The sequence below is a fragment of the Rhinopithecus roxellana genome, chromosome 6 (genome assembly GCF_007565055.1).
Source record: "Rhinopithecus roxellana isolate Shanxi Qingling chromosome 6, ASM756505v1, whole genome shotgun sequence".
In the NCBI taxonomy this organism is placed as follows: Eukaryota; Metazoa; Chordata; class Mammalia; order Primates; family Cercopithecidae; genus Rhinopithecus; species Rhinopithecus roxellana.
Genome location: NC_044554.1, coordinates 113943988 through 114016076, shown reverse-complemented (window position 1 = coordinate 114016076; position 72089 = coordinate 113943988).

Below are 72089 nucleotides of genomic sequence, written 5' to 3'. Positions count from 1 at the left end.
CTTCCCTTGGAAGCAGCCTTCTCCCAATGGCTTGTTCTTCCTCCACCGTGTAGGGCTCAGTCAGGGACATATTTCACAGACATAAATATCGTCCATTAGGGCCTTTAAAAGTGAAGATAATATCATTTTTAATGTAGATTCCATTATGGAGAAAGCTGCCCAGGATGGGGGTTCTGTCTCAGCGCCATCTGCTCGCCTCGGCTGGATTCTCACTGCCGCTCCTAATGTGGATGCCCCACCCCTTGGAGCCCTAACCTTCAGGTCCCTCACTGTGGGAGCTGGGGTAGGAGTTTGGGCAATTGCACAAAGGAAGTGATTTAGGACATTACAGGCCAAGAAGAGGAGAAAAAAATCAATATCCATCACCATCAGATGGAAGCTTGTCACCACGGCTGTGAAACAGGCCATTTTTCCTTGGCCCCCACTTCTCCATGGTGAATGCTGCAAGAAATAAACTCCCTTCCTGAGCCCCGTGGACGCCCCCAAACATCACAGACCCACCAGGTCTACACGAACCTCCCCCATCATCTTTTCTGCCTGTGTCTGAGGTTTTTTTTCACTTGTAAATACGATGAATGTTTACCAAGCACGTACTCTCTCTCCGGCGTTGTTCTCCAACTCTCACTCTATCGTTAACTAAAGCAAAACCTTTATTTGAGAAATTGTATTTTTTTCAGTTATCTCATACTGCATGTGTAGTCTGACACGTGAGAGGGATGAATTTTTAAAATATTAAAATAAGAAAACACGAATTTTTAATGTATCCATTAAACGTGGTCTACAATTCATTCATTCAATCTTTCATTTATTCCACAATATTTATAGTGTCTCAACTCTCTAAAAGCTTTTCTGCAGGAAAAAGTCTCCTGCAGATACTGATGTCAAGTCTGGGGTGGATCCGGGACCCTGGGAACCGTAGGACCATTTAGACCAGAGCACTCAATACGGTAGGAAGGGTCTAGGTAAGAAGTGGCCATGGTCAAGAATTTAGTTCCTGGAAGCACAAATAGGGAGAGCATAAAAGGAATCTGAAAAGAGCTGATGGGTGTCAGAGTCCCAGACAGGTTGGATCTAAGACGCTCATCCCCTGCATAGCCCGTGGTTGGGGAAGAGCTGAGGCGGAAGAGAGAGGCGCAAGGATTGGGACTTCCGATCTGGGATCCTGGGTGATGCCAAACCAGACCTGGAGTCTGGCTAAAAGATTAGAAAATTTCCCCAAAACGTGGGCAAGAGGATCAGAAACCCACTAGCACTAGCAGAGTCCTGTGATACTCCAGGAACTCGGCACAGCCAGGCTGGTGAGGGGGCTGAGCCCCACTTCTCTTCTGTCTCTTTCCTCCAGCGATGTTCTCTTCCTCTTTTCCAGCCTTGGAAAACAAGAAGATTGGTTCCAAGAAAATGGAGATAGCAATCTGCATCAGACTTTCGCCCCCAACCTTGGCCTTTCTCCAAAGACAAGGAAGAGAAGTTTCCCAAGAGCAATTCTCACTGAACAACTGGCCAAGCTGGAGACAATCCTGTCTGGTAACTTCCAGTTCTGGGCTCATTCCCTTAGCCACCGAAACGGAGACATGAAAACACCCATGTCTGAAAGGGTGAATTTGAAGGCTGGGAGTCCCCTGTTTATATTTTTGGGACCTGGGAAGATGTTGATCCCACCAAAAAGAACCAAAAAGAAAAGCTTCACTGACATCAGATAAAGAGCCTCGGCGTGTGACTGGATTAAAATGCTTCTCCACCGGAACCAGTCAGGTCTTCGTGAGTGACATACCTTACTGGTGCTTCCTGCCACAATCAAGAATTAAGGTCACCATGAGCAGTCCATATTCGCCAACCTAGATCAGGGGTTAAAGATCCATTCCTCAGGAACTCTCTCTCTTTCTGAAGAATCTTAGGGCCATTGCTTCTCTTCCAGAGGGTGGTACTCAGTGTTAGTTTAGGTTCTGTTCTGCAAGCCACAGGAATGAATTCTAACTTATTAAAAAATTGAGAAAATCAGAAAAATCAATGCTCAGGAAAGGGAGGGATTAGGGTAGCTCCAGGAATCTCTGCAGGGGGATCCTGTGGACTTCCCACTAAGTGCCACCATCAGATGCATTGGCACTCACTGTCTTCTGTTTATTTGCACTCAACGTATAAGTCCCATGGCAGAATTCCATTGCTTCATTTCCTCTGGGGCTCACCCAGTGGGTCTGCCACCTGACTGGGGAGGTAAGATGCTATGATCAACCCAGGGTGTTTCACATGCATTCCCTGTGGCCAAGAGATAGGACTTGCTACCTGAACAGGGTCAGGAGGGGTTCCTAGGAAGACTAAAGACACAGCCACGGTATGGTCCACAGCTTGGCCACCTAGTGCATATCACACTCTCTTCTTTGTGCTGATGTCCACGTCACCCCCACCTCTGCCCTCAACATAATGGAGTCCTGCTGCTCCAACTGCAAATGTGCTCACTTTCTCACCCGTGGGAGGAAAACCCAAGGTTATATACGACCCTCTCACCCACAGTTGGTGCTGTGGAGTCACGGCTCTCCAGGTGGACGATCTCGGCTGATGCCCATCCCATGGCAATCCTAGCAGGATCTTGCCTGTGGAATACATGGCACATTTTGCCAACATCAATGCATTTTATATATATACACACACACGTGCACACACACACGATGTATAGAAATTATGTATCTACACACGATGTATATAAATTATATATACACATGATGTATATAAATTATATATACACACACGATGTATATAAATTATATATATATGTATGTGTGTGTGTGTGTGTGTGTGTATATATATATATATATATAGAAAGAGAGAGAGAGAGAGACAGAGTCTTGCTCTGTTGCCCAAGCTAGAATGCAGTGGCACCATCTCAGTTTGCTGCAGCCTTCGTCTCCCAGGTTCAAGCAATTCTCTTGCCTCAGCCTCCCGAGTAGCTGGGATTACAGGTGTGCACCACCACACCCAGCTAATTTTTATATTTTTGGTAGAGATAGGGTTTCACCATATTGGCCAGGCTTGTCTCCAACTCCTGACCTCAAATGATCTGCCTGCCTTGGCCTCCCAAAGTGCTGGGATTACAGGTGTGAGCTACTGCTCCCAGCCCAATACATATATATTTTTAGATGGTAAAGAGAAGGAAGAAAAGGAGTACTTTTTAAATTACATGAAACAGCAAGGAAGGTAAAGCAAAATCAGGAAGCCTAGCGATGACAGCTGGCTTAGGCTACAGCCAGTATCAAGTGCATCCGTCCTTCTCCTCGGCTCTGTCTCTTTCCTTCTTCTGTGGACTGGGCCACTGTGCTTGGCAGGGGGAGGCAGCATTTATTCCTACAGGGGCTGGCTCTTGGCTGTTCTTCCTCGAGAGGGCTGTGGTGTTTTTCCACTGCTGTGATCACTGAACGAGATACTCTAAGGGGAGACCTGCAAGGGTCGCCATATTTCACCATATGCTTCCCATCAATTTTGATTCAGAAATTGTATGTCGCTTTGTTTGGTCAGGAATGAAATCACCCTGGCTAACCTTGCCCACGTGCATCGTCTAGTGGCAGACTGAGCTCCCAATTCAGTGTGGAGAAAGAATCGCGTACCCTGGAAGATAATCTCTCTGTTGAACACCAAGCCGTCTGGAAACGAGCGCTCATAATTCCAGGGCCGGGGGCACAACCCTGAGGGTTTTTTGAGGACTTAGCCATGAGACAACCATCGCCTCTTCCGCCAGCGCAACTTGTGACCAAAACGAGGCTAGAGGGGAGTAACACCAGAACACTGGGAAGTCTTTCACTGGGGTGGCAGCCCCTCTGTTTAGTGACCTTCTCTTTCCTTTAACGGTAACCTTCAGGAAAGGAGGAATTTGATGCCAACTTCTCACCACTTGGAGGAGAAAATGGTTACCAATATGTTCCGTCTCACTCAGAGTGTTTCTTCTTTAAAGCCTTCTTTCAATTATGGAAGAAACAAAACAAAACAAAAGCACCTGTTTCTAGCTAAAGAAATTTCAAATACCATTGACCTGGCAGGAAGAGAATTTAGAATTTAGAGGTGGGGGTGAAGCTGGATTACGCAGGCAGCCACTGTTTTGCTTCTGTCCGACTCTGGCTGGGCCTTCTCAGCTGCATCTGTGTTGCTGTTTTTGCTGTGGTTATGATGCTAACCCGAGATCCACGCTGCATTGCGATTAGACGGTGTAGGGGCAGGGAGTGAGGTGTACGTCTGAAGAGGTGAGTGGGGAGAGTACGTTTCATCCTTCCTCAACGGTGCAGGGCACTCCTCTCAAAACAGCCTCGCTCCTGAGTGTTGTCTTGCCGGTCATCGCAGAAATCACAGATGTCTATGGCCACATGACGGTGACCATCTTTTACACTCACAGCACACGCCTGCATTCAAACCATTGCCTTGCACTTAGGAAATAAATGCAGGCTGGGCGCAGTGACTCACACCTGTAATCTTAGCACTTTGGGAGGCTGAGTTGGGCAGATCACTTGAGATCAAGAGTTCAAATCCAGCCTGGCCACAGAGACGAAACCCCGTCTCTACTAAAAACGCAAACAAATCAGCTGACCGTGGTGGCAGGAGCCTGTAATACCAATTACTCGGGAGGCTGAGGCAGGAGAATTGCTTGAACCCAGGAGGCGGAAGTTAAAGTGAGCTGAGATCACACCACTGTACTCCAGTCTGGGCCACAGAGCCAGCCTCTGTCTCAAAATAAATAAATAAATAAATAAGATGCAGAGTTAAAAAAAAAAAAATCAATACTCTATATAAGGTACATTAAAATGGAACCACTGGAGCAATGAGGACTCTTTCGTTAAGGAAAAAAAGTAAATTTGGGACTGAATTATTGGGACTGAACAGCTGGAATGGTCTGAGCTGCCAGACAATGTCCTCCCAGATAACCCTTCTCTCTGCTCGTCCAGAACTGAGTGGGTCCAGTACCACAGAGGACCAGATCGGAAGGCACTTGCTGTTTCAGGTTCCGCGTGGTAGAAAGAAGCTGCCATTAACGGCCTTTGGAAATCTGTTTAAGTGGAACTTCATTATCCTCTGAGCTAGAACCCGAACCAAACTGGTTCCCTACTTACTTTGATTCCCATAAATAATTTGAGCCCTTTCTCAGAGCCCAGGAGACCACTTTTCTACTGCCTCCTTATTCCTTCTAGGATTTCTGGGGCTTTTTATTAGTTTTAATTTGTGCAGTATTCTGAAACTTTGAAGCAATTTGAAATACGTTCTAGGTCTGCTGGAATTGACAGAGTAGGAAAATATGAAATCAGGGATCCCTGGGAGAAAGGGCTGAGAAAGCTGGGTGCGGTGGCTCACACCTGTAATTCCAGCATTTTGGGAGGCTGAGGGGGGTGGATCACCTGAGGTCAGGAGTTTGAGACCAGCCTGACCAACATGGGAAAACACTGTCTCTACTAAAAATACAAAATTAGCCGGGCGTAGTGGCACATGCCTGTAATTCCAGATACTTGGGAAACTGAGGCAGGAGAATCACTTGAACCTGCGAGGTGGAGGGAGCGGTGAGCCGAGATTGCGCCATTGCACTCCAGCCTGGGCAATAAGAGCGAAACTCCGTCAAAAAAAAAAAAGAAGAAAAGAAAAGAAAGGGCTTGGGAACCAAGGCAGAGGCCATTAGGGGATCTTCCTGACAATACGACAGACTGCTTAGAAATGCAGGGAGAGATGCATGGCCAGCGAGAGGGTAATGAGAACTGACAGGCTAGGCAGTGAACATACATGACACATTCTAACAGGAGAACCACTCAGGGTTGAATTCCACACGGACTGGGAACTATTTACAAAAAAATTAAGCTGCATTGGTGAAAAGGACTTCTGAGGTCAAGTTGCATCAGGGAAATAAGAGCTTATTCAGCACTGACTCAGGGGCCTTACCTTTCAGGTGTGCATGTGCCAGGGTGGATGTGTGTGGTTGGCCATTGGGAAAAGATGTAGTGCTCTTTGTTTAATGCCAGGTTGAAGGCAGACTGGGGTCTGGGGGTGCAATAATGGTTAGAAGCACGGTGCTCAGGTGATGGAGGACTCAGGGACTGAGATGGAGGGGTGATGGTGAAGGGCCCTGTGCTCAGACGCACAAGGTCATCATATACATGTTGGGCGTGGTCAGTCTGTCTTGGGCTGACTTAATCTTTGGCAGCCCTGATTTCACTCTTAACTAACTTTGGAGTTATCTTGCCCTATCAAATTCCCTGTGGTTCTACTGCTTCTTCAGGTACACAGATCTCTATAGATGGAGTGTTTGAAAAAATTACCGTGGGTTCCATTCACAAAATCCCATTGTTTTGGGATGGATAGGGGATGAATGTGGGTTTGAGTTAGGAAAGCTTATAGGATGCAGTAAGGGCTGAAATGAATTTGACTATGTGACCGCAGGTCAGCAGTGAATCCAAGAGCCTTTCACTCAATAGGATCTTTACATAAGGTGTAAGGATTTCCACAGAAAAGACCTGGGTCTGCTCCCGAAGCCCCTCCCTCCTTGGGGGACAGGCCTCCCCTGAGCAGCCCAGGCTTCCCAGCCTCCCCCTTCCTAGGAGTGAGAGCAATGGGCTCCGCAGGCCTCTGGAAATTGCCTTGTGTGTCCATGGGCAAGATGGCTCGATGGGCCTGGGCCATGACTAAGGCAGGGAGGATTTCTCACCAGTCTCCAGCTGTCATCCACCCCAAGCAGACATACTGTGAGCAAACCCAGATCCGCAACGGGGCGGGCATCCTACCGGGGTGAGAGATGCTGCTACTTGCCTATGTGTTGCTTCTCGCTTTGGGAGCTTGGCCTCTTCGGTTTTGCAGCAAAGAGGCTCCCGTTTTGCTTTCTTCTCCATGGAGCAAAGACATGATGGTGCCACAGCGAGGACACTGATGCCTCCCGGGGTCCTGCTTCTCTCTCCAAATGCTCCCTTCAGGGGCATCTTCCTGCCTGTGATTCCAGACCCACGAAGGTCAAGAACTCAGAGAGATGTCTCTATGTGCCTGGCCTCCAAGCACCAGACGGCGGAAGGGAAGCTTCCCACAGCCAATCTCACTGTCCTAGACGCCAAGTAGAGCTTTACATCCTGGGGATCAATGGAGGGCGAGTTAGGCGACGCTTTACCGAGTGGCCTGGAGACCTGCATCGGAATCTCCCTTTGATCTCTCGGGGAGAACTGGTGTCATGCTCTTCCCTTCCTGAGAATTGAACAAAGGCATTTGAGCATGGTATGTTTCACAGGGGAAAACAAAGACACGATTACAGACTGAAATAATCCCGGTAAACAATTATTTCATAGAATTATGAATATACAAAGATTTCCAACTCACCTCTCCTAAGACTATTAAAGTGCTGGAATTTTGAATAGTAAAACAGACAATGGGAGATATTCAGAAGTTCAAATAAATAAAAACAATCATTTTCCTTTGCAGCGGCAAATAGTTCAGTAAATATATGGGAATGGTGAGACACTCCCATGAAAAACATTAATTAAGTAAATTCTGTGGGGCTGGGGGTGGGGAAAGCAGACTCTGAGAAGCAAACCTGGGCCTTGGGGGCACCTGACTCTTCTTTAAAGGTAACACACCCAGCAGGCGGGACCAACAGGACCAAGCTAGCCACAGCACCACTTTCATCTTAGAAGGTCCTCGGTTCCGCAGACCTCAGAGATCTGATGACACTGAAACTCAGAAGATGGTAGAACATTCTAGAAAGGAGGGGTCTGTCAAGGGGGATAGTCTTGTGTCATGAGCACCCAACTGTGGTCGGGGTTGGTCAGGGCTGTGCCGGGTGCACTAGAGCCTATGGGGGCTGGGGGACTGCCTCGGATTTCTGTAGAACATGATCAGAATACATCCCCTCACCTTTTCTTATGGACAAAGCACTGTGCCCATGGAGGACACGCAAGAATTCCTTTCTTTTCGATTTCAGATGACGTCTGCCTCTTCTTTCTTCTCATTTTTGATGTTTGTCTTTTCTTTTTTTGTTAGCCCTGCCGAAGTGACCCTTCCAATCAAAAGCCAGATCCTGGGTTTCTGTCCTCTGGAGACCCCCTCCTCAGGCTGGAACCTGACTTGCTGTTTGGAGCTAAGTTGCTGATGGCTAACTAACGGCCAGACATTTTTCCCTTGCACTTAGCACCATCTCATTCGCGGGAGTGTGCTGAGGGTCAGTGAGGAGAGGATTGGGCTGCAGCCTGCAGCCCCTGCAGGTGTGGGAGCTCTCCCAGTCACCTCCTCACAGATGTGGGCCTGGCAGATATGGCTCAGACACCTAACAGTAGCCGCATATGCTGTTTTACTTGTTCGTGCTTTGACTCTTTTAAGCGACATTTCAGACAATTGGAAGCCACTTGTAACAAAATGCTCGTTGCAGTAACCTGCCAGCCAGTGGATCTTGTTTTGGGGTCATTGAGATGATGGAGAACCTTATGGCGTGTCTCTCCTGGAGCGGAGCTGACATTTCATAAATTCATCAGCATTTTGACCCAGTGAGTTTTTATTCCCATGATGGTAATGCTTCCCTCTTACTCCTTCCACTTTCTGGTTGATAAGGCCCTAAAAGTTCTTATTGAAATCTGCAGCTAAAGATTCCAACAAGATTTAAGTCTTGCCAGATCTGAGCTTTCGAAAAGCAGGCATCCCTGTCGTTTGGGACATGCTGGGAGCCTGGAATCTGGCATCTCATGTGTGCTCAGTGGGTCTGCACTATCCGGAGCCCAAAGTACAGTCAGAAACCAGGTGCAGCTCCTTGGGGGGTTCCAGAGACTCCCTTTGGTCTCGCCAGAGGTGAGGCTGGGTCTGCTGAGTAGAGGTATGGGACGAATTATTAACAAATGTTTGTGGATGACCTGAGTGACAAGCTCTCTTCACCATCCTGCAGCAGGCAGTGGTGTGCGGAGCCACCTTGCACTGGCTCCTGACACCCCGTGGGGAAATACACTCAGGAATGTTTACACCACAGGAATCAGCGTGTGCTACAAACCAGGGGGCTTTCTCCCGTCGAGAGGCCTCTCACCAGCACAGCACTGCGACTCTCAGTGATAGAGTCAGGGTGGAGTTCAGAGCTCAGGTCAAACAAAGCCTGCCCCTCCGGACTCTAACAGGGGGTCGTTGGGATGCTCGGAAGGGCGTGGTCTGATCTATGCAACCTCCGTGTAAAAACAAGTTGTGTAATAACAGGCCTCCAGTTTATTTCTTAAATCTCAGCACCTCTTTAAGCCAGCTTCCTGAAGGTGTTAACTTCAGGATAAAAGGTGAGGAAAAAAGTGCAGCCTTTCATCTTTTGCCTGTCAGAAGTCCTACATTCCCTCTGTGAATTAATGTGTCCATGTTTGTTTTTGCTCTTTGGCCTTAAATGCATAACAAATATTTTCTAGAGACAAACCAATAGGAAAGGATTTAGAATACTGTTTGTTTTAGAATCAGGTGGCACTCAAGGACGAATAGATGTAGTTTTCCCATATATTCTTGGGAAATTCTTAGGGTTACTTAACATCCTCTAGTTAGATCCAGTTAATTAAAGCCAAATAATTCTGAACCTTCTCCCTAAATTATCTGGATATTCCAAATAGACACAGTATTTGGATCTAAGCTCTATGGTGCAATTCACTGGCCCACATTATTTTTCTTCTGAAGAATTAGTAAAGGAGCCACACATGGATCTTTTGTGCTTTACTGCTCCTTCTGTGTAATACTCTGGACTAACTTCCCACCAGACAAAGCTTTCTGAGTCGGTCTTGGTCCCCAGAGACTTGCTGTCTTGTTTTCTATGTAATACTCTGGACTAACTTCCCACCGGACAAAGCTTTCTGAGTCGGTCTTGGTCCCCAGAGACTTGCTGTCTTGTTTTCTATGTAATACTCTGGACTAACTTCCCACCGGACAAAGCTTTCTGAGTCGGTCTTGGTCCTCAGAGACTTGCTGTCTTGTTTTTGATTCTCCTTGTAACAATTTGGGGTTGGCTAAGGGAAAACCCACTATTCTGATTTCTAACTCCCCAGCTCACCAGCATATCAAAATAGGCCTGAACAGATACATGTCACCATGGGGCCAGTTGCTGGCACCAGAACAGAGCCACTCAGCCATCAAGACTCAAACCTGAGTCCCCACTCCCCTTGCTCAGCTAGCCGGGAAGCTGCAGGACACCAACCTCGTGCTGCTCCCTGACCCGACTGGCCACGCTCCCCACTGCCCTGCTCTTCTCCAACAAGCGGCGTGGAGAGGGGTGGCTGCACTCTACCTTGTCTTTAAGGAAACCTTTTGATGCATTCTCCGTAGGAAGATTAATACATGAGGCCATGGAACAAGTGAGGTCACTCAGCACAAGTCCTGAAGTGGGATCAAAACGCGGTGTTTGTGGGCTGCAGTGATCTGAGGCAGAGCAGGGGGTTTCCCCCCAGGCCAGAGAGATGGTCCTCAGGGCGGGTGCTGCTCCTTTGACACTGCAATGACCTGAAGAGTGGCACTCCTGGGCAAGGCGATGGAACCTGCTGTCAACACTGAGGTACAAAGGACAAGAGTCATCAAATTGAGGGCGACTCACTCACCTACAAGCAAGCTCTAATACGCGGCTTCAGAGAATAAGAAATCCAAGGACGCACCTGCAGTTCTCTGTGATCCTCTTTCCCCAACAAAGGAGGGTAAAGTACAGGAACAGCAGCCAGAAGAGCCTAGGGCAGCAACTACGGATTCAAGCGGATTAGCTGCAGAAAAGGAAAGGGTTGGGGACATGTCTCCCACAGCCAGGAGTCACCTGAACTACAGCTCGGATGTGGAGACCTGAGTGGAATCATATTGCTGTGGCCCGGGACAATTTATTGGCCATACGACATCACTCAGTTTGATAAGTCACTTGGCATTCTTTATAGGATTCAGTATGCCATCCTCATGCTGCCAAAATAGATTAAGACAGACTCTGAAATGACATCAATTCCCTGCCATCCCCCAAGAGGTAGCAGGAAGGACGAGGAGAGTGACAGCTGCCTGATAGTTCACTGCGGCGAAGTGGGAGCGAGACACAGATGCTCCTTGAGAATGAAATGTGTTGAATTTGTCCATAACAAATGAGGGCGTCAAGGTGAAGATTTAGAGACCTCCTTCATGAAATGGGAGGAGCACTCACCTGATGTTATTAGGAGCCAACATTTTATAAAGGACCTAGTATCTTTTATAGGTGCCGTAGATAGAAATTAAAGTCCTGTAACATTCCTTCAAATGGTCTTTTTGGCCCTGCACTTTTTGAAACAGTGTGTCTTGAATTTAGTTTGCAACAAATTACCTGAGGAGCTTGTTAAAAGTGTAGATACTCAGGACACATCATCAAAGAAGCTGACTCCAAAGTTCTGGGTGGCGCAGAACTCTTCACCGTGGGGCTCTCGGTGAGTTTGGAGACCACCCTTTGAGAAACCCAGCTCAAACACAGGGACCTGAACGGGATGCTGCAGGGAGATGCCGCAGGGAGATGCCACAGGCCAGGCTCCCCAGGAATCAGCTCTGGAAGGGAGCCTGGTGGCTGGGAGAGGGTCCACACCTGCAGGCGAGGCAGAGGGAGAAGGTGAGCGGCCTCATGGGCCCCTAGGGAAACTAAAGCTGGGGGCCCCTTCCTGGGTGTCCAGAGCCATGGAGCAAGGGCTGGGTGGTACGAACACCCCACATGGACTGATCTAGGATGTGGGTAGCTCCTGGAGCTGTGGTCCTGAGTGAGGCAGTTCTGTTCTTCACCTAAGACAATTCCCAGAGTTGACCGTGAGGACTCAGGGAGCAGGGACTCCAATGGCTGGGGACACAGCCTTTCACCCCGGGGCAGGGACTCCCATGGCTGGGGACATAGCCCTTCACCCTGGGGCAGGGGTATTGGGGCAGTACTGTCAGTGGGCCTGCATATGGAGGCCCTGCCTCTGCCGGGTGTTCTCCCCACTGGGCCTGTCTGCCTTCCTCTGTGTCTCACTCTCCCTCCTCTTCCCTTCCTTCCTTCTCTTCAGCTTTTTTCTCTCTTTTCTCCCTAGTTTTCTAGACTCACATTTTCTTAATTTAAAATTAACCCCTTACCTTTTGTTCACAGTTCTTATTTGTACCATCTTCTTCTCTTGATGACTGCAAATAAACATCCTTATCTCTCCTATGGTTTCTTCGAGCTGTGAGTGATGTGTAAATTCCTTATCACTGATCATACAATGCCACAGTGTAATGATTTATTTGTTTGTCTCCAGTAGGGTCCTGTTTTCTCGAGTAAAGGGCGTATGCTCATTAAAATCCAGACTTAAATTCTATATTAGGAAATCTAAAGCCTGCTCCATTTAAGAATAAGCCAGGAATACCTGCTCCCCTGAACTGGCACAGGACTTGGGGTAACCCGGGCAAGGCCCACCTGTGTGGAGCAGGTGAACTGAGGACACCTGGGGGCAGCTCCCCTTTGACTCCTTGTGGTCTCAGGCAATCGCATTGGCACCTGTGTTTAGTGAGTCACCTCATGGTAAGTCCAGCTTGAGTCATTGACAGAAATAATCAAACAAAGCATATGTGTATCTCATGAAGCAGAGGGGAGCCCTGATGGGCACTTTCGGGGAGGCTGAGAACGTGTTAGTCACAGACATACCGAGAAAGAAAATGCAGACTCAAAGCAGATTACAGGGCAGTGACTTGTGCTGGGAAAGAATCCCTCTCGTTCTGACTTTTCTCAGGGGGTACGCCTGAGGCACCCCCCTAGTGTCCTCCACCGGCACTTTATTCTGTTCCAGCGTTCGGTCAACACGGCACTGGAGCCCTTACCATGATGTAGGCACTGTTCCAGGGGCTGGAAATCCAGAGGCTTTGGCACAGAGAGATTGCACCTGGGCCCAGGGATGGAGGTGGAGACGGCCCCACATGTGACCCAGTGGCCTGTACGGAGCTCCCATGGCAGGACTGCTGGAGGAACACCTGGAGAGGGGTCTCAGGGCCCAAGCCATCACAGCTGCTTCTACTTTTTATAGTTTTCCCCAAACTGAGAGCATCCTAGGGATGAAGATAGAGTGGTTCTCACTGATACGTTTATTCTACGGATGGGGAAACGCAGGCACTGGAGCTTAAGGGACTTCCTTATCACACAATTCTTTCCCACTAGGGCCGAGACAGATGCCATCATGCGTGGCACGGTGTCCCCCACAACTCTCTGCTACCTTCCTACTTAGAGATCGGAAATTCAACCTCCAGGAGTTGTTGGTAAGACAGGTTATTCCTGGGACCACAGTAGGTTTGGGTCAAAGTCAAGTTCCTGCAGGAGACAGCTTGTCAGTAACTTAACTCACAACCCTGACGGCACTTGGCATTTGCAAACTTGTATTATTATTATTATTATTATTATTACTATTACTATTTCTTCTTTACAAAGGTGTCCTGTATCCTAAGCTATGTCCTGAGGCCGAGGGGGGAGACGCTTCACGTTTCAACTCCTATCAAGGTTAGCACCTTCTAAGGAGTGGGTATGCAGTGCCAATGCCCAGGCGTAACTACTGAGAGCTGAGTTACCTTGTTTCAAATCCACTTGCACAGGACATCCCCACTGTTGTTAATGATTGTAGCACAGGGAGCACTGGTCAGAGATCACCAGCTCACAGCTAGAAGCAGAGCTCAGTGATGCCAGGAGGAGGCCGCAAGCCAGAGAAGGCAGGTGGCCTCGAGAAGCTGGGAGGGGCAAGGAGACTTCTGCCCTGGAACTCCCAGGACCAATCCTGTAGCCCATACTGGACCTCCAGCCTCCGGAACTGTAGGATAAGAGGCTTGTGTGGTCCTAAGCCACGAAATGTAATTCGTTACAGCAGCCACGGGAAGGGAATATGCCATCCATTTTAAAAGAGTGAAACATATGAAGATGTTTTATTTTACAATGCAGGGACCCCAGTGTTTCTGTGGTTTCTTGTAAATCACACCGCCTTCCCTGGCTGGGAAAATGGGTAGATGCTTAGATTTGCGGCCATCATTGGAAAGCATAGGTGGATTTAATTTCAGCTCAGGGTAGTCATGCTGCCTTCAGAACCATTTAGAAGAGAAAGAAAGAGAAGCTAAGAAAAAATTGAAAACAAGAAGAAAGGAGCAGGAGAAAGAAAGAGGAAATGAAGAGAGATGGGAGAGAACCTGAAAATGAAGGGCCTTGGTGTGAAACAAGTGGGAGGAAAGCTTCCTTGTCCTCTGAGCATTTGCTGATGGCAGGCCATGGTTCCCCGCACTGGCCGAGGCCACACCGTGTCGTGACGGTGAGTGTGGCCTTTGGAGCATGACCAAAACCTCAGACCAACACTGGACTCCGTTTCCTCCTCTATGAAATGGATCTAGTGACAGTGTACTTCTCGTAGTCTCGCTCTGAGGACAAACAGCACTTAGTGGTGTGACTGGCACATGGTAAGTCAGTGGAAAATGTTGGCTGTTACTTAAAAATAAACAAACAAACAAACAAACAAACAAACAAACAAAAAACCCATGAGCTGTGATGACATTTGACCGTGCTGGGAGATTCTTGCAAAGAAGATCCTTGTAGAAGGTGGACTCACTCTAGGCACCAAGGAGTATAGACCATCAGACATAAGGAGACACGGTGCACATTCCGGCCTGGAAAGGGGATATTCTCTTGTCACACACTTTGAATAGGTTTCAGATGGAAAAAACAAAAAGCAAAGAAGCAGTGGAATGGGCATGCACTTGTGTGCGTGAGTGTGTGAGGGTGCGTGCTTGACTTACTGTGGTTTCCAAAATGCCTTGAAGTAGAAACTGTACCCGTCCAATAGACAGTTTCGGCTTTGGTTTTGGTCAAACTCACCACGCTGCAAACGTCTACTCCTGGTGTATTTACTCTTTCACTCTTTCCAATCCTCTGTTCGTGTTGGCTGCAAGATAACACAAAAGGTTAACTTTACCGTGATCCACAGTTGTAAAGTACCATGCCAAAGTAACAAGATTAATACCTTTTTGACAGAGTTTAATAATATGGTTTTATAATATTTAATTTTGTTCAGCAAATATCTCCCAGTAGGAAGCCTTTTTTCCTTTACTTACCTAACATTATTGCTTTAAAACAATTTAATTCCTATTTCCTGGCACAAAGAACTTATTATGTAGACATGTTGTGATCTGATTCTTATAGGCCTTTGAGGGGTGGATTAACTTCAAGTTAATTTGGACATCCAACCAATTTTGACAGGCGGAGCTGTCAGCCTACTGCAAATGAGGGTTGTTAGATCTGGGTGTATGTTACTTTAAGGATAACTGACAGAGAGAAATGTTGTGTTTTGCTTCAAACAACAGGGGCTCTCTTTCCAGTTGGGTTTCCCTGGCGTTGGAGGTGGGCATCGTTAGCCATGCTTCCTTGTCTTCCCTGTCGGTTTCTGAATACGGCTCACACGTAACTGACCCAATTACCTCTCTAATCCCCCAAACAGCGATTTACCATCCATTAGGAAATTCCTAGTGGCGTCTTCTTGCTAATATCCTCGTGATAAGACCAATAAAAATAAATTGGTTCTGTGGAATATACTCTGATGAGGCTACAGTTCTCTTCATACAGTGAGAAGGGGAAGGACTTCAACTTGCCCCAAAGGGCAGTGTCAGCAGTTGCAAACAGCCTCCTAAGTGTGCAAAATGACTTTTTTGAATGATCTACATGGTGTCCTCAGAACCATTATACTTAAGGGAAAAAACAGACTCTGGACCCGTGGCTGCCTGGCATCCTCACTTCCTCCCGCCCTGGCTCTCACCCCTGTAGTGGCACCCTGGGGCATGGCAGGAAACAGAACCATTATACTTAAGGGAAAACACAGACTCTGGACCTGTGGCTGCCCGGCGTCCTCACCCCCGCCCTGGCTCTGACCCCCGCAGTGGCACTCTGTGGCTCCCTGGAGCATGGCAGGAAATAGATGCCTCATGCAGCTGGCAGGAGGGGCAGCCCTGAAGATCAACAGGGAGGTGCCTGAGGCCCGGCCACGGCTCTGCACTAGTAACGCTGAACCTGGTAATCAAATGGGACCTGGCTCTGCCTGTCTCTCCCTGCCCGTCTTTGCTCCCCAGTTCATTTTCAACATGTAACCCCATTGCAGAGGCCCAGCTGTGCTCATTTCAGAGGAAAACTCCAGTGAAGATATCAGGGTTAGGGAAAAAACATCAGAAAGAGGCCAACAGGATTTCTGAGTGACAAGACTCTAAGGTACAAATGCACTTCTAAAAAGGGTGTAGGAGGGCACAGTGACCATACATCACTTTTAAATGCGCAAAATAGCAGCTTATGTTGAACTCTTCCTCCAAGGTACTGGTACTGTGCAGAAGGCCTCATACACATCCTCTCTGGCTCCCTCAAAAAACACTATGGTTTCCATTCTATTATTATCCACATTTAATTGAAGGGGCAATTTGAAAAGATCGCATGAGTTGTCAGTGAGAGGACTAGTTTTTACGTAAGATACATTTATTCCAAGAAGAATAAGTATGGAGAAGAAATGAAGAAACACATCTAGCAGTCTCTGCATGTGAGCTCCAGCCTTTGGAGAAGATCGCTGGGTCACTGTGGAAGGGATGCTGCCTGTCCCACCCAGACCCTCCAAGAAAGACCCTCATCTCCAGCCTGCGGGGTCCTAGGGCTCCCCTTCTCCAGGAATTGTCCCCCAAGGAAGGAGCTGCCTTTCCAGCGTTAGGGCCTCTCCCCGGGGGCACCCACATTCACTGACCTACTGCTACAGGGATCAAGGCCCCGTCCCACCTGGATTTGGGATAACTCCGAAGCAGGTCAACTTCTCTCTCAGCCCAGTTCTGCTTCTCTTACCTTCTTAAAGGCACTATTCCCAAGAGTACCCCACAAGCCCCTGCACACTCATCTCCATCTCAGAGTCTGTTCCCTGGGGAACCTGACTGAACAATTCATGGGCAGGGCAGTCGTGGGTCACAGACTCTAAACTGGGATTTTGGAATTGGATCTCCTGCTGGCCAGCTGGAAGCGAGAATGTACCATTGGTGGTGGATGAGGTGCTGATGGCCCTGACATGCAGTGGGGCGTGGCTAAAACTGCACCAGGGTGAACCGGGGCAATGCACCGTGGAAGGGAACCGTAAGTGCCACATCTCAGGTGTGTGAGAGGTGCTAGGGCAGGAGTAACGGTAAGGGGCATGGAATTGGACGGCTTCTGCTGGGAGTCACAGAGGTATCGGAGGCAGCCAACGAAAGCCTGGAGGTGCATTGTGAGTGCTGCAAGGCCTCCTGGGAAGCACACAGAGTGATATGGTTTGGCTGTGTCCCCACAGAAATCTCATCTTGAATTGTAGCTCCCATAATTCCCACGTGTCACAGGTGGGACCTGGTGGGAGGTCATTTAATCATGGGGCGGGTCTTTCTCGTGCCGTTCTTGTGATAGTGAATAAGTCTCACGAGATCTGATGGTTTTATAAAGGGCAGTTCCCCTACACACACCCCCTTGCCTGCCTCCACGTAAGATGTGCCTTTGCTCCGCCTTAGCCTTCTGCTGTGATTGTGAGGCCTCCCTAGTCATGTGGAACTGTGAGTCCATTAAACCTCTTTCCTTTATAAATTACCCAATCTTTATCAGCAGTGTGAGAACAGACTAATATATAGAGAGAATCTCATCTCCCTCCAGTTGCACAGCATCCCCTAGGAACTCTCTCTCCTTTTGCCCCTAGGCCCTGGACCAGTAGCTAGGATCCAGGCTGAGCATATCCCAGCCATGAAGGTGCTGGGCCTGGGAAGGGAGGAAGCACATGACTCAGCAGCACAGCCAAGAGCTGAGTCAGCAGGGCCACAGAGGCTGGAAGAGGAGACGTGGACATGGATCCCTGGGAGCTGGATCGAAGGGAAATTCAGGACCTGAAGTTGGGCAAGGAAGAGTCTGGCAAAGATAAACCATGTCGATAAACCCCTCCCTGCACTGATCAAAAAATAAATTCCCAGGATCAGGAATAAAAGAAGGATTATCACTACAGATCCTAGGGAATTAAGGGGATAAAGAGGGAATATTATGAAAAGGTTTATGCCAACAAACTTAACAACACTTAGATGATAGGAGCAAGTTCCCTGAAAAAACAGAAATGCCCATAAAGAATGTATTGGGGAGTGGACGTAGGAATCTCCGAGAGGCTCCTTGGTGGCTGTTCTCCGTGGGTCTGCACTGGCAGAAAGAAGCCCATCACGGAGCTTGACATGCCGATAGCAACAATGGAACCAGAAGCGACAGAGGCCAAGTGGCAGCACTCAGGCATTTTTGTTACTAGCGGCCCATTTGGAGGGGTAGCTCAGGACCTGAACTACAGAGAGTGGTTTAGAAAAACGTGTACATTTTCAGAGAAATGTAGTATTTAAGGCAGGTGTGGTGGCTCACGACTGAAATCCCAGCACTTTGGGAGGTGGAGACAGGAGGATCACCTGATGTCAGGAGTCCGAGACCAGCCTGGCCAACATGGTAAAACCCTGTTTCTACTAAAAATGCAAAAATTAGCTGGGCATGGTGGCAGGCACCTGTAATTCCAGCTACTCAGGAGGCTGAGGCAGGAGAATCGCTTGAACTTGGGAGGTAGAGGTTGCAGTGAGCTGAGATTGCCCCACTACACTCCAGCCTGGGCAACAAGAAATGGGGAGCCAAGGAGGTGTCACACAGTTTGTGCTATCAGAAGAAATCTGGGGTGGCTGGGCACAGGTCCTCCAAGCAAGCATCACAGCTTCTCTCCCTGTTTCTGGGCCTGAGCCCATGGACAGAAGAAGAGGGTGGGTCCCTGAAAGAGACCTCCTGTAACCCAGCAGATGCTCCTGACGATGATTCCAACACATCCCACTGCAGCCGTTGGCCCAGGCGGTCACACCCCGAGGAAAGAGGAATAGCATGGATGTGACGGCTTCCAGCGGGCACAGCCAGGGGACGTGTTTTGCGCCCAGGTGCTCTGTTTCCACGGGAACCCAGTAGAACACCCGGGACTGAAGTGTCGTCTGTGCTAGCATAGGGGTGGAGATCAGGCAACATGTGGCGTCCTGGCCGAGGACTGGCTCACCTGGACCCCCAGGTCCACAGGCCTGCCTCAAAGCGTATTCCAGGCCCTAATGTACAAGGGGACCAGGCACACATGGCCATTTTGCTTCCCCTCTGAGGAACTTCAAGTGGAAGATTCAAAAATGTCCAGTGACTGCCTGACCCCTGCCATGCAGTAAATAAAAACAATATTGTTTCCCAGTGGAGATGGTGAAAATCAGTGCCACTCGTAAAGATGGAAAGGAAGCGAGCATGGTGGCCCCATCCGACCTCCATTTAATTTCCCAGTCCCTTCCCTGCAAAACCAGACAGATGCTGGAAGCTGACAGTAGATGACTCAGCCAGGACCACAGGCGTAGCTGAGTAGTGGCCCTATTGCAGTTCCTGGGCTGGAGGCAGTATCACGACAAGATAAAGTGTGAAAAAATTTCCATACCTGCTGCAGCGTAAAATGTTAGGCGGTTCGATAGCCAACAACATGCTTAGTGTCCCATTTAAAGTACAGAAAAAACACTCCATCCTTCCACAAGGAAGCAGGTGCAGCGCGTAGTAGGCCTCCTTGGGTTCCACAGGCAGCATAGACTGTACTTGTGAACTGTGCTCCCACTACAGTTTTCTGTGGAGCCCGGAGCAGGAAATAGCTATTTTGCATGTCCACGCTGTGGTACAAGGAACCCTGCCGCTTGGCAGATCCCATGGCAATAGAGATGTCATTGCTGGGAGAAGATGCAACGGGAGAATCTCAGGCAATCCCCTAGGATTCCCAGAAGGCCATGCCCTCTGCAGCAGAGAATTACATGCCTGTTGACAAATAGCTCCTGGTGTTCTACTGGGTTCCAGTGGAAACACAGCACCTGGCCATTAGACACAGAGTGACCACACAGAGACAACTACCTGTCACAGACCCACCACATCAAAGATTCGCATGAGCCCAGTAATTCATCATGTGGATCGTGCATGTGAAGAACCACAGGGCACAAGCAGACTGCACAGGCAGGAAACCTGGGTCCCCGGACTCTCACAACTGTTTCAACACCACCACCCCTCATCCCATGCTTAGCGCCACGTGGAGGGGCACGTACAACCAGCTGGTGGGGAGGAAAGGCCTGAGCACTCGCTTTATGAATGAGTTGCTTTGATCCTGATATGTAGGTGCCACCTAAAACTATCCGAGCACTGCACTTGGGTCTTCTGCCTGAGTGATGTTGCATGACCTGGCCAGGAATGTCCTCCCAGTGGGCGAGGCTGTGGGGAGTCCATGGCCATCCACTTGATGTGGAACAAGAAGTGGCTTAAGGTGAGAAGAAATTTTGAGAAAATGAAAAGACACTTGGGCAATGGAAAACAGTCTGGCTGGCTAGTCAGGGGCTTAGAAGGGGAGAAGCTGGAATACTGGGGACAAGGAAATCTTGGCTTGTGACTGGACATATGGAGTGGGCACGAAGTGCAACTATCTTTGTGTGGAACATTAGTATTCAACAATTAACACCCATCAGGAAGAGGCACTGAAACCTAAAGAAGACACAAAACCACAATGCTGGCCCAATGACACCTGAAAAGGGTAACGCTGTTGGCGAGGGTGGGAGTCATGCATGGGTCCCAGGCTTCTAGTATGGCCAATACGCCACGTCAGCAACAGAAATGCATGCTTCACCCTCAGAAAGGCTCCATATCTTGAGGACACTTACCAGCCACTCAGTGGCAAGTTGACTGCACTGGATTCCTTCTGGAGGAGAGGGGCAGTGATTTACCTGGACTGGGATAGACACACATTGCAGGGATAGGATAAGACTGTCTTCCCTACCTGCAGGCTAACATAAGGCTGGATCCGCTAACACCAAACATGCCATCATATCTCCTTGGATAAAAACCACATCTCACCAAAGAAAGTCGGCGGGAGGCACAAGATCATGGCAGCCACTGGTCCATCCCAGTGCCATCAACCTGATGGAGAACTCGTTGGCTTGAAGATGAATCCCTGGGGCATCTGTTGGAACTCTGCCCAGCTTTGATGGTAAATGGGCAAGCACAGAGGCTACATCCTAAGAAAAGCATAATTATCACAGGTGGGAATATGGTTTTCTCCACATCAATAAGCCACCCAGGGCAGCAGGGGTGCTAGCCAGGGCTGAGGGTTGCCATGCATGTGTGGAGTAGCCTCAAGGCCACTGCAGTAGCAAAGGTCAGAACTTTTGGGGGCTGATTCTTAGTGAACCTGTCTTATGATACATGATTGGAACTGCTTTTGAAAAATTAGAAATACCATTTCTGGGATTGTTAATTAATTAATTAATTAATTTGAGATGCAGTCTCTCTCTGTCACACAGAGCTGGAGTGCAGTGGCATGATCTTGGCTCACTGCAACCTCCGCCTCCCAGATTCAAGTGATTCTCTTGCCTTAGCCTCTGGAGAAGCTGGGACTGTAGGCACCCGCCACCATGCCCAGTCAATTCTTGTATTTTTAATAGAGACAGAGTTTCACCATGTTGGTCAGGCTGGTCTCGAACTCCTGACCTCAAGTGATCCACCCGCCTCGGCCTCCCAAAGCGCTGGGATTACAGGGTGATTTTATTTTTGGTTTATTTAGGCAAACCTCAAAATTCCTGACCGTGTCTCTACCCAGATACTTCATCTGTAAATCTGAGTAGAGAAGTTCCTGGTACTAAGGCTTTTTCCTGGGAAACTCTCAACTTCCCTAAAATATCCACTGGACCGACTCTTGTCTCAATTCCTGTGTTGTTCATCCCAGACACACTAATATTCACACAACTTGGATTCATTCACTCACCAACTTAAAGCAGCAAAGGTGCTAACTGCAGCTGAGTGATGAAGGAGACGACTGGCACCAGAGGCATAAGCCAAGCAATTCTCTCTTCCCTTGGGGCTCAAAAAGTAAGTTGCGACTTCCAATGGCCATCCATTTGATAATTAACATAGTCAGAACTATGCCGTTTAAAAATATGGCTATGCCACTAATTGTGTCACATTAGGTAACACCACTGGTAATGCACCTGCGATGATTTATAACACAGAAGACCTTGTGTGGAGTCGCATTTTATGGTTGATGGAAGGCTTTTAAATACTTATCTCCACAGTTTTCAAAATGTACTCCTGAATATCCAAGGGGTGCGGCAGGAGAGTCTTGGAGTTTGGAAGTGTGGGTGGACTACAGGGACAGGTTCTGAGGATTCTACCTTAAATCTACCTGAGTGTCTCTGCTGTTACCTGCTTCCTATGTGGGGATTCCTTACAAGATTTCCTCTAAAGAGAGTCGGTTTCCTGATGACTCCAACATTCAAGATTTTGGGTGTGGGCTGAGCATGAAACTTCTACCATCTCCAGGGCTCAGGGTGGGATAAGAGCCCCTTTCATCTAAAGATTCTCTTGAGTGTTCTGTCCCCCAAGTGACTTCTGAAAGTTCTAGTGCTTTTCAGTAAATGTGAACAACGACTTTGCCAAAATTCTTTCACGATATCCTCGTACAGCTAGGTTTTATTCGGCCATTATCTCTGATATTGTGTTCTGGGCACCTGTGCCCTCGATAGCTGAAGCAGGAGACACAGCCAGTGGGGTGAGTGAAGGAGGATGTGGTTCAGCAAAGTGACATTTAGAGGGATCTTACATGGAGTTTTTGGAATTGTATAATGTCCTATTGCTTAAATCAAACTCCCTTATTTTTCATAGAAAATGCCACATGCATTTAAGAAAATTCCATCACTGGATAGTTTTTAGCAGTGAATATTAATTAGAATTGCTTATTATTGCATTAATGCCTCTAAGCACATAGATGCTCTTTGTTAGTGATATTAATAATAGTCCTAATAGTATCAATCATCCGTTCAGTGCTCAGATGTGCCAGGCACTGTTCTAACTGCCACTTTATAATAATTTAATCTTCATGGCAGCTCTCTGAGGTGAGTGCTATTAAAAGTGCTATGTTGTAGGTAAGAAAACTGAGGTACGGGAGTAATTGCCTGAAGACACAGGGCTAGGAAGTGGTAGAGTCTGGAACCCACTCCAGGCAGTCTGACTAGACTCCGCTCACAATCGTACTATGGCAAGCAATTCTGCTCATATTCAGCAGCCCATTTCTTTTTATCTGAAGAACAATGAATTCCAGGATAAAAGAAGAGAATGCTGATCTCCCTGGTTTAACTATCGGTGCATCTCCTTTAAAGGGGAATTATGAGCGAAAGAGTCTGTTTTATAAAGATCAAGTTTCAGATGTTGCTGATGTTGCCTTGTCAAAGCCCAGCATCCCCTGAGGACTGCAGCGTTGCTGGAGGGCATCCCAGGGCTCAGTGCCCACCGATGGGCAGCCTGCTGCCCGGAGTCACACGTGTAGAGTGACATGGAGGACTTCAGGCTCAGACACACACATGACACTGGTGTGTTGAGTGGAGCTGTGCTATGCTGATTGGCTTACTGTAGATAGTGTAGGACGCTCCCACTTCTTGTGTGATCTCCAACTTATATTTGGAATATTCGTGGTAAACAGTACCAAGCCACGTTGTTGGTACTGCAGTTAAGTAGTCCAAAGTTTCCTCAAATCCCTGTACTCCATTCCACTGCACCAGTAGCCAATGCATTGGTGATCCCAACTCTGTTCCAGGACTTTGTGTGTTATGATGTCAATCTTTATGTTTTCTTCACTAGACTGTGAGCTACTCAAGGCAGGGACTCACTCATGAGGTTTATGTCTTTCCCAGTGGAGAGTCTAAGTCAGTGTAGATACTCAGTAAATATTTCCAGAGTGTCTTAGTCTATTGGGGCAGCTATAACAAAATACTGTTAGTTGTGTAGCTTATAAGCAACAGAAATTTATTTTTCACAGTTCTGGAGGCTTGGATGTCCAAGGTCAGGGCAGATGTGGTGTCTGGTGAGGGCCTGCTTTCTGGCTCATAGACAGCACCTTCTCCCTGCCTCCTTACATGACAGCAGGGGTGAGGAATCTCCATGGAGTCTTTATAAAGGCACTAATCACATTCACGAGGGCCCCACCCTCATGACCTAATCTTCTCTTGAAGGCTCCATCTCCTAACACCATCACATTGGTGATTAGGTGTCAACTTAGGAATTTTGGGGAGACAAAATTATTCAGACCATAAAATGAATTAATGAGTGAAAGTTCAGTAGAGAAAGAGATCCTTGGAATTTAGGGAAAAGAACTTTATGGATGAGTAATATGAGTTCTAAAATAAATTAATATAATGGTATTTGATCCAAGGCTTCCCTTTGGGAAGGAAGTTCCACCTTCTACTTAAAGATTTCTTCAACTCTCATAGGCTACAAGGACATCCCTTTTTAAATTTCCTACATCAATTTAAGAGGGAGCTCCTAAGACGGGCTGCTGAATACCAACTCAGAGTTAACAAGAAGAGGTCTCAAGCCTTGGTGGGAAGGATTTTCACTTCTAGCTATGGTGGAATAGCTGGTTTTAGGCTATCCTCCCACTAAGGACAACTATACAATATGCACACACAAAACATCTGTGTGCAGGCATCAGGAAATAGTTAAGATAGGCAAGGCTAAAGAGCCAACATCCTTAAAGAATCCACATAAAATCGAGGTGAACACTTAGCTGGTCTGAGTACAGTGGTGTTTACACCTAATTGGTCACAATCAGCTTCACTCGACTAGCCTTAAGGAGGTAAACTAAAATTGAGGTGAGCCCACCATTTCCCACCACTATTTCTCCTCAGAAAACTTGACAATTATTAATACAAAGCATTGTATCCTTAGGTTTAGGGTTAGGCTTAGGGCTAAGCAGACACTGAAACACAATTGGGAGTGCACACAGTTGTTTTGAGGATGATTCCCATGAAACGCAAAAGATAGAGGAAGCAGAATAGGGCCAGGATGCATATACGAATCCCATAAAATTAAGTGGGGTGGGAATAAGAAGGCTTTGAACAGGGAGAGCTGCAAGCCTGACGAAATCTTGGCCAACCCTAAAGGGAGCACAAGAGCAAAGATTTCCCTGTAGAGGAATCCTGCATTAGGTGGAAATGGCCAGTCATTTGCAGAGGACTGGGAAGGAAGAGTGTGATGGTGGACTGAAAGCTGAAGTGGATCCTGGAGACATTGAACTAGGGCCTGTCAACTAAATGCATTCATTTTGGATGAATTGCAAGTCCTTCTTTTGAAAGGAGATCCAAAAAGCACACCTCCACGGCTGCCACAGAGGCGACAAAAAAGATCTAATGTGTGATCTTAGACTAGACTCTAAGAAGGATAAAAAAGAGAGATTAGGGGAATAAGCAGTATTTGAAGAGAGATTGGTCAAGAATTTTCTAAAATTGATGGATGGCAACAACTCGCAGATTCATGAAGCCCTATAAAATATTAGCAGGAAAAAAATAAAGACAGTCACATTCTGTACATCAGAGTTAAAGTGCTGAAAAATTGGGACAAAAATAACTCTTAATACAAGGCAGAGAAAATAAGTATTGCTATCAAATAAGCAATAAGATTAGAAATCACTGACGTTTTAATGGAAATGATGGAACCAGGAAGACAGTGGGATTGCATCTCGAAAGAGGGATGTTGTAACAGCCTACATCTAGATCTGGGTTACACAGATGTAATACCTTGGCAAAAAATTGCTGAGTTGTGCAATTGAAATTTGTGCATTTTAGGTATGTATGTGATACTTCAATAAAATTATCTAAAACAAAAAACGAAAAACCTGTATAGTGTGAACGAATCCAATGGTAAAGTAAATGAAAAACACAATCCTATCTACAGTTTTAAAAGGCTATTCTGAATCCTGTGTGGAGAATGGCTTATCACAGGGGATATTTAGAAGCTGAAAACCATTTAGGAAGCTACTGTAACAGCACAGGAAGATCGGGGTGGTTGCAGCAATAAAAAGGGAGAGAAGCGGAAAAATAGGTAAGTCTTGGCAAGATACTTCACAAGGTTGCTGGATGTGGGGTGTGAAGGAAAGAGTGAACGTAAGAACGACTCCTAGAGTTCTGGCTTCAGCCAGTGGATGGAAGGTGTTGCCCATTACTGGGATGATACCAGCTTTGAGAAGAGCATGTTCACATGAAAAATAAAGGATTCCATTTTTGACATGTTTTGTTTCAAACAGATTTGCTATTGGACATCCAAGTGGAGATGGAATATCAATTTGGAGTTGGTCATTGTCAGATATGACTTCATTTCCACTTTTCCCAGTGTCTATACAAGTTAATTCACTTTCTTGTCTTATTGAATTCACTAAAAATCTCTAAGATAATGTTAACTTCTAAATTTAATTTCTATTGACTCACACCCATATGCTCATATGTGCAATAAATAATTTTGTGAATGCAAAAATGTGATTCTCTGGTATGCTCTTTTTCTTTATAGTGGGTTCTTTACCTTTTTCGTTTTAAGCTTGACTCCGCCTCATTTGCCTCTACTCATCATGTTTCACTATCTTTCAGTAACCGTGGTAACAACCAGGTAGGCTCCCTTCCGTCCCTCATGCTGTACTCTGATGACTGCATCTGACAAGCCATCATTGTTGTGCAAAGACTGGATGACGTCAGACACTTTCCTGCTTCACTCAGTGACTCTGTATGGAGATCTCACCAAGTGACTCTGCTTACCTCTGGTTTATTACATTTAATGGTTGCTTTCTATTCCATAGGGTGGGCACCATTAATTTGACAATTCCTTCATTATTCTTGTAGAGACAGGGTCTCACTACATTGCCCAGGCTGGTCTCCAACTCCTGGTTTCAAATGATCTTCCCACCTTGGCCTCACAAAGTGCTGGGATTACAGGTGTGAGCCACTGCAACCAGCCAACAATTCCCTATTGACAGACATTCTCTTTCTTCCTAGATTTTTTTTCTGCTATGAAGAATATTGCAATAAACATTCTAGAATATATGTCCTGACATGACAAAGTCTTTCTTCTGTGAGAGGTTCTCAAGGAAGAATCTCTGGGTCAAAGAGTAAATGTGTTTTTAATTTTAATATATGCTGCCATATCATCCCCACTGCTCCCTCCAAAAAATGACAGAACTTTTCTCTTTGTATGATTAACATATGTATGCCAACTTACCAAGCTTTCAAATTAATTCTAGTAGTTTTTGTTTCAATTCACCTTCCTCGGGATTCCAGTATATAATCAATCTTCAGCAAATTCAGCAACCAGATATGACTTCATTTCTACTTTTCCCAATGTCTATACAAGTTAATTCGCTTTCTTGTCTTAATGAATTCACTAAAAATCTCTAAGATAATGTTAAAGTGTAATGCTATTATACACAAATCTTCTAGCTCTGGATTTCAACTTCAATTATTTCAATATTTTGTTGTTCGACATTTAGTATTGTAACATTTGCTTTTGATTTCTGTTAAATAATTGATATTTATGTTTTTTCCTTTTTTGTATCTTACATAAAGTTTTCATTAGAAATTATGGCTGTATTTTTCAAATACCTTTTAAGTATCTATTGATGTGACTAATTTGTTGAGGTAATGGTATGTTGATTGCCTTTTTTATGTTGACATAGTCTTGCATTCTGCTTGGTCATGGTGTGTTATTTTCTTAATATAGTGCTAATATTATGTTATAATTTTGGCACATATTTTAAAGTGAGATTAGTCTATTTTTATATTGTTTTTATCATTAATAGGTTTTTGTATTAAAAGTCATGCTGTTTTCATAAAATGAGTTTTCTATGTCCTTGAACAGTTTAAATAACATTAATATCACACGTTTGTCAAATCTTGATTCCCCTCCTATATGGTAATTTGCTAGTGCTTCCCAGTTTTGTAATCAAAATGTGACCTGGAGTCAGTTAAGATGAAATTGTAACTACTTGGCACAAAAAAGACAGGGAATTCAATGTCCTCTGTCTCAAAGTAAGCTTAGTTTTTGCAGTGGGAAACTTCTTAGAAGAAAAATGTCATAACCAACTTCCTAAGCCATTTCTTAAACCATGATGCATGTTTATGTGTGGCAGGTTGCGTGGCAGACAAAATGCTCAACCCAAACTGAGAGGGTTTATTTCCAGGACTGACATTATCTGTTCTAACAGTGTGACCTTGGGCCTTAGTTCCCACGGCTGTAAAAGGGAATTGAAAAAGCCACCTCACATACCACCTCACAGGCAAAGAAGTGAAAGCAGGAATGCCCTCATGCCAAAGGCTTCACATGTCTTAAAAACAAGCAGACCTTGGGTCCCCTGAAACTTATTTCTTTGCAAAGCTTCCTGCAACCCCTGCAAAGTTCCATGCAACTGCCATGTGGGCAAATCATTTCTTTATAACCCAGTGACTTCACCTGTCTCTATTGGGAGTTTTAGATATTCAGTAAGCTTTTATTGATGGTGATATGTAGAAAGCAGATAAAAAGGGAGAGAGAGAAAATCACCTTACATTATTCTTCTTTTATAGCCAATACCTGCATTTTTTTAAAGGTGATTTTAAATCCGAAGGTCAGGTCCACTGTGATAGTTCCTTTAAAATGTTTCAGAATCTGTATTTAAATGATGGCTATTTCTATGTTAGCCTTCACTTGTATTTTAACTCCTCTCAATCTCAGCTTGCTACCCAATAGTCTAAAGGCCAAGCATAATGTAGACCTGCAGCAAATGACACGTCTTCAGCTGCACACTGAACGCATCTCCATCACGCCTTCCAGGAGAGCTGTCATTCTCACTAATGACACAGTTCACATTCCACTTGGCCTGCTTCTCACCCAGCCTCTCCAAGGCTAGCATTCAGAAAATGGCTCAATTAGGACTGGCTTTCGGGTGTTTCTGCTGGATATCTGGAGTGGTGAGGGAGTAGGGAGACAGAAGAATGTGCATCGTTTTTCACTTCCAGAAAGTTCACCCATCATCACGATGAGTGATTTTCTCTTAAAGTCAGACACATTTAGGGGGACTGAATGAGCCAGACTTTAGGTCTCACCCTTGCTAAGGCAGAAGAACGTAATGACTCCATCAACAACCAGATGCATAAACACTGGGAAAGGGGAAGAGCACTGGGTGCTCCGGGTGTGGGTCTTCAGGAGGCTGTGCAGGCTTTCCCTCTAAGGGAAACATGGTCAGAAGGGAACAGGGAGTGCTGAGGCTGAGCATATGCACATGAGGTTTGCGTCTGCTTCTAAAGCTGTTTAGGAAAGCAAGTTTCTCTGTAACCACTGTCTTCCCACCTTCTGGCTCTAAAAGCAACATTTGCTCCTGAATCCTGAAGCACGAATGGCAGCTGCTCTGACTCTGTCCTTTTCCTTGACTCTCATCCTCCTGGGTGTTGCTGCTCACACCTGGATAGGAGAAGCCTGGAAATCCAGTAAAGCTTTGGTTCCATGGCACTAATGTCCTGTTGATGCTGACATCACATTAATTGAATGCCTTATGGGATCTAAGCCCCCAAACCAGGTCTTATCTGTGTGATTGAAGGTGGCTGATTGGCATGAAGTGGAGCAGATGAGCTGGAGATTCTTTTGTTTCTGTGTCTTCACGTGCAAACGCCACCAACGGGGACACCGACATTTCAGTCAACTCAGAAAACAAGGTGCTGTGTGGGCATTTGCTCTGAAAGAATCCAAGGATGGTCACATTACTAGATGCTTTGAGTCAATCGTCCAGCCATGGTCAAAGTATTTCATCCTGAGCTCCAACCCTGGCATGTCAGGGCACTCCGGTGGCAGGAGTCAGTCTCATAATGTGGTGCTTTTTTCCAGAGCAAGGAGCCGGCTGTGGGCTGGAGGGTGTCTTGGTGCAGAGCAAGGAGCCGGCCACAGGCTGGAGGGGTCTCAGTAGAGCCTGTGAAGGCAGTGCTGCATGCATTTTGTGCTTTTGTGCTTTCTGTTTCTCCTCATTTCTCCAGACACTGCCTCTTTTCTGCCTGGCAGGGCCTGGGCCAGGTCACCTGGGAAAGAAAGCTGGTTCTCTCCTTGAAGAGCCATGCTGGTGACAGGAAGAGGGGTGAAGTGCCACAGATTCCCAAGTATTGAAAAGTGCCTCTGATACAGGCAAGGGGAGGTGGGCAGGGCAGGTAACAGAAGGTCGAGGAGTTTCCTGAAGAATTTGTCCACCCACCACCCTCCCCTTTGGGGACGGTCAGCCACCGAGTGTTCTCACCTGTGCAGGTGAGCAGGCTCCTCTGCAGGCTGCCTCTGCGGGGCTTCTCTGGCTCCCACCCTCCTCCCTGAGGCTGCTCATTGCAGGGGAAGATCGGTCCCATCACCCCTGCTAACGACCTTCCCATAGCAGCCCACGGTTCTCAGATTTGAGTAACAGTTCATTTTATTTTATTTTACTATTTTTAATTATTTTATTTTATATCTTATTGTCATCAACTTTTATTCTAAGAATGGCCAGGGCAGAGAGGGAATCAGGTTAGAGAAATCAAGAACTGTTATGGCACATGTCACAATTCTTGATTTCTCTCACCCGATTCCCCCTCTACCCTGGGCCTTTCGAATCACCTTGTACTTTCCACCACGGGCCTTTCGCACACATCTGGCCCTTCTATGTGCTTCTCCGTCAGCTTTCTCCTCCCCTTGTCTTCACCCGGCGTGGACATCTTCCAAAACTAAACAGAGTTGTCGCCACCCCAGGAGAGTCTCCTGAGCACACTGGGTTGCCTGCCTGAGCCCTGGCATCTCCCGGTCATTTAGATGAGTCCAGGGGCTCACGGCAACCCCAGGGTGGCCGGTTCCACAGGTCTGCGCAGCGAGGTGAGACTGTGATGACAAGGACGCATGTAGCACATCCCCCGGGAAAGGTCTACTGAGAACCCGCCGTCTGTTTTGAAAGTGGCTGTCTTCACTCACAATAGTTTGGGGAGTCCTTTCACAGCACGGCTTTGGTGTGTACAGCACAGCCTTTGAATATTTCCACAGCAGAAAGTATTGATCTTTTAAGTCTTTTGATTGATCTAAACATTGATCTTTTAATGTTTGGAAATAGTCAAAATCACTGAGGAACATGACTGGGGGATGAGTTGGGTGACTTTATTTGGGATGAACTGTGGCTCATGGCTGTAAACAGTGTCTCTGAGGACAGTCCTGTGAGGGCAATTCTGCGAGACATACTACCCATGAGAACATCACTGAAATTAGTATGCACCATCGTCAGGTGGTCTCCACTTTAAAAAGTCGAAACCTGGGGCCTTAAAGCCATCCTCGCCTGCATGTCACCTCTGGCCAGGTTTCTCCATCACTCGGGGAAAGGTCCTGGCGTCCTAGGGCATTGGAGGTTTCATTTGGGAGTCAGCAAGGCTCAAGACAACAGGAAGGGCAGTTCCCATGCCCACCTCTGGCCTGCCCTCCTCCCCAGCGACCCTGCAGATCCCCAAGAACAGCTCGTGCTGTCTCTGATGTGTCTCCAGAACGTTCTGCTCCTATGGGACTGGAGCTACTCCACCTGCCCAAGCGGGGCTGGGAGGCTTCCCATCTCTTCTGGTACTGACAATGCCAGAGTCCCTCGCCAGGACTAGAAAACACACGGGAGACACATCATGCAGGCTGGAGAGCCTTTGATCTGCCAGCTGGGAGCTCCGGGCAACGTCCACCTCCCCATCTCTGCGCCTCTATGCCCCAAGCAGCTTCCTGTTGCTCTCAGATCCGTGGTCCCCCCTTTCCACTGTGGGCTACACAACAGGGCCCTACTTTTTCCCGGATGCCTTTGACCTCCAGCTTCTCTGTAGCTTTGGCCAACAGGAGGCACAGGTGGAAACCTGCAGGGTGGTGGAGAAAGGAGCCTGTGCCACTTCTCTCCCCACCCTCCCTGCTGCCCTGGCCTCTCTGTGGTTCTTGTTCCTGGCGAGGGCCCTGACTCTGGGCTCCAACGATGCCAAAGGGTGCAGCAGCCCCTCTGTGAGTAACCTCAGGGCCTGCACTGACTTTACGAGAACGATCTGTATCAGTTTTCCTGCTGAAAGGCCTACAGTGCCTCCATGGCCCTGAGGAGGACTGGACCTGGGCCTGGATTCCTCCTGCACTGAGTGGAGGCCAGAGCTGTCTTGCCATGAGGTTTTTATAAAGGTCTGTTAATGAATGCACTGAGCACACCTTTGTGCAAAGGGAGATGCTATGGAAGAAATTATTGCCTTTATCAGGAATCATCAGGAAAGCCTGTGGCTGCCTTGGGTCCATGACATGCTCCTGCCGTCATCAGCAACACCAGGGGCCAGATTTCAACAGACAGCAAGGAAGGAAGGTGCCCCTTTAGTTTTCTTTTTGAGAATTCCAAGTTCAGCTTCTAAGAAGACCCTGCAACCCCAGTTTTCCCTCCCCACCTTCACCTCCTCTCTCCTTCCTCTGCCTTCACTCCCGCACCCTCCCTTCCTCGCCCCCCATCCTGCCTCTCCCTGCTGCACGGACTCCGGCCTGGCTGGTGGGGAGGATATGCGGAAGCGCAGCAGAGCAGCGCTGTCTTCCTCTCTCCCTCTCACCACAGGCTCATACTGAACAGTCACCCTCCGGAGCAGGACGGCCTGCAGAGGCTGCAGAGATGTCCCCAGAGAGGCCTGCTTCTTCCCCGTCTCCACGCAATGTAAGCGTGGATCTTCTCAGCCTCGGTGTGTCTGAGTGTGTAGCGTGTACATTCTCCTGCTTTTCTTCTTCCTCTTCCTCTTTCAGTTTTCTCTTTTCCTTTTTTTATTTTTATTTTAAATTTTAAATTTTTTATTTCAATAGGTTTTTGGGCAATGGGTTGTTTGGCTACATGAATAAGTTTTTAGTGGTGATCTCTGAGACTTTGGTGCACTCATCACCCAACTACTTTTCTCTTTTCTTCTCTTCCCTCTCCTCACGTTCCCCTTCATTCTTTTCTCCTCTTCCCTCCCCACTTCTCCCTCTTCCCCGACTTCAGCATTCAAATCAAAACCAAATGCAATAAAGAATAAAAGTCCTGTGGTTCCCCAGCCCTCTCCCAAAGTGGGGAGAAGGGCACGTCTGAAACTCCCTGTCTGCTGACAAAGGAAAAGGTAGTGAAAAGCTCGCTCTTTCAAGAGACCTGGCCGCCGCCGTCATCCTGCCTTAGAATTAGACATCATAGACATCCAAAACAAAAACAGCAAATCCAACGCCATCCACGAGATACACATTCCCTAATTGCTAATGTTTCCTTTTGATAACTAAAAAGACTGTGCACATTAAATAAAAGGAGATTTAATTTCTAGTTTAAATACAGCTGCTGTGATTCTTATGCACCACACAGCTGTGGGGAGGCTGGCACGAGGCCACGACGCAGAGGCCCCTCGAGCCGGTCCGCATTGTCTCTGACACGCGTACACAGAGCATCCTGGAGTGCTCGGGAAAGATTTTTATTCATTCTCAGGTCTGCACTGCATCACGGGGATGAGCCTCACCAGCCCACACCTCGGGGCTCCTTGCACCTGTCAAATCATTTTATTTTTCTCCCCCTGGCAATGTTTTTTCTGTAGGGGAAAATAATTTGTTTTACCATTTGTCTTCCAATTCTGGGCAGAGACAGACCTAATCGAGTGTAATATTTCTTAGTCTTCCTAAAAAATTTCTTTTCAATAAAAAGGACTGATCACATGTTTTTATTTTGAAAACCACGAGAGCAAAATTTGGGGTTGGAGTCTTAAAGAGACATTGGCAATCTGGGTCTGTGTCTCTCGGGGTGGGGGAAAAGAAATCCCTGCCGACTGGTGTCATTCCCGACTCATTTCTGAATGAAAATAATCTTAGAAGATACAGAAAAAATTGGAAAGATTAAAGTCTTCAAGGACATTCTGGCCACTTATTTTAATTTAGTAGCACTCCTCCAGGAAGCCTGAAGTATTTCCTGCTCTGTTCAATAAATGAGGATTGTTGCCGTTGGACGGCCATGAGGCCAGTGTTTCCTGGAGCCCTCCGCAGTCCTGATGTGGGACCACTCTTGCTTTGAGAGGATTTAACCTCAGGAAGGGCCTTACAGACACCTTCGCCTTTGAGCATTTCTATGGCTCCCAAACTGTGGAGACGACCCACCTCCTTTGAGGCCCCTCCTCCTGACCGCAGCTCTGCAGGCCCCTTAACACTACTCTCAGCCTTCGGTCTCCAGCCTCTGACCCCATGTGGTTGAACACGAAACGGACTTCCCAGTGCAGCTTGCAGAGGCAGGGTGTGAAGACTGAGGCCCGAGGAAGAGCCAAGGTGACGTCCTAGCCAGTGAGGTGGAGACTTGGGTCTCCCTTCCTCTTAGGAATGTCGCCTGTGCAATCCCTTCCCTGCAGACACGCGGTGAGTCCCCCTGAGGCTGCTATAACAAAGTTCACAGGCTGAGACTCGAACAACAGAAATTTATTTCTCACAGTTCTGGAGCCTGAAAGCCCGAGATCAAGATGTTGGCAGGTTTGGTTCCTCTGGGGGCCTCTCTCCTTGGTCGTCTCCTCCCTGCGTCCTCACATGGCCTCTCTGTGTGAGTCTGCATCCTGATATCCTCTCCTCATCAGCCACATTGAACGAGGGCCACCCTAGTGACTTCATTGATTCCCTCTGTCAAGACCCCATTTCCAAACGCAGCCACCTTCTGAGGGACTTGGGGTCTGGACTTGGGGACTTATGACTCTGCGGCCACGGCACACTCTGAGCCTGTAGGGAGGGTGTGCAGTGAGGACCTTCCAGCCAGAATGCAGGCCAGGGCCACTCCAGGGTGACACACATGTGCTTAATCCAGGCCATTGGGACACAGCCACTCTGACAATCCTGGGAGTGAGCTCACCAATGGCAAGAGGAGGAAAGGATAAAGTGACCAAGCAGAGGTGTGGACAGGGACCCCAGACCCAGCTCAGCTATTCACAGACTCATGTGGCATGGGAAGATGACTTCATTTCTCTGTGAAAGGAAGGGGTGGGGTAAGTGACCTTGGAGGTTCTGGACACACCCCATGTTGACCAGATGCAGGAAAGAACATATAGTCAGCAAACTACAGCCTGAAGGCTGCATCCGGCCCCGCATCTATCTTTGTAAATAAAGTTTTATTGGAACACAGCCATACTCATTCACTTACACATTATCTCCATGCCACCATGCAGAGTTGATGGAGACCATATGGCCTCTAATGCCTTAAGCATTTCTATCTGGCCCTTTAGAGAAAACACCATCCAGTCCCTGGACTAGAGCCCTGAAACTGGGCAATGATTGACTTTTGTTGGGAGGGTGGCAGTTTGGCAGAACTGACTTACTAGGCCTCAGTGGGATACCCATTCATTTGCCATGATGTACAATATTTACTTGAGTCTGCGTGAGTGAAAGTTGAAGCTTCGGGGACAGCAGCCCACCCACTGTGGACCCAGAAACTCTCAGCCATGCGGGATTTCTACCACCACTCCCCCTGGGCCCACCAGACGGAGCCAACAAAAGGAATGGGAATGGGGAAACAGGACGAAGGCTGATAGACAGGGGTTGTGGCGGGGGCCCAGCACTGCCTACCTCGGGCAATAGGGTGTGTGTCTGAGATTAGAGGGCAGGGGCTGGGGGGCAGCAGTCATTCAGGGGCTGAGAACCACGCAGGAAGGGAGTTCTGTAGGTGCGGAGGCACAGGAGGGTCACCTGCATCCCCATAGCTACACTCCCTCCGATGCCTCTGCAGTGAGGACATTCAAGACCTCAGCTGGTCCAAAGAGCGGTGCCAAGTGGATTAGGAAAGGCCTGACACAGCTCAGGCTCAGGGCTCGCCAAGTAGCTGTAGCTGGTCTCCAGTTCCTGTCTCTAGGGCTGTGCGGGATGTGGTCCCAAGGGGCAGGGCTGTTGAGAGGAGTGGATGAAAGATCTGCTGCCCAGCACTCAGCTCAGGCCCTTCCATCTGAGCACCCAGGGCTCCTGCACCACTGGAGCCAGAGCTGGGCCCAGCTTCTATGTAGAAGGGATGCCCTAACCCAGCCCTGACTCTCTCCACACCCACCCACCTCAGGGAAATGTGCTTTGGTAGGTAGAGAACTACTGATGGTGTTTCTTGGGTATTCAAGATTTCACTGTGGTTTGAGGGATTATTTCTTCCCTTCAATGCCAAGAAAGGGAATTTAGCCACGTCCATGATGGCCGATATAGCCTGTCTGGTCTGGGCAGCGTCTTGGGGCCCCAGGCCCCACTGCCTCCAGGACAGCGTGGCCAAGGCCCACCTGAGTGGGTTTGCTCATGCCCCCATTATTCTCCGATTTCTGTAAACTCCTGTTCATCATGCCAGAGAGCCTGGGTTCTGCCCCCTGACCTGTGAGCCTGCCATCCAGAGTGGTGTGGGCCACGCCTCAAGTGTTCTGTCCTGTTCTCCCTCTGCTCCCTGTGCTGTGCTGCCCGGCTGGGCTGGCTGGGAACCCTGCCCCCTCCCAGGCGCCCTGGCCTCTGCCCGTTGCTACTCTGTAGCTCCTTTCTCTGCCAGCCCTCTCTGGTTCCACCTCCATGTTCCAACAAACTCAAAGCTGGCCGTGCACTGGGGGTGTTCTGCTGACATCTCAGCCCCTTCCCGGGGCTGGTAGGTGCACGCTGTCAGGATTCTGGCTGGAGCAGAGAATCCCTGGCAGAAGGGCCCTCTGGAAACAGCCCTTGCTGCCGACCATGCAGCTCTGGGGTATTGGGCTCAGCATGGATGGCTGTAGGAAGCCCTGAGCCTGGGGTCCTCTGGAAGCTGAACAGCAGTGCGAGTGTCTTCAGCAGCAGTGCAGGAAAAACGAGCTGAGGCAGGGATACACCTTGGAGTCAACACCTCACAGGCTCGCTGGTCCGTGACGAGGTTTATGGAGTGCCCATCACGCTGAAGGCCCCGGGATCCTGCGTGCCTTGGAGAAGGTGTCAGCCGACTGTGTTATGCAGGAGCCCTGGCCTCACCCTTCACGGTAGAGAACCACCCAGCAGCTGTCACCTGTTCAGCACATGCACCCTGAGCCTTTCACATGAGCCAGGCACTCCTGAGGGCTGAAGACAGAGCCGCCCCCGGCAGAGGTGGGGTTGACCCCTCGGGACTGGACACACACTTGCATGCCCACATGCACGCTCAATACACAGACACACACATAAAAATGAGAGAGAGAGAGAGGAAACTGAAGGTCCAGAGAGAGGGGCTGGTAGCCTCGAGCCATGTGTCCTGTGAAAGGGGCATCAGGACCTGGACAGAGCAAAGCCAGGACTCTGCTGTTTCCTCAAATCCGAAAGCCGGGCTGGCCCTGTCTCTGCAGGGCGCTGGCATTCAGAGCCACCACCGCGCTGGTCAAGGACAACACAAAGTGGACTGGCCTGGCCCGGCCTCAGCTCAGAGGGGTGGAGGGTGTTGGGCTGGCAGCACGGGACAGTCGGGCCTCCCAGAAGAGACATGGCAGCAGCTTCAAGGCTTTTCACTGCTCACTTTCCATCCTCTTCTCCTTTCCCTCTCTCACTTCCTCTCACTTCCTCCAGCCTCAGCCCTGCAGTGCCTGTCTCCTCCAGGTTGCCCTTGTCCTCTTGGAGGCCCGACTGTCCCGTTGATCTTGATGTCTCACCCAGTCTCACACCTATCTTGGAGAACCAAGGAAATTCCAAAGGCTATAGTCTACTTTTGACAGTTCAGGCCAGGACGATCCCTGTGGGGACAGCCTGGCCCTTGGGGAAGAGACAGAGAGACAGGCCTTGTTCTCTCACCTTGGCAAGCTGCAGAACTCTGGGTAACATATTCCAGGTCTAGATGAACTTTAGGGAACGAATGAGCCAAGAACCAGTTCAATATCAATGATGAAAGGGAGTTGAGTCCCTTCCTAGGTGCCCAGGTCACCTCCCTCCTAGAGAGCTATGGGCTCATCAGACATTTGCTCAGCAAGCCTTCACTCAGGGAGCAAGAGGACGGGAGGGATATTCCCAACAGTGTGCTGAGCCTGCAGGATCACTCCTTTGTGACCGAGAGCACCTTTCAGGTGGCTATGTGCCTGGGTCTGCCAGGTACAGGCTTTCTCTTTGCTGGTCAACATGGACCACCTTATTCCATAACTTTCATCCTAAAATATGTCCGTCTTTCTCCACCCTGGCAATGCAGTCCACTAGGCCTGGTTGGGGGCTGCTCTTGGGGCTGTGTTGAGGTGAGGCAGCTGCCTCACCTTCTGGGGCAAAGCAGGAGGTGGGATGCTCTATTTATAATTTGGGGGATTTTTGAAATCATAACTCTTTCATTATAAAAATGCCTTAAGCTTTCAGACAGCAATCAAACACAGCAATATCCGGTGTTGTTAAAGAAGGACCTGTGCGTTTTTGAAAACATTATCAAAGAGCATGAGTCTAAATGGCGTTCACCGAAGGAACATGTTGACAATACTTCTGACTAAGAGGTGCAAATGTACGTACCAACAGGGAAGAACCGAAGCATTCATAGCTGTGAATTAGTTAATGTTCCTAACATCAGAGTCTTCCTTGGTGCGATATTATTTTTTGACATGAGTTTATAGATGTGTTCTAATGCCTCTGGTATAACCAATAATTTACAACTCAACCAGACATCTACTCTGTGGAGCAATTCAGGATTTTTGCCTTTGAAATCCCCTCAGGGGACCTGAAAATCCAGTTTGTTGTGTCTTTCTTTAAGACTTAAAATAAACTAACATGGAAGTGAAAGATGCTGAAGTTCATTTGCACACCAGCCTCTTCTACAAAACGTGTTTGTACATTCCACTGAGAAAAGCCTCTGCTATGCTCCTTGGACTGCTTTAAAATGCTCCAGAGTTTAAAGAAGAGCAGGTAGAACCTTTGTCACTTGGAAATGATACACAGTTTGCTGGAATGAGTGGGCATCCATCTGGCTCAAATAAACTCCTGGGCAGAAGAAGGAATCTCCAGTTTGACATTCCCTGTGGTCTCTTGCACACTTGGATAATATTTGTGGACTGAGTGGCAGCTCCAGTGTTTTAAAAGCTCAGGAAACTATTGCACGTATCGTGGAACAGGCTAATGGTGGAGCAAGTCTTTAAGTTACTGGGAGCCAAGGCAGGACTATCTGAAGCAGACAGGGCAGACACAGGGATTTGATGCATACCTGATTTTTAATGGCATGCCTGAAAAATCACTGCCAGAAATATGATACCTAAAATAGGACAAGGGCAGCCACAAATTGGTATGCATCATGACAAAGTATGACAAAGAACTTACTGAGTACTCTGTCCCATTTTCATAAAAGTGCTTGCAGGTCCTACGTGAGATTGTCCTGTGAAAGTTCATTTTTGTCTTTCCCAAGAACACTCTGGTCTCGAGCTGCACCCAGTGTGGCTGCCACCCGCCTCCGTCATCCCTGAGTCCTGGAAAGGCAGCCAGCCCAAACTGGGATGTGCCGTTCTAGGTTTTGAAGACTTAGTAAAAGGAAAAGAATGTGACCCTACCACGGAGAATTCTTGACGTTGATTCTATACTGAAACCTAATCTTTTGGGTTGTTCAGTTTACAAGGTATAGTATTAAAATGAATTGCACCTTTTTTTTTTTTTTTTTTTTTTACTTTCAACACCTTGGCTATTAGGAAATCTCGATGTCACATGCAGCTTGTGCTGGAAGCTGCCCTTGGTTGTCTGAGAATGGTGTCAGCCTAGAATAGAGAGGAGCACACAGCTCTCACCAGGAGGCTGCATCTGAGGGGCCACACCAAGATCCCAAGCGGTAGGTGATCTAGGAGTTCATAGCAGAGGGAGCATGCTGGGACCCGGGAAGGCAGAGACAGCGTCCTGGGAGGGATGTTTCTTTTCAGCCTCCTGAGTAGCTGGGATTACAGGCATGCTCCACCACCCCTGGCTAATTTTGTATTTTTAGTAGAGACGTGGTTTCTTCATGTTGGTCAGGCTGGTCTCGAACTCTCGGCCTCAGGTGATCCACCCTGCCTTGGCCTCCCAAAGTGCTGGAATTACAAGCGTGAGCCACTGTGCCTGGCCTCTTTTCAGCTTTAAGAAGGATGATGATCTAAGAAAATGGCCTGGAAGTGGTGGAGTAGGCAAGAAGGGCCCTTGCAGGTGAGCCATGGGTGCAGCAATGAACATGTGCACGACTGAGCGTGAAATGTAGGGACTTAGCCTAGGCCTTGCTACGCCCCAGGCACTGCGCACATCTGCTTCTAGGCTGAGTCCTCACAGTGAGCGATGAGCTGCGCACCAGCCATCTCCCATATCACAGATCAGGAGGCCAGGGCTCAGCAAGGTGGATGGACCCGACTGAGGACGCCCTCTGAGAGGAAGGTGGGGTTTACCTCCCGCAGTCTAACTGATTCCAGGGCTCAGACTCTCAGTAGTTAAGCCTTGAAATGGATATTGCTGAGGGTTACATTAGGGCAAGCTGGGGGCTACCTCCCTACCTCTCCCCTAAGGCCCTCAAGGAAGGGCGTTGTTGGATCTGTGTGGCCGTGCAGGCCTTGGCAGGCAGGCATCTCAGAAGGACCTGCCGCGCTGGGATTTGGCCACCATAACGTCCAAGCATCATTTCTGTCCCTGCCTGCTGTCCTCACGCAGGGTGAGAACACAGAGCTGGCCACAAAGTCCTGGAGCAGTGGCTGGTGACCGGTGGAGAGGAGAGCACTCCTGCCTGGCCTGGAAGGGGCCGGGCCTCGGAGGACAGGCAGCGCCGCAGAGCTGGAGGGCCTGTCCCTGTGAAGGGCTCTGGGAGTGGGAATGTGTCCTTCCTTGGGGTGTGTCCACGCGGGGCCGGGCCCAACACTTTCCCAGCCAGGCTGGAACTGCGGAGCCGGGGCTCCTTGCAGACACGTGGCTGGGCTTCCTTAGAAAGTGACCACGTGGGGAGGGGTGGGGCAGGCGTCTGCTCTGTGCCCTTCCAGGCCTGGCGGGTCCCAGGACGGCTCAGGGTCCCCTCCCCACCGACATCCACTCTGGCTCAGGCACAGCTGTCCCAGGCCACCAGGAGCAGGAACCCCCAAGGGGAGCGTCTTCCTGCAGCGTAGCAGGGAGCCCCTACTTCAGAGGAGGGTGTTTGCGAGACTCTAAGGGCGTCAGCTGGCAGCAGCAGAGGGGTCCTGGGCGATCTGCGTGGTGCGGATTCTCTGGCATCGACCCCGGGGTCGATGAGAAGGGGCTGGAGAGGAACGGAAGCTGCTTCCCCCTAAGTGGCAAGGGCGGCCCCCTGCTCGGGGCCAGGGAGGACCAGGCTGCAGGAAGCCTGAGAGGCACAACGGGCTGCAGGAGAGGACCTGGGGTCCCACGTTCCCATCAAGGGTTCCCTCCCCAGGAGACGGGACAGGCTGAGCCCTCCACCTACCCCCGGGACAAGCTGCGGAGGCCTGACCTGTGACCCCGTGAAATAGAGGTGAAAGTACAAAGTCACTTAAACCATCTTAGTTCCTTTTCTTTTCTTTCTGTCAAGAAACACAGATGGAATCCCTGGCAAGACCGCTGGGAGCATCCCACCCCGCCCAGTGCCCTCCCGCCGAGAATGTCCCACCCCACACACTGTGCCCTGCTGGAAATGTCCCACCCCACCCGCCGCCCTCCACTGAGACCACCCTGCACTGAGAACATCCCGCCCCATCCACTACCCCCCCAGGAGCCTCCCACTCCACCCACTACCCCCCCAGGGGCCTCCCACTCCACCCACTACACCCCTCAGTAGTCTCCCACTCCACCCACTACCACCTCCCCAGGAGCCTCCCACTCGGCCCACTACTCTCCCAGGAGCCTCCTGCCCCATCCAGTACCCCCCCAGGAGCTTCCCACCCTGTTCACTGACCCTCCCAAGAATGTCACGCCCCATCCACTGCCCCCCCAGGAGCCTCCCAGCCCACCCACTGCTCCCCCAGGAATGTCCTGCCACATCCACTGCCTCCATCTAGAGACATCCCACCCCACCCACTGCCTCCCCAGGAGGGTCCCACCCAACACATGGCCTCCCCTACCCCGCTACGAATGTCCCACATAAACCCACCAACTGCCCTCCCCAGGAGCGTCCCACCCCACCCACTGGCCCCCCAGGTGCGACCCACCTCACACACTGCCCCCCTCTAGGAACGTGCCACCCCACCCACTGCCACCCCTCTACGAGCGTACCACTGCCCCCACTGGGAGTGTCCCACCCCACCCACTGCCCCCTGCTGGGAGCGTCCCACCTCACCCACTGCCCCACTGCCCCACTCCCTGCCCCTGCCCCCACCGCTGGGAACATCCCACCCCACCCACTGCCCCCTCCTACTGGGAATGTCCTACCCCACCCACTGCTCTGCCCCTCCTACTGGGAATGTTCTACCCTACACACCCCCCCATTCTCCCCACCCCCCGGCTAGGAGTGTGTCACCCCACCCACTGCCCCCGCTGGGAGTGTCCCACCCACTGCCCTCTGCAGACAAGCAGGAAAACGTGTGCTTTGCCCACCAAGGCACCCCAGATTTGGCCTCGTCCACTCCTCTAGCTACTGTAGGAAGGCCTCATGGATGGCAGAGCTCCTGGGCTTTGGGGCCACGTTGCAGCCTGATTACCCATCAGTCCCTCATCTTAGATGAAGTAATGGAGTAAACTGTTCACCCGGCAGCACCCCAGGGAGGTAGCCGGGTGTGTCACTAGCATAAGACTCTTCCAGAAAAGCGTTGGAGTGGAGTGGACGGTGTGATGGGAAGGGGCCGCGGGCTCGCCGGGCTGGAGGAAGGCCATGCATTGCAGGTGGTGGTTTTGTTGTTGTCATTACTAAACAGCAGTTATTGCGTTCATGGCTGAGTTCTTACCAGGTGAGGATACTGTCCCAGCTGAGTTACCTGGCATGACCCTCACAACATTCATTTGAGACACTTACTGTTAGCTCCATTTCACAAGTGCAGCAGGTAAGGCTTAGTGCAGGGCAGAAATGTGTCAGATCCCAGAGCTGGGAAACAGACAGGATTGGCCTGCCCCTACGTCTGGACCACTCTAAAACCTCCACCACTCCAAAGCATGCTGCCGCCCCACTGAGGCTCTGGGCCCAGTTGGAGGAAGCTGGGAGCTGGGCTTGTGGAGGAAGTGGATGGAGCCCTGAGGACAATTTTGTCCAGAAGGAGCTCTTGGCAGAATAACTGAGATCCAGGTATCGGCTCACTCACCTCCATCCCAGCTGCCAAGCCGCTTCCTCTCTGTCTCCAGTTGCCCAGCTGCGGGAGTGGTGATAATATCTACCCCAGAGGATATGCAGCCGTTCACTCTTACTGCACAGAAACTGATGAAAGACCCTGCAGAAGTTCAAAGGCTCTGGAGCTATGTAATTACTGTGAAGCAAAACACCTTTTAGAAGTCCTGAATTAGCTTTCTCTCTGAAATGTCTATTTCTTCTCAGATGTGTGCTTTCTGCATCATAAGAGACTGGAATTTGGCCTTCGTGCCAGCAGCAAATGCCAGCTCTGTAAGGGCTGCTGGATGGTAGCTCACATCCTGTGGCATGTGGCCAGAACGCCTCACCTTGTGTATGCGACACTTTCTGGGTCTAGGGGGCCTGTTACATGTACACTCGCAGAAGCCACCTTCGAAAGCTGGATGCCCAGAGTTTATGCATGAGCTAGAACTCAGCTTCCAGTGTGACCTAGAACAGCTCATTTGGTGCCTTTGGTCCTTACTGTCCTCACTTGAGAAACGAGGACGGCAGCTGGGGACCCTTCTGAGGCCTCTCCAGCCTCAAGCCTGAGATCTGGGATTCTGAAGTGGAATCTGTTATCAGAGGTTGCAATGTTTGCCTGCTCTTGGCCCATAAGCAAAGACTTATAAACAGATCAGACTATCCTTTTAATTAAAATAACTTAGTAGGAAAAAATTTCGCTCACACCCCGACTCTCCAGTTTCACTAGTGGCCACAGAGTTGCTGAGAACTGGCCGCGGCGAGCACCTTGTGCACGGAGCACGGCTTCCTGGGTCAGCACCATTTCCTCACGTGTGTCAGGATTCGCACTGCAGAGCGGGCATGTCCGGCAATGGAGGGAAAGGTTCAGGCACATGGATAAGTTGATCCTTGCTACTGGGATAAGAGAAAGTTTTGGAAAGAAACATGGTTTGAAGAGGGTCTTGAAGAAAACATTGGTGTTCTCCATGTGAACAAAAGGAATGAACTCCATTCCAGGCAGAAGCACAGGCATGTTAATCGCTGGCTGTGTGTTCAGTACCATTGGCCATAGGCAGTCCCCTTGCTCAGGCTAGGGTGATCATGAATCAGGACCTACGGTGGGTCAGGTGCGAGAGCCAGGGAAGGAGGTGTCAGGGAACCCTGAGAGCCTGTGAATGAGGCAAACATTGGAGGTGGGGTCCTCGAGGAAGACCAGGGAAGGTGAGAAAAGCTGGACCAGAAGGAGGAGTCCTGTGTACCTGGAAAGGATGTGGCAAGACCCTTCAGGACAGGGAGGAGGCATCAGATCATCAGCAAATGTCTGGTACAATCGAGTGTGCAATGTATTGGGGCAGTGTTGGGATTGTGTTGTGGCTGAACTGTTTGTGTAAGAAAGTTACAGAGGACAAGTCCTAGAAGCAATGACCTTCCCAGCTTGAGGGTAACATAGCCCTGAAGTTTTATGGATTGAAGCATAGCCAGGTCATTTGCTCAAAGGCTGATAGGGTTAGAAGCAGGCTGGAACCCAGGGTCTTTACCCCAAGCCACTGCTCTTTGGGGCCAGATTATAGATTATGGGGGTACAATGTGATGCTATAATATATGTGCACCTTGTAGAAAGATTGAATCAAGACAGTTAATATGTCCTTCACCTCAAATACTCATCACTTATTCCTTCCGTCTAACTGAAACTTCACACCCTTTGATGAACACTTCTCCATCGATCCCAGTCCCTAGACTCTGGTAAACGCTACTTCGACTCTTCTACAAGTTTGGCCTTTTTATCCTCTGCATAGGAGTGAGAATAAGTGGCGTTTGTCTTTATGCTTATTTCACTTACCGTAATGTCCTCTAGGTCCATGATGTCACAAATGATATAATCTTCCTCTTTTTAAAAAGGCTGAATAGTGTATATACCACATTTTCTTTATCCATTCATTCATTGTCAGACGCTTGGATTGATTTGATAACTTGGCTGTTGTAAATAGCACTCAATGAACATGGAAGTGTAGATATCTCGTAAACATTCTGATTTCAAATCCTTTGGGTATATATCCAGAAGTGGAATTGATGGAAGTATAGTGGCTCCATTTTTAGTTTTTTTGAGGGACCTCCATACTGTTTTCCATAACAGCTGTACTAATTCACACTTCAACCAACAATGTACAAGAATCCTCTTTTCTCCACATCCTCACCAACACCTGTCTTTCATCTTTTTGACAGCAATCATTCACAGTAAAGTGGTACCTTCTGGTTTTAATTTGCATTTTTCTAATGATTAATGATGTTGAGAATTTTTTCTGTCTCTGTTGACCATCCGTATATCTTCTTTTGAGAAATGTACATTTAGTTCCTTTGCCCATTTTTAGTGGGTTGTTTTCTTGGTGTTGAGTACTTTGGGTTCCTTATACATTATGGATATTAATCCCTTATCAGGTGTATGGCTCACAAGTATTTTCTCCCATTCTGTGGGTTAGCTCTTCACTCAATTAATTTTTTCCTTTACTGTGTAGAAGCTTTTTAGTTCAATGTAATCCCATTTGTCTATTTTGATTTTATTGTCTGAGCTTTTGGGGTCAAATTCAAAAATCATTGTCCAGACTAATGTTATATAGTTTTTCCCCTATGTTTTCTTCTAGTAGTTTTAGTTTCAGGCCTTATATTTAACGCTGTAATCCATTTTGAGTTGGTCTTTGTTGAGACTGTGTTGTGGACAAAGTGTGAGAGATATATGGTGAGAAATAAGGGTCCAGTTTCATTCTTCTGCATGTGGGTGTTGTTTTCCCAACATGCTCTATTGAAGAGACTGTGCTTTTTCCATTGTGTATTCTGAGTACCTCTGTTGAAAATCAATTGACCATAAATCCATGGGTTCATGTTGGGCCTCTGTTCTCTTCCGTTGGTTGACATGTTTGTTTTTATGTGGAAGGAATGTACCTCAGTGCAGTAAAGGCCATATATGACAAGCCAACAGCCAACGTTGCACTTAAGGATGAAAAGTTGAAAGCTTTTCCTCTAAGATCAGGAACAAGACGAGGATGTCCGCTCTCACCGCTGCTTTCCAATGAGCACTAGAAGCCCTAGCCAGAGCAATTAGGCAAGAGAAAGAAATAAAGGGCATCTAAATTGGAAAGGAAAAAGCCAAATTATGCTTGTTTGCAGGCAACATGATTTTATATGCTGAAAACCCTAAAGATTCCACACACAAAAAATGTTAGAACTAGTAAGTGCAGGAAAGTTGCAGGATACAAAATCTACATGCAGAATTTAGTACCATTTCCATATAGTAACAACAAACTATCTGAGAAAGAAATCAGGAAAACAAATCACATTTACAATAGCTCCAAAAAATTAAAATATTTAGAAATAAATGTAACAAAGGAGTTGAAAGATCCATGCAGTAAAAATTATAAAGCTTTGGAGAAAGAAATTAAAGAAGATGTAAACATATAGAAAGATACATGTTCATGGATCAGAAGAATTAATAATATTGTTAAAACATCTATACTACCCAAAGCAATGTACAGATTCAGTGCAATCCCTATCAAAATTCCAACGTCATTTTTCACAGAAACAGAAAAATCAATCCTAAAATTCATAGGAACAACTCCCCCAAATCTGGAATAGCCGAGGCAATCTTGTGCAAAACAACCAATCAAAAAGCTGGAGGCATCACATTACCTGAGCTCAAACTCTAAAGCTGCATTAATTAGAATAGCATGGTACTGGCCTAAAATTGAGATGTTTAACTTTAATTAATAATTGCTATTTGTGTACCCTTGAGTATGAGTTGCATCCTGGAGTAAGCCCTAAGTGATGAAGATAATGGTAATGACAGTAACAATAGCAACAGCAACATTGTCACCATTTGCATTAACTTCTTTTATGAGATAGGTACTATTCTCATTTCTATCTACAGGTGGGACCCAGACAGTTTCAGGGCTTCCCCACAGCTGCTCATCCAACAGTGGCTGGGCAGGATTCAGACTCAGGTCATCCAAATGCAGAGCTTGTGCCCTCTGTCAGTCAGTTCCAGGGTTTACCCATTGTGCCTTTTCTATTTTAAAATTTAATGTATGATTTGCATACACTACTGCTGGTTCTCACATTGCCTCACAAGGTAGACATAATCATCCCGATCTTACAGATGAGCAGGTTGAGTCCCAGAGAGGTGTGCTGCTTGCAAGACAGCTCAGTAGTGAGAGGCAGGCCCTAGGGATTTGGGTCCAGACTGATCCAAAGTGCAGGGTCCTCCCACTCTGTGGGCTTCCTATAGGCATCCCAAGGGAACCACTGAAGATTTCTAGCTGGAGCATACCGTGGCCGAGGTAACATTTTGGATGTCCTTATCTGTGTGCCAGGGAGATACACAGTTCCCTCTGACACAGTTCCCTCTGTCTGGGCAGATCCGGGATTTGCATTCTCTCTAACCCCCTAGCCCTGCATCCAGAGGTACCAGGGATCAAATTAAAAGATCCCACAATACCCCTCCAGTGACGACGATGATGATTGGTGATAATAATAATCTTTATGAACATGGCAATAACTATAATGATAGATTCAAAAATGTGGATGAGGTTTTGCCTGGTGTATCTCCTTTATCTCAGGATTTCAAAGTCCCTTGCAAATATTAATTAAGCCCTGGGAGGTAAATATTATCATTTCAGTTTTATGAAGGGGGAAACTGAGGTACTGCGAGGTTTATGTGCTTTGTGATGGACCACCCAGTGTCAGAAATCCAGTTAAGGGGTGATGTTTTCCCCAAATGCTCACATTTTCTTCAAGTGTCTTTGGCTCAAAATATGAGGATTAAATTCCCTAAGTATTTGTTTTGTATCTAGATCTGTATTAGAGTATGTGAACCATCTAAAATAAATATTTATGGTGCCTATCCTCTTATCGAGGGGAAATATTTATATGTACCTGTAACACAGATAGCATGTGAGATATGCAATCACTTATCAAAGTGATTGTCCAAAGAAGCAAGAGAGCAGAGGAAGGACACAGAGATGGTCTTCCTGAGACAAGGCAGAGTTAGGGTCAGGGGCTGCAGAGATGACTTTTCAGGTAAGTAAGAGAATAAGGCTAGCGGAAGGATGCCAAGGAGACGGGCTGCCCCGGGGGCATGGGCACAAGGTGGAATGCAGCAGACGTGCTTGGAGGGACGATGTCTGGCTGGAAACTCTTGACTTGGAGCTGTAAAATCTGGATTTAATGTGATGGGTAAAAGTGGTTTCTTGAGGGCTCAGAGACGAGCATCAGGAAGATGAGCGTGGCAGCCAGGTGAGTGGCCATGGGCCGGCGGTGGGACTGCTCCCGCCCACTCCAGTGCAGGGCATAAGTGCCTTGTTTGTGGAGAATTTACAATCACTGTAATGCCAAGGGGGAGTGAGCCTGCGGTCCTCAGCGCTGTGCACCTGCAATTCTGAACACTGGCAATGACTTAAAGACCTCCATTAACAAAAGATCGTTTGTTTGAAACAATTGCTGTGGTTACTGCCTTTAGTGACATATATGTAGGATTCAAAGGAGTGCTTTTTTGTCATTTGTTCTTGTTTTTGTTTTCCTCTTGAGATGGAGTCTCACTCTGTCGCCCAGGCTGGAGTGCAGTGGCACGATCTCAGCTCACTGCAACCTCCACCTCCCAGGTTCAAGGGATTCTCTTGCTTCAGCCTTCCAAGCAGCTGGAATTACAGGCACACACCACCAAGCCCGGCTAATTGTTTTGTATTTTTAGTAGAGACAGGGTTTCACCATGTTGGCCAGGCTGGTCTTGAACTCCGGACCTCAGGTGATCTGCCTGCCTCAGCCTCCCAAAGTGCTGGGATTACAAGCGTGAGCCACTGTGCCCAGCTATCATTTATTCTTAATTGACCTTTTTATTTAGATGGAAGTTAATTTGGAGAATTGCTTGTCACAAAGTGAGCCCCTGACCCAATGGGCAGGTTTTTAATTGTTCAGAACCTTTGAGCTGGCTTTGGGTGAAGTCATATCTCCAACTTCTGCGTTTAAATAGTCGATTCAGAATAAACAATCATGACATACCCATCAGAAAGACGAAGACACGATACTGGAGTCTCAAACACTTGTAGTTTTCAATTTCATTTAAAATTTAAAACAGTGAAATGGCAAACCTGTGGAGGTAGAATATTTTTGTGTGGCAATTACACATTTTTATTCATACGTGAGATATTTCCCTGAACTTGAATCATATATTTAAAATGAAAATGTGTTCTTCTTTTGAAAATGTTGCTTGTTTTGACTCTAAAGAACAAATCAAGGGAATAAAGATTACTGCTGACTATCTGTGGTTACTTCTAAAAATAATCTGTTGTGCCGAGGAGGGAGGTGTTGAAATGGTCCACGTGAGGGTCAGAAGCACTGAAGAACGCCTGGCAGGTGGAGAGGCAGCCCGGAGGAAGGGCGGCGAGGAGGGCGTGGCATTAGAGGAAGGCCGGCCGGGAGGGCGTGGCATTAGAGCTGGTGGGAGTCGCTCAAGGCAACAAGGAGAGAGCAAGGGAAACCCAGGTTGCTTTATGGTTAAGAGACATCCAGGGTCAGAAGAGAAGGAGAGAGGCTCTTCTGTGTAGTCTTACGTACAGCCTGGCAATTAAATTCTGAAATGTCTTGTTCTATAACTGTTGTTTCTTTCTTTCTTTTCTTTCCTTCCTTTCTTTTCTCTTTCTTTCTTTTCTCTTTCTTTTCTTTTCTTTTCTTTTCTTTTCTTTTCTTTTCTTTCTCTCTTTTTGAGATGAAGTCTCGCTCTTTCGCCCAGGCTGTAGTGCAGTGGCGCTATCTCAGCTCACTGCAACCTCCGCCTCCTGGGTTCAAGTGATTATCCTGCCTCAGCCTCCTGAGTAACTGGGATTACAGGCATGTGCCACCATGTCTGACTAATTTTTTGTATTTTTAGTACACACGGGGTTTCTCCATGTTAGCCAGGCTGGCCTCAAACTCCTGATTTCAAGTGAATCCACCCACCTCGGCCTCCCAAAGTGCTGGGATTACAGGGGTGAGCCCAGCTGTCTTGCTTTTTTCACAAGCCACTGTCACTCCAAAATTATGAGCTCCACAATAGAAACTGACCTACACGTCATGTTTCCCCCGCGTGCCTAAAATAGTGCTGGGTGGATTCACCAATATTTGCCGATGGGTTTACTTGGGTAGTTCATTGTAAACCATAGCTGTTCCTTCTCAAGCCCCTTTACTTCTCCTCAGAGATCCTTCTCCATCCAATATCAAGGACTCAACTGAACTGCATTCAGCAAATCCCTCTCCAAGTGTCTCACACCGCACCATGCGCGCATGGTACTTGCTGCATGGAGTGAGTGGGAAGGTCAGCAACCCCACTGCACCAGCCAGGACGGATTTACAGCCTAGTAGGAGGATGAAGCTACAGGCACAAAACAACGCAGGCAAAGCCCAATGCAGGACTGGGCAGCCAAATGGGTTTCTCTGAATGTAAGTGACCTAAGGTGTCGTGAAGACAGCAGGGTCTGGGCAAGGTCCCGAAGAAAGGGGAGAATTTGGACAGGAGCAGAGAACTGGGAAACAGGGTAAGCACAGTGTGGAAAGTGGATCCTCAGGAATCCCGTGCCCCATCATTTATGGAAGTGATGTTTAGTTGACTTCCGTATACTTTCCGCATCCTTCCTAAAGGTGGCCAGGGAGGGCCTGAAGTGCTTAGAAGTCCAGGGAAAGAAGGAGCCCCACAGCAGGGAGGCGTGGAAGGAGCTGTGTGAGAAATATCGCCAGGCACATCATCTTGGGTGCCCACCGTCAGACCTCTGCCCTGCCTGCCCAGCCCTCCAGACAAGCAGGGGTCCCCGCTCTGTTCTTATGACTGGTTTGGGCTCACGCTCAGTCAGGCCAAGAGGCTTGGGAGATGTTTGTGGAGTGACTGGGAGCTGAGGCCAGGACCGGGGTGGGGTTTGGGTCTCTACAGCCCTTCCGTGCTATTCAAATCACACAGCGTGTCTCCCTCAGGGAGCGTGTGTGTGGCTAAGTCCTAGAGGTGGAGGCCCCTTAGGAGAAAAGCAAAGTTTCTGCAGAGTAAGTTGGGCTTTTTTTGTTTTGTTTTTCTCACTTAGAAAACACAGAAATGCGTGGTCTGGGGCCACCTGGGGCTGTATGTTCACATGGCATTGGCATGTCCCCTCGGCCCACAGGCCTCGTTGTCCCCCAATCCTGGCACTGTCTGCTCTTGATCCAGGTGCTTCCTACATCCTCAGCTCTGAGCCTCCCAGCGCAACTCAGCCCAGCAGATGCGTGAATGGGTGCCCGGATATTAGCTAGTAGTTTAGCATCGGGGCATTCCATACTGGAAGAGAAAATTATCTGCCATCAAAGAGTGCCCAAGGCCACAAAGAAAGGTGGAAGAAGGGAGAAGCCACAGCTAGTGGGCCTAGTGTTCTGGGGGAGACACATGCACGCACATGTGTGCACACCCACAGGCAGCCTGCTCCGCTTCCCCAGAGAGTCTGACCAAATGATCCTTCCCTATGCTGCAGGAGCGGCCCCTCGGCCCACACACCTGGGAAGAGCTGTAGCCTCCTGGAGAGCCTACCTGTTGGAACCAGGCAGCACCTGAGTCTTCGTCCTCCCAGGGGCCAGCCATCTCTCCTGAGCACCGCAGCCAAGGGCAGGTGGGGCAGCCAGCTGATCCCCTTGGTAGGCTCGCTGGCAGCAGCTAGAGCACTTGCCTTTCCAGTGTTAATAAGCGGTTGCTACAGGTAATCAGCAGTCACCTGATGATTTTGAAGGCTTATTTCAAAGCCACATGCAGCGTTGTCATTTGGGGTTGTTCAAAATCATTCAAATAGCCCAAATCGTACTAATCCCATTTTTATCTGGTGATCAAATAGAAGCCGACTTGGTGATTGGAAAAGCAAATGGACACAGTCAGCTTGGAGAGGGGCACTCCTGCAGGCTCGGGGCCTGGAAAGATGAGGAGATGTGGGGGGTCTAGCGAGGCTGGGCCGAGGCCTGGCTCCGCCTCACCTGACACTCAGACTTGGACAACGACACAGCATTTTATGCCCCATCCTGACGTTTGCTCCCCCCACACTAACACACAGAAACGATCATGGGGAATGATCCCCCCAAGTCAAGGCCACTGCCCTTGCCAGTCCAGGGCTCCGATACCCCAACGTATAGTCCAGTAAAGCCTCCCCAGGGCAGAAACAATCAATGATCGAATGATTAATGATGGCATTGCACGTAGGAAACCCTGAACAAATGTGTGTTTGAAAGAATGGGTAAATAGATAAACAAAGGTGCAAACGAATTCCTACCATCTGCGGCCAGACGCTAGAAGACAGAAGGCTCAGTACAGGTGGGCATGCGAGGCTGTGGGCCAGGATGGAGACTGCATCCAGGTCTGGACTGGGCTGTCACTCCTGGAGTTTCTGCCCACACCCTTCTGTCTCCTGACAATCTCAGAAACACAGACATGATTTTAGAGACCTTCGTGGACCAGCAACGACAACATGGGCTGGCCCCGCAGGGGTCCCCCTGCGTCATCAGGGATACCCACCAGAGACTCTGCCTGCAAGGCCAGGCATCTACAGGTGGCATCGTGTTCTTGTTGGAGACACACATCTAGAGAGGGAAGGGGTGGCTGCACCCAGTCAGCACGGTGGCCACACAGATTAATGCAGAGATATGTAGACACAGGCGACACCTACCATTGCTGGGGGTTTTGCAAACAAATGTATTTTTCTTCTGTAGAAAATCCCGTCTTCCCTTGTGGGTAATTCAGGGTTCCTGAAGCGGGAAATACCTCAAGAGAATGGGCTCCTGGATCATTCTGTTTCTGCCTCTGATCTTGTCATCAGGTGCTGCAGACAGATAGGAAACAAAGTGGTTTTGCCCAAGAGTCGATGCTTGGTGACCTGACCTAGAACCCAGCTCCCTCATCTCTGCTGGGTGGGGCAGGAGTTGAGTGCCTCATGAGGCTCTTCTGCCATTTTGCAGGATCTCCCACCTCCTGTCACATACCCTGAGCCCCTCCAACCATAATACACTTTCAAAAAGACAGACCACCTTCACCTCCCCCGCTTGGCACCCCCACCCTTGCACAAACCATTTGCCTGTCATCTCAGTAAATTCTGCTGCCCTGGCCTCCACCAGTCCCTCCTTCCAAATGCCAGAGCCCTGGGTTGCCAGCTTGCTCAGGAATTTCTCAGGTGATGCAGAGAACAGTGAGTTCTGGAAGTCGACCAACTGAGAACTTGTTGTTCACTGCTGTCTCCTCCTGAGACAGAGGAAGGGGTAGCTGTCCTTGGAGATTGCCCCACAAGCCATCCCCATGGGCAGCTGCTCACCTGATTACACAGGCACTCTTCCCAAAGGCCTTACCATGGCCTCCAGGCCTCACCGGGGACACCCCATGGCATCCGGGTCTCCAGAGGCTGCCTCTTTGCACAGCGATGCCTTTGGCTGTGCCTGGTGGTCTCCCTCCGTCCCGCTCTCCCCTTCTGGCTTTGCTCATGCCTCTGTTCAGCTTGCAGCAGAGCCCGGTTCCTCAGGTAATGTTCTTCCTTTCCATGCTCTTCTCTCGCCCCAGTCACACCTACCTGGCTTTCCCCTGCTGCGTGCTGGTAGCATCCAGGTCCCACACAGGATGCCAGCAGTGCTCGCCGGGCAGCCGGAGGTGCCAGGGTGGTCATGCATTGCCACGTAATCATTGCTCACCTATCTAAGGGAACACGTGCTCCCCCTGCTCCTCTTGGCATTGTCCCCACCCCTCCCTAGTGCCCAACTCTGTGTCACTATGGGCCAGTGAACCAGTGGCACCGAGATGTGGCCAGGGGCTCAACTCTGGAATGGGAGGTGGGTTGCAGGCCACATTGTGCCTTAGCCTCTGGGCTAAGACCCTGCAAATCCTCCAACGAAATGAAAATACCCCGTGGGACCGGAAGGGGGAGCTCATTAGGCCGTGATCTGCCAATAAGTGACTGAATGAATTCGTCAGCCCAGCCCTGGCAGAAGCAAGATCCCTGAGGCATAGGTGGGGGAGGGGAGGGGAATCGGGACAACTCCAGGTGGAGGGGGCCTGGGAAGAAGGAGTGAGAGAGCAGCAGAACTGGGCAGTGGGGGGCAGCGGGAGAGCATGGAACCCTCAGCCAGGAGCCCACCTGGGAGGCGAGAGGAGACAGAGGCGAGCCACGCACCCCAGGGTGGCTACAACCAGCCTGGAGCTTGGGAGCAAATTGCTTTGCAGTGAGCCCAAATGAAAGCATCCATTATAGTTTCTGCTCTCAAGAAATCAGTTGATTTCCCCTCTGTTTAATCAATCAGAGACATCCACAAATGGCAATCTACGGGCCTCTCTGTGTCTAGCTCCTGTCTGGCTCTCTGCCCGGCACTCATCTGCATCCTAATCCAAGCAATTCACCCTCCTCCTCACCGCCCAGCTCAGATCTCAGGACCATTGTTCATCTCTCAGCCATTCTCAGGCCACAGGCAACAGCAGGCTCAGATGGTTCTCGTCCCCAAACCTCCATTTAACCGGCTTTGGCATGGCTGCCCTGGGAGGTGAAGGCCATGGAGACACAGAAGGAAGGAGTGTGGAAACAACCTCCCCCTGTCTCCACAGCACACAAATACCACAGCCAGGGCCTGGGAACAGCCCCACAGTAATCCAGTCCTGCAACTACAGTCCAGCCCGCATCCGTCCCACGTAATCCAGTCCTGCAACTACACACATGCGTTGTGTCTGCACCTGACTGTGTCCACACCTGTACTATGTTCAACCTGCATGGTGCCAAAACCTGCACTGTGTCTACACCTGTACTGTGTCCACCCTGTACTGTGTTTATACCTATGCTGTGTCTACACCCACAGTGTCTACATCTGTACTATGTTCACACTTCCAGTGTGTCTCACCTGCACCGTGTCTACATCAGCACTGTGTCTACACCTGTACTGTGTCCACACCTATACTGCATCCACACCTGTGGACCATGTCTATACCTGCACTGCATCTACACCTGTACTCTGTCTACGCCTGTACTACGTTCGACCTGCATTGTGCCAAAACCTGCCCTGTGTCTACACCTGCCCTGTGTCTACACCTGCCCTGTGTCCAGACCTGGGCTGCATTGACACCGCACTCTGGCCACCCTGTACTGTCTATACTTGCACTGTGTCTACACCTGTACTAGGTCTATACCTGCACCGTGTCTATATCTGCACTGTGTCCACACTTGTACTATGTTTATACCCATACCTGTGAGGTTCTCACTTGTCCTACGCCTACGCCCGTGCCGTGTCCACATCTGTGACATCCCCACTTGTTCTACATCTATGCCTGTGCTGTGTCCACACCTGTGATGTTCCCACTTGTTCTATGTTTATGCCTGTGCTGTATCCACTTGCACAATGTCCACACCTATAATGTTCACACTTGTCGTATGTCTACACCCACAATGTGTTCACAACTGTAATGTTCTCACTTGTTCTGTCTACACCCACACCATGTCCATACCTGTAACATTCTCACTTGCTCTATGTCTACACCCGCACTGTGTCCACACCTGAAATGTTCACACTTGTTCTATGTCTACTCCCACACTGTGTCTACACCTGTGATGTTCACGCTTGTTCTATGTCTGTGCCTGCACTGTGTCTACTGGCACCATGTCCACACCTATAATGTTCACACTTGTATGTCTATACCCACAATATGTTCACAACTGTAATGTTCTCACTTGTTCTATGTCTACACCCACACCATGTCCACACCTGTAACATTCTCACTTGTTTTATGTCTACACCTGCACTGTGTCCACACCTGAAATGTTCACACTTGTTCTATGTCTACACCCACAATGTGTTTACACTTGTAATGTTCTCACTTGCTCTATGTCTACACCTTCACCATGTCCACACCTGTGACGTTCACACTTGTTCTGTGCCTGCACCCGCACCGTGTCCACACCTGTGACGTTCACACTTGTTCTGTGCCTGCACCCGCACCGGGTCCACACCTGTGACGTTCACACTTGTTCTGTGCCTGCACCCGCACCGGGTCCACACCTGTGACGTTCACACTTGTTCTGTGCCTGCACCCGCACCGGGTCCACACCTGTGACGTTCACACTTGTTCTGTGCCTGCACCCGCACCGGGTCCACACCTGTGACGTTCACACTTGTTCTGTGCCTGCACCCGCACCGGGTCCACACCTGTGACGTTCACACTTGTTCTGTGCCTGCACCCGCACCGGGTCCACACCTGTGACGTTCACACTTGTTCTGTGCCTGCACCCGCACCGGGTCCACACCTGTGACGTTCACACTTGTTCTGTGCCTGCACCCGCACCGGGTCCACACCTGTGACGTTCACACTTGTTCTGTGCCTGCACCCGCACCGGGTCCACACCTGTGACGTTCACACTTGTTCTGTGCCTGCACCCGCACCGGGTCCACACCTGTGACGTTCACACTTGTTCTGTGCCTGCACCCGCACCGGGTCCACACCTGTGACGTTCACACTTGTTCTGTGCCTGCACCCGCACCGGGTCCACACCTGTGACGTTCACACTTGTTCTGTGCCTGCACCCGCACCGGGTCCACACCTGTGACGTTCACACTTGTTCTGTGCCTGCACCCGCACCGGGTCCACACCTGTGACGTTCACACTTGTTCTGTGCCTGCACCCGCACCGGGTCCACACCTGTGACGTTCACACTTGTTCTGTGCCTGCACTCGCACCGTGTTCACACAGGGGACCTGGTGCCACCAGGGCAGAGTTGAGTACTTGTGACAGAGGCCATAAGACCCATGGAGCCCTAGATATTTATTATCTGGCCTCTTACAGAAGAAGTTTGTGGACCCCTGATCCAGATACTACATTCATGAATATGGGGCCACGATTGCTTCCAGCCGAGGTTGTCTCCCTGGAGCCTCCTGGGACTTGGCAGCAGTGGGCCCTTCGGATGTGCTTCGTGGACAGATGGATTCGTGAATGGAGGAATGAATTCACACCAGAGATAGTTAAGTGAACACATCTTAAACTTTGAGGACACCTTTTTCTGGGATAGTATTTTATATACGAGGGTATTTCTGTGGTTGATTGGCAGATTTGTTTCTCAATTTAATTTAAAAGTGTTCCCTATTGGTGGTTTTATAACACAAAGCCCTGGAACAGTCCCTCCTCCTCCAGGAAGCCATCCCTGACTTTCACTTTCCGTTGATCTCTCTGCCTTCTATTCCTATAGCCTCATCCTCTCTGCCCCCTGGTTTTGTGCTGTCTTATTTGCCTTTGATTTCCTCACAGAGCCTCACTGTGAAAGACAGTTCCCGGCATGTCTTGGCTTTTAATTGATTTTTAGAAAAAGCTCATTTTTTGTGGCATCCTTTGCTCAGCACCTCCGTGCCCTCCTGGGTGAATCTGTGGGTGCACAATTTCCTCTGGGCACATCCTCCCCATTCACCGAACGAGCCCTCGGAACCTGGCACCCACAGACAATGCCCTGGTGTGGTACATGGGCATGTATGGGGTCCAGCCGTTCAGGAACAAAGTTCTAGACATTCCTGCACAGTCGAGGTCACTGTTCCTTGGCTGACTCCCTCAGGTTCTTCCCATTGATGTCATCGCATCCTATCTTTTGCTATCTTGTTGTACCCAAAGTTGTATCCTGTGAGCATACTCTGATGTCTTTCTAGATTGTGGCAGGAGGGATTCTGCCATCTGTGTGGTGCTCATGGCTGGGCCCTGGGGATGGGGCAAGAAGGTTGCCAGGGGCATGCAGCCTCCTGGCATATGGGCAGCCCGGAAATGAACGTGGTCCCTTCCACAGGCCTGGCTACCCCGGAGCCAGCACTCGCTGACATTGCATCTCTCCATTGCTCTTGGTTTATCCATATGTCTTCTCCGGGTGGAGAAGAGGAAGGAAAGAGTGGGAAGCTGACAGACAGGTTCAGAGGTTGGTCCTTCTACCTATTCCCTGTTAGTCCTAAATAGGGATAAAATGTCAACTTCTTAGAATTAGAATGAGAATTAGCTGAAACAAAGGAATGCAAAGTGCAAAACTTGTAGCTTTTAATGAGTGGAAAGTGAATGTGCTCCTTCAAGTTCCAAAAAGCAGAGAGGAGAGTGGAGCCTTGTTTCTACGTCATGCCGTCCGTGGCTCCCAGTTGCATGGTTCAGTTGCTGCATTAGTCTGTTTTCATGCTGCTGATAAAGACATACCTGAGACTGGGCAATCGACAAAAGAAAGAGGTTTAACTGAACTTACAGTTCCACGTGGCTGGCGACGCCTCACAATAATGGCAAGGAGGAGCAAGTCACATCTTACATGGATGGCAGCAGGCAAAGAGAAGAGAGTGTACAGGGGAACTCCTCTTTATAAAACCATCAAATATAGTGAGACTTATTCACTATTATGAGAACAGCACAGGAAAGACCTGCCGCCATGATTCAATTACCTCCCATCGGGTCCCTCCCACAACACGTGGGAATTCATGATGAGATTTGGGTGGGAACACAGCTAAAACATATTAGTTGCTATGTAATGGCCACCAGGGTTGGATGGAGTTAGCTATTCCCAAGGATTGATCGAAGTCTGTTCTGACAGACTTGCCAGATTTTGTCAATAAAAATAAAGAACAGGCCGGGCGCAGTGGCTCAAGCCTGTAATCCCAGCACTTTGGGAGGCCGAGATGGGCGGATCATGAGGTCAGGAGATCGAGACCATCCTGGCTAACACGGTGAAACCCCGTCTCTACTAAAAAATACAAAAAAATTAGCCGGGCGAGGTGGTGGGCGCCTGTAGTCCCAGCTACTTGGGAGGCTGAGGCAGGAGAATGGCGAGAACCCGGGAGGCGGAGCTTGCAGTGAGCTGAGATCTGGCCACAGCACTCCAGCCTGGGCGGCAGAGCGAGACTCCGTCTCAGAAAAATAAAATAAAATAAAATAAAATAAAATAAGATAAAATAAAGAACACCCAGTTAGATTTTAAATTCAGATAATAACAAATACTTTTAAGTGTACGTATGTCCCAAATATTGCATGGGAGATACTTACACTAAAAAAATGTTCATCATTGATCTAAAATTTAACTTGGCTCTCTCTACCTGGCAACCCTGAGTGGAAGGGATTTCAGAATCACATTTATGGGAGGATAGAAGGAGAAACTACTTTCAGAAGATCTGTGTTTCTTCCAGTTAGAAAGCCTGGCTGGAAAACCTCCCGATTTACTGAAATATCTGAGCAGGAAAACCTACTGGATTTACTGAAATATGTGAGTCCTGATTTTTATGGGCATTGGCCTCAACTTGTTGACTTAGAGTCAAAGCTCCTAAGGGGGAAGACATGGAAACACTCTGGAGATCTGTCAAGGACCACAGAGACAGCCTCCCGCACTCAGCCTTGATTCCCTGGAGCAAGTCCATCAGAAACTGGAAAGAGCCGATGGTCATTTTCAGTTTAGGTCAGTTGATGTGAATTTTTGTTGTCATTTTTATTTCTGAAATTTGAGGCATCTGATCAATGTGGTAATAACATTTCTTATTACAGATTTGAGCTGACCTGAACTTATTACATCATATCCAAAGGACGGAAATGAGTTTTCTAAGACTTTGTGGAAGTCACTATCAATTTGTCTTCCTTGGAGTTATGCTTTAGAAATACTTCTGAAAACCAGGTTCTATTTCCCCCTCGTGGACAAGTGACAACTCCCTTCTTCTCATAGCGGTTCTTAGGGATTCCGGATCGAAAAGCGAAGTATGTATGATTATCATTGTCTTCCCCACTACTTCTCACACCTCCTTCTATGCAGCAAAAACACTCAAAGATAGTGCCACGAATTACAAGGTAAAGCAGGCCCGAAGAATTTTTTCTTAGTAATAAGTTATCCATTAAATACCACTGAAGCCGTTCTTGTTGTAAAATGCATGTCCACATCATCACAAATACTTTTTATAAAGTACTAGTAGTAAGACATTAAAAATGACAAAAATGCCTTTAATCTATAAAAAAAATTAATTCCCTGAGATATCATTTCCCTCACAATGAAGTAAGTACTGCCCAGACTGGTCTCTCCAGCTAGAGGCTGCTATGTGAGTCAGAAAGACCATGGCTTTCTAACAAAGCATCAGTAAGAACTGGACCATTTTGCCTTCTCTCCTCTTCAGTGAAGACGACTGCTCTTGTCATGGTTTATAACAATGGAGGATGTGACAGAACATCTCTTTTGAGAAAAATGAACAAGCACTCTAAGTTTTACAAGCTGAAATGTGTCCATGGATCAGCCAACAACCACTGCTTTACAGAGCCAGAGAGAAAGGGAGAGAGAGAAAGAGAAAGAAGAGCTAGAATGGTTTAGGGTTTAGAAGTCTGAGTCTCCTGCTGTCCCATCCAAAATCCAGGTCAGCAGTTCTGCAAATGCAGTGTCGTATCAGCCCTATGTCCAAAGACTGTGGTTTCCAGCATATGTCTGTGCCTCACAATCACACCGCACCTTCCGTCTGCCTCAGCCCCCATGTTGGCCAAGTGGGTTTTGAACTCCAACATGGTGAAACCCTGTCTCTGCTAAAAATATAAAAATTAGCCAAGCGTGGTGGCGGGTGCCTATAGTCCTAGCTACTCATGGGGGCTGAGGCAGGAGAATCGCTTGAAGCCAGAAGGCGTAGGTTGCAGTGAGCCAAGATCATGCCATTGCACTCCAGCCTGGGTGACAGAGCGAGACTCGGTCTAAAAAATAAATAAACAGATAAAGTACAGTTCAGTCATGTTAAGCATATTCACATTGCTGTGCAATGGGTCTCCAGAACCTTTTCATCCTGCAAATCTGAAATGCTGGCCCCATTGAACGGCACCTCCCCTCACCCCCGCAGCCAAGTCAGTAATTTGGAAGGGGGTTCACTGTCAAGGAGAGGGCATCAAGGAGGGGGCAAGGAGAGGCTTGAGCATGTGCAGCTTGGAAAAGCCTCCCTAGGATTCTGATGGGCCCCTTGAAAGGCGCCTCTGGGAGTATCTGACCTAAAGGCACATTCATTTAAACAGATGGAAGGTGCGGTGTGATGGTGAGGCACAGACATATGCTGGAAACCACAGTCTTTTGATCCATTCAAACAACGGGAGCCTTGGCCCTGCCAAACACGAGCAGTGTGATTAGAGGAAGCGCTTAAGCACAGGGAGCCTCATTTTCCTCACCTGTTGGGGAAATAAAGCAATAGTAACTTGCAGGGCTTCACAGGGTTTAAATAAGATTCTCTGTAAACCACGCAGCACGCTGTGTGGCGTGCATTAGATGCTCAGTAAACGCCAGCAAGTGCTACTGCAGTGTGTGCCTGAGGCCTCCTCCCTTTAATCTGGATGAATAAATTCTGGGCAACACTGCCCAGCTGTGAGTGGAATAAACTTAGAACCTGCAATGACGTTAACAGTCTCGAGTTCTCATATGCATGGTAGAATCATCTGGAATTTTAAAAAAATTACAGAGGCCTAGGCCTCCACCAGATAAAATGAATCAGTATCTACAGGCATGGGATGTCCTAGGTCTAAGTATTTTTCAAAAGCCTCCTGGGTGTTTGTTACTGTGAAGCCAAAGTCGAGAACGCTAGATTATGGGAGCAATGAGAACTCTAAGATGAAATCGGAGGGGAGCGATGTGGCTCTGGGAAGGAGGTTTTGCGATGCTCACAGCACGTCTCCAGGTGGCCCTCAGGATAAAATATTGGCCCCTTGGTGAGCCTTGGAGGGAGCACAAATCAGGGGAATGCAAAACCATAGGGCTCTGGCAAGAACAGCGGATATGAACAACACAGGCATGGCGAAGGCCCCTGAAAGCAGGAAGATGAGCTCCGGAGAGAGGTCCTCGGAGTTGGAACAAACCCTCCTGTGCCTTCAATGGTTTGTTGTCTCTGTTTTGGTCCATCTGGCCTTGGTCCTGTTTAATTGGCTTTACTCAGTGAAAAGACATGCTGAGGGCTGTCAATGAACCAGACCTGGAGTCCACATCCTGCCACTCCCTCCAAAGGGCCAGGCTTCAGTTCCTCACCTGTCGAACTCATGGATGGAATTAGATACATGGAAACGCTTCCTAGGTTTTGAAACCTTCATAAACTGGTATTGCGTGTGTACGCTCGAGGGCCCTCGGTGTCCGTCCTGATGGTCTGGAAGCTCTGCCTCAGGATGCCCAGCGTGAGGAGCCCAGTAAAGGGGGCACAGGGAGGCCATGAGCCCCTAAGAGGCCCCACATGTGCAGCCAGGAGGGTGAAACTTCTGTGCAAAGCCAACCTCACAGAGCTTTGCACACACCCCACATGGCACAGAAGTCTGTCCCACAGTGTGATCAGCAGACACACAGCCAAGTGACCACGCTGAGCAGACTCTGCATGAGGGGCTCCCCTCGCCTGTGATGGAGACACAGCCAGGCAGGGCACTGGTCCTAGCTGGAGAGGGAGGAAGGCAGGGGTGTTCGCCCCAGGAGAGAAGAGCCATCTCCAGCCCATGGTGCACAACGCAAACCAGCAGCGCTGCAGAAAGGCCTCCACGTGCGGGCAGTTTTCTCGGGAACTCGTTCAGGTAACTTATCTTTTTATTCACTGCAAATCCCAGGCCTGTGCCTTTTCCCTCTCAAGAACATTAAGTTCTAATCCCTTCCAAATCCTTTCCATAAAAAATGTGATACTGTTAAGAGTTCTATAATGTCATCTTCCTGGGGATTCGGATTTTCACTAGGAAAGTTTTCAGCTACAGAAATAAAGCTTTTAAAATACAAGTTCAAGCAAAGCAAACAGGCAGACGCATGGCCCAAAATACAGGTGGGCTTTCCAGGGCTCCACAGTGACTCAGCAGATGCAGGGCTCCCCTCACAGTGTCCACGACCCAGGCCCACGGTGATACAGCAGGTGTAGAGCTCCCCTCACAGTGTCCACGACCCAGGTCCACGGTGACTCAGCAGATGCAGGGCTCCTCTCACAGTGTACACGACCCAGGCCCACGGTGATACGGCAGGTGTAGAGCTCCCCTCGCAGTGTCCATGGCCCAGGCCCACAGTGATACGCAGGTGCAGGGCTCCCCTCACAGTGTCCACGACCCAGGCTCATGACCCAGGCCCACACTGGGTCACCATCTATGATTTCAACTCTCCTTGTAAAATGTTAGGGAGTGGCTAATTTTACATGAGGCTCTGAGAAGCTTTGTGACTTACCCAAGGCCAGCAGGGACCTGTGTCGTGACGTACAGAAGGGAAGGCTGAGCTGGAAAGAGTGGCCACATCATATTCTTTAGATACAATATTTTGTAGCACCAGCTTCTTAGCCACTTCAGAAGTGGGAAAAATGTAGTTTAGACTTTGGACTTCTGATAAATTGCATTCCCACTGATCAGGTTTTGGCTGTGGTGACTCCTGTGGTAAGCTGGGGTGGCCTCCCCCTCACTGTGCTTGGTTAAAAGTGCCTTCGGGATTTGAGGGTCATGGCACTAACCTGACACCCTGGTTCAGGAGCCCAGAGATTCCAGCAAGTTTCTCGATCTCCCCAGTGAATTCTTCCCATGGGATGGAGAGAATGCCGTGTCACTCCAGTCCTCCTATTTAATGTCCAACCATGAATCGTTTTTATATCTTTAGTGTAATTAAGACCCTTAATCCCACTTAATCTCCCAGCCCCCATCACTGGACAGTGTCTATGTGCTTGGAATGGGCCATGAGGAATTGTCTGTCATACTTAAGTTTTGCTAAGTGAACTTTTATTGAAAGTGCCTTTAAACAATTTCAGTCTTCTGCAGTAGTTTTCAGTGACTTGGATGAAGGCTAGAAAGTAATAGGCTAATGTTCCAAGATAATATAAATGAGGAAGATTTGTGTAGTTTGAGGGTTTGGTGATTTTTCCCCTGAGGTATATAAAAAAGATGTTCTTCTCCACTTCTTTAAGCCCAGGGAAGTATCCCATCTTCATGGATGGTGGTCAGCCTGTGACCCCTAGAAAGGCATGCAGTAACATTTTCTCTGGGTCTTTGAAACTCTTAACAGTCAGATTCGCAGTGCAGCCTGATTTCACCCCGAGTTGTTTCTTTTTTTCTTTTAAGAATTTTGCTATTCCTAAAAGCAGAATCTAAGCAGAACGGCAAAGGGGCTGACCAGGAGGGACATGGGATGACCAGAGGCAGGCACAGCTCCCTGAGAGCATCTGAGCTGACTGTCACCTGTTCCTGGCACCCTTCCCACCTGCCAGAGCAAGTTGCAACACAGCTTTCTATTTCTCCCTGTTCCCTGCCCTCCCGGAGCCTGAGGTGCTGCTCTTCACGGTCTCAACCCCTCTTTGGAACAATTAAGAAGAATCCACCACCTCTGACTCTTTCCTTCCTATGCCTTCCCCTTCTCATTTCCAAGGTCCCCCACAGGAGAGAACCTGTTGCCATGTCCTTCAGCTGGCTCCCCTACACCACAGCCCATGTGAGCTGGCGTTTATGCCGAGTTCATGCAGGTCCTGATCCCAACTTTCCTTGCTGTTCCTCTCCAACTTATCCAAATCCCAGTCACCCCTCAGGGGCCACCTTGGTTTCTTGTTCTTCCTTGAGGCCTTCTCCAGCCCTCCCAGCCACAGCCATCTCTTCTCTACTCCTTCTACCCATAGAACTCCCTAACCATGACACGCATGGAGCCTGAGTTGTTCCATGGGGCGTCCTAATCTGCTTGCACTGCTGTAACAAAGTACCCCAAACTGGGTGGCTTAAACCGAAAACACGTATGTCTCATGGTTCTGGAGGCAGGCAAGTCCTAGATGAAGACCCTGGTAGATCCAATGTCTGGCGAGGGTTCTTCCGGGTTTGCACATGGCTCTTGACCTCCTTTACACCTACCACTCCCAGAGGCCCCACCTCCTCATGTGTCTCCCTGGGGGTTAGAGTTTCAATAGATGAATTTTGGGAGAACAAAATGTGCATTCCGTAAGATGGGGTTCATGATTTATTTAATGTGTGTATATTTCTCTAATTAGACTGCATGCTGAAAAGGAGGCACCCAATCAAAATGTGTTGATGAAAAGGTGAATTGAACCGAAAACATTTAAAATCTATTTTTTAGCAAATTTGAAACACACCATGCATTATTATTAACTACAGTCATCAGGCTGTGCAATGTTTCACTAAAACTTATTCTTTTTGTCTGACTGACACTGTGGACCTTTTGACCAATGTCTCCCCAGTCCCCACTCTGCTCCCCACACCCACAGCCCCTGGCAACCACCCTCCTACTCCCGGCTTCTACGAGTTTGGTACTTTCAGATTCCACACCCAGGTGAGATCACGTGATATTTGTCTTTCTGTGCCTGGCTTTTGGACTTAGCAGAATGTCCTCCAGGTTCTTCTGGTGCTGGATATGTTAATTAGCTTGACTTAATCATTCTGCAATGAATGCATAGATCAAAACCTCACATGGTACCCCATAACTATATATAATTATTATTTGTCAATTAACAATTTTTCAAAGATAGAATTGGGCACAGCGAAGCAAGGTAAAGCTCTAGGTTGCATAATTGGTGTGAGAAGAGCCTGGGCTCCTGGAAGAATCGGCGCCAGCCCTTCTGGTCTAAGTGCCACCTGTGTGGGGAGCCGGGAACCCAGAAGGGAGCATGGATTCCTGTGTGCATGGGCAAAGCGATGTTTTCCAATGAGTGAAAGAAGTGGGAAGGAGCATTGAAAGCCCATCTTCCTTAATAAGCAGCCTAAAAATAGAATGAAAATAAAAGCATGATTCAAATGTACACAGTGTCATACAGTATGCACGTCTGCTGTCCGCGCGCTTTTCCATAACACGGTATCCCTCCGTGTTCTACACACCTCTGCTCCTAAATTGATCACTGAAATGCAGTTGTGAAAAATCTATTAGAACAAATCTGAGGCAAAATATCGTGAGCTTGAAATAATGAGATAGAAAAAACTATATTTATTTTTAAGTGGGCATTTTCAAGGTAGACTTTTCCTAAGTTGGGGAGAGAATTTTGAATATATTAAATTAAGAGGAAGCCTCCCCCTGCTAAGATCCAGTATAACTTAAGAAAATGAATTGCCCTGACGCCCCAAATGAAGAAACCTGGTTTGGGGGTCCAGCAGAGAAAAGCCCCCGAGCTTCAGTGGGATCACAGATGGAAGAGCCCGACCTCACTCTCTGCTGGTCCGTCGGTCCCTGGAGTTGCATCCAGTGTGGGCTGTCACACATAAAAGACGCAGGATACATTGCAATGTCCCCAGAGGTGACAAGGCTGCAAGAGATTGTGGACCGTGTCACGTAGGGATGAGCTCCATGGACTGACAGGTTTTATTTGTCCTGAAGAAAAGCAGCTAGTAGTTGTCTTTGTCATTTAGGAAATGCTCTGAGTTGCCTCCAGGGCTGGAGCTCCAGGGTCCAGGCTCCAAGGAGGGAAGGGGCAGGAAAGCAGGAGAGGAGTTGCACAGCCCTTCTATAGGACGCCTCCCAAGAGCGGGGCCCAACTCCCAGAAGGATGTGCCAGAGTCAGGGGACCGCAAACCCAGCCATGGAGGAAGAGAATTCAGGGCTGGGCTGACTCCTCCAGTCCTTCCCCACCCTAGAGCTTGTGAAATAAAGAATAATGAGGATGTGGGAGGCGGGGATACACGACCCCATCCTTTCCCTCTGCCAGAGGCCTGTCCTCCAGCAAGGTGCCCATCTGGGCTGAGGGGTCCTCTGCCAGTGAGGTCGGGAGCACCCCTTCCTGCTGGACTGGGACAGACTGTGAGCCAGGAGAGCCTGTCCTCCTGCTGAGAACTTCCCTCCAACAAGGTGCCCATCTGGGCTGAGGGGTCCTCCGGGAGTGAGGGCCAGAGTGCTCCTTCCTGCTGGGCTGGGACAAGTGGTGAGCCAGGGGTCCCATCTCCTGCTGGCTCCCATCTGCCCTGGCACTGCTTCCTGCCTCTGGGGACCCTTCCTTCAGCAGCTCTGCAAGTGCCCAGGACCCTTGTTCCCTGGGGCCCTCCTTTCAGGCCACGTGTGCAATGAGAGGTCCCTGAAGGTCCCAGATGTGGCTTTCAGGGTGACAGGGACGATTTGACACCAGGTGTGCCAATGCTCTCCTTTTCTGAGGCGAGTGTCGGTCAAAATTGTCCTAGTAAGCAAGTGTTTTCTAACACGCCCGCCTCCGCTGAGGGTCTGGGAGACTGGTGCCCCCACCATGGGGAGGGAATTGGGAATGGCGAGGGAGGAGGAGACAGCCCCTTTCCTGAGCCTCTGAGGTCTTCACTGCAAGGCAAGGTGCCCAAGCAGGGCTGCCGGGGTCTGCCGCTCACATCCCCACAGGGAAGCCAGGGGACGGCGTGGCCACCTCGGGACGATGCAATGAGGAGACGAGCATGGAAGTGCAGATGGAGGCCGACCCGGCCCAGCATGTTCGGGATTTTCCATCTGCTCTTCCACTAACTAGGTCTGTGGTAATGAGCAAGTTGGCCCATTGAATGAGAAAATTCTAGAAGGTTGCGCTCTGAAAATCATCCAGCTTTTACGTCTTCTTTTCACATACTAGGCCTGTATTTGTCTTGTTGGGAAACCATGGTGTCACACTTAGAATCACAGAAGCTCAGAGCTGGAGGAATCTAGCCATGAACTAATACCACTGGAAAGCATTAAACTTCCTTTAGAGCAAGAGTAGGAAGCAAATGTACTGTCACATTTTTATTTTTTATGAATAAATGTGTGGTCAGGATGGATGAGTTAACTTATTTCATTCATTAAATGGAGCATGTGATCATAGAGAGGCTTTTTCCTCTTCACCCAACATTCTTCAAACTACCACAAAGTCAGAATATTGCTTTGAATACAGTCTTAAAAACAAAAATTCCATTTTTTACATCATACCATTCTAAGTGCATGAGAATTTTCTTTCACTGTTTTAATCTTAACTTTCAAAGCAAGATATGCTTAGAACATTAGAGGGTATTTATATAAAATGTGCATTGCTGAGTAATCAGTGCACGCTCGAGAATGCTGTTACATGTTTAATACAACTTTTGTTTTAGTTGAGTTTCTTAAGCTGATTAGTAAGGATGACAGGATTTTAATTGGGATCCTCATTTTCTTTTAATCTTTGGAAGACATCAGGTTTTTTTTTTTTTTTTTTTTTTTTTTCCAGCCCACATAGTTAATCAGTCATGAAAATCTTCTCAAGAAGATCTTTGTTCTTAATTATTCATAGAGAGCATTATCCAGTTCTGGTCAAGACAGGTTAGCATTCCGAACAAAAGACATCTTAATGATGTCAAAGTAATGTGCACATTTCTCACCTTTGGGCCAGAAAAAATGGAAGAGTATCTTTTTTTTTCAAATAGCCAATCTTTCCAAAGTATTCAGCCCTAACTTCATTATACGTTGGACTTGCACAAATCCTTACAAGTGTGGGTGCCTTTGACAAGAGCTTCCTGCCTGGGCCTCAGAGTGGCAGTGGGAATGGGACTCTCCATCACGGCAGGAATGCATTTATGATCATGCATTGCTTAAGTCTGTTTTTATTTCTCGTTTTATGGAAAATGCAGCAGTAATCCCTTTAGAATTCCCCTCAGCTTAAATCTCAGAGGCCGTTCTCGGCCGCCTCTTAATGTCTCAAGAGTACTTCAAGTTGCGTAAGCCCCATATTCAACAGGTAAAGCCCACTTTGTTCTATAGAGATGGCTGGAAATAATGTGAAATTAAAGATTTAATCTTCTGGGGGCAACGCAGCCTTTCCATAGTTTGCCACAAAGAAACTAAAAAGTCTAGCACCTTTTCAGTAAGTAGAAAAGTCCTTGATTGGCAGGGCCTGCTGCATTGATCCCCAAAACTATGTTGCTAAAAATTTTATTAATACAATTAGGCAAAGAGACGACTGCACAGTCTTAAATGTTGGGGGAGATTTCATTTCATGATGAAGTTTGCTTCTATTATTAACCTAATTGACAGGATTTATGTGCAGAAAAAAAAAGGAATCAAGCTTTGGTGACAAATTAAGTCCTTCTTTTTCTACTCACAAGAAAACTCTGACTCCACCGACACGAATTAGAAGTGGCAGTCAGTGGACATTGCTATGAGAGGAAGGGGTTTGATGAGCAGAGATTATCCCAGCCTGAATGTGCCTGTCGTTGATTTCATGACAGTACATTGTATTTTGCTTCTAAGCAGAATATTTTTGACCTGGTCTATGATTTAATTTCGCATATTGAGATTTTTTTTGGAAACATGATAGGAAAATGAAAAAATATCTACTCACTTTTTTGGAACCTGGCCCACAAACACGCTTTCTAGAATTTTACCCAAGGATTCTTGGGCCTGGGTACCTCTGAAATTGTACCACAGCCATCACTACCAAAACCGCTCTGCTGGGGCTGTGCTGCCCTGGAAGAGGGGAGGTGTGGAGGGTCATTCAGACACAGCTCACATCAGGGCTCTGAAATTCTGAATTTGGCCAATCGTCTCAGAAGACTTCAGATGCAAATATTTTTATTCTCCACACCCATGGTGCAGTAGCAGGATTGCCTGGGCAAATGAACCGGGACACATGAACTTCATGTACACACACTGTCCACGGTGGGCAGCTGATGCTTGACACAGTTGAGGCCAGTGGAGCCTCCCAATGTAGCCTCCCAGAGAGCGAACTGGCAACTCGGAATGAAACCATCTAAATACTCAGCCTTTGGGTTTAAACCCTGAGTGCTAAACCAAACACAGGATCTACAGAGCCACAGACCCTTTACAGATAAAGTCCACTGCAGCTGCCTGCCCTGCCAATGGAAGCTGGCACTTTCAATCAGTCAACAAGCACACAGAGGGCATCATTAGTTCATTTCAGCAAATTATTTTCATTGCTGTTTCTGTTATCTGTGTAACAAACCACACTCCACACATAGTGGCATAAAACAACAACTTATGACTTCTCTCGACTTTGTAGTTTGGACTGCGCTTAGCCGGGTGTTCCCACTGCTCTAGCAGCTGGGGCAACAATGTCAGGGGTGTGTCCTCACTCACTCGTCCAGCGCCTAAGATGGCTGCAACAGCTGCAACCACAGGGGCTGGCTGAGCACTAACACCCCACCACCCCACCCCCCGCCTGACTCTTTCTCCTGTCTCTGTCTCACCCCTGTCTCTGGGTGTCTCTCATTATTCTCTCCATGTATCTCGCTCATCCCCTCCCTCTCCTTCTCTCTGCTTCAGTCTCTGTCTCTGTCTCTGTCTCTGTCTCTCTCTCTCTCTCTCTCTCTCTCTCTCCATGTAACCAATCCACATTCCCTGCTTGGGCTTGCATTAGTAACTGTGTCGAGATCCAGGACAGACAGGGTGATGTCTGTGATGACATCAGCTGGAATGAACCACTGCAGGGGTTAGTCAGGCATACCTGAACCTTAACATGGTTAGGAGTCAGCCTAGAACCCAGTGTAGAAGATGAACCCAAAAGAAACCACAAGAGGAGGTCTGTGGACATCTGAAAGCAGCATTCAGCTTCCATACAGGACCACAGTGAGAAAGCTGAGGGCCCTCAGAACAAATCTGCTTCTCATTGAGCCCAGTTACGCTCATGACGTGGGACAACTTGGGGATTTCTGGATCAAAACTTGTTTTGGGAAGGAAGCCAAAGCAATGTTCCAGTGATGACTGGAAGGAACAGGTGAGAAAGGCTGCGCTTATCCTATAAACTGGTGGAGCTCAGAAAGTGATGGCACTAGCGGTGGCAGACCCTGGGGGCTGGCTGACACAGTGACCAAGAGGAACAAACCACTTCTCTCTCATTGCTCTGCCATTAGAGATGCTGATGAGGCCAGGTGTGCATGTCCTAACCTCCCATAAAGCTGGTATACATGGGCCATGTGTCGTGGTCAGCAGCCCAGAGGAGGAGCTGCAGACAGGCATTCGGGAAGCTCGTGCATCTTTAATAGATTGCTGGGAGTGCTGAGAGGAAGAACAGTGGAAACTCTCCCTCCCTCTCTTTTCTTTGTCCTATTGTGGCAGCCACTTTGCTGCAATGAATTGATGAAGAGGAGGTTGGAAAGGTGGACATTGATCCTTCATGGCATAAGAAGCTGTGATAATCGCCCCAGACTTCATACCATGGGAGAGAAGTAAAGGGTCCTATTGCCAATGCCACCACTCTTTGAATTTACTTGCAGCCAAAAGCCTTCCTAACTGATAAAATATCATCAAACTAGTTTTCTTTAAAAAATGCTTACTTCGTCAAGAATTTGAGATGTGTATAATTCGCTTTTCCCCCAGAACAATATCACTTAAATAACTTTTCTTGACTAGTTTGCTTCAAGGTACCTCAAGGGAGCATAACAGGCACATTATGGTTAGATATTCTTATAGTAAGGATCACCTTTATTCTGAAATGCCATCTTAGGAGCATTTATAAACAAATCAGGGCTTACTTTTGCTGACACATTTGCAAGGATTGGTCCAGAAAGATTGAGGTTTTGTTGTGCTGGTCTATTTAATTCACTCACAGTTCACTTTGGTCTTGTATTGCTAATGCCACTGCTCTGAATTTACTTGCAGCCAAAAGCGTTCCTAACTGATAAAATATCATTGAATTATTTTTCTTTAAAAAATGCTTTAATTATTCAAGAATTTGAGAAGTGTATAATTTGCTTTTTTTCTCCAGAACAATATCACTTAAATTAGTTTTCCCTGACTACTTCACTTCAAGGTAACTCAAGTAAGTGGAATAGGCAGGTTATGGTTAGATCATCTTACAGTCAGGGTCACCTTTTTTCTGAAATGCCACCTTAGGAGTATTTACAAAAGTGCTTACTTTTGCTGACACATTTGCAAGGAATTGTCCAGAAAAGGTTAAGATTTTGTTGCACTGGTCTATTTAATTCACTCACAGTTCACATTGGTCTTCTACTTTTCCACTTTTATAGGCTTGTTCCATTCTTTAAACCACTCTTCTGAGCATAAAAAAAAAAAAAAAAAAAAAAAAATGAGCTGCCTTTTGTGCAGCATTTGCTGTAAGCCAGAACTAGATTTGCTGTGTGAGGCCCCCGTGGGCACTCAGGGCAGTCGCATGAGGAAGATGCTATCATTACACCCATTTTGAGGAAACAGGCTTAGAGTTAGCTCACTTGCTACAAAGCACAGTTAGGAAGCAGAGATGCTGGGGTGCAAGTCCAGATCAAGCTGACTACAGTCATATTTTTAACCACAGCACTATTCTGTCTCTCTAGAA